The sequence below is a fragment of the Pan paniscus genome, chromosome 17 (genome assembly GCF_029289425.2).
Source record: "Pan paniscus chromosome 17, NHGRI_mPanPan1-v2.0_pri, whole genome shotgun sequence".
Lineage (NCBI taxonomy): Eukaryota > Metazoa > Chordata > Mammalia > Primates > Hominidae > Pan > Pan paniscus.
In genome coordinates, this window is record NC_073266.2 from 78,692,993 (window position 1) to 78,765,081 (window position 72,089).

Here is a 72,089-nt window from a genome sequence, read left to right on the forward strand (position 1 = left end):
TTGTTATGAGAAAAAGTATAAAAATATATATGATAAATCTTACTCTACAAAAAAAACTAGACTATGTTATTACAAACATCATGTAAATGGCATACTGGAGAGGGATCAATCCGATAGCAAACCCCAATTTGGATTGCTATTGCTTCTTTGCTACTGCTTCTTAGATGACATAGTAAATCACTATTAAAAAGTGGCACTGCCCATTCAGATGCAGCCCTACCCGCTGTTGTAGTAATAATGTTCTTGCTAATCACTATTTCTTTACCTCCCTTTGGGGCTCTTGGAGGTACTTTCTGCTAAGAAAACTCAATTGGGACAGTTCAGTCCTTCTCAGAGGTTCTAATGACATTGAAGCAGCTCAGCATACCAATGGGATTGTGCTGGTACATCCTTTATCAGGCCATAAAAGTTCCTATTATAGCATTTAACTCAAGGCAATGGGTGTAACTGTATATCTGTGTTACTAAGAGGGGTGCTCAGATAGATTGATTCCTAAATGCAGCAGAACTACTGTTTTGTACATTATATTTTAAATAGCTGATCTTTCCCCACTTCCACTAAATTGCTCTAGCGGGAGCTCCCGATCACAGTTCATCCCCCTCCCTGGTCACAGCAGAGTGGGTATGACCCAGACTGGCCAATCACAGGGCCTAATCCTGCTAGCCAAGTTTATGTTTCAAATAAGGACAAATAGGCTGAACAACAACAACAAAAGACCCTCTCACACCTGTAATCCCAGCACTTTGGGAGGCCGAGGCAGGTGGATTACCTGATGTCTGGAGTTTGAGACCAGCCTGACCAACATGGAGAAACCCTGTCTCTACTAAAAATACAAAATTAGCTGGGCGTGGTGGCACATGTCTATAATCCCAGCTACTCGGGAGACTGAGGCAGGAGAATCTCTTGAGCCCGGGAGGCAGAGGTTGCAGTGAGCCGAGATCACGCCACTGCACTCCAGCCTGGGCAACAAGAGTGAAACTCCATATCAAAAAAAAAAAAAAAGACACTCTCTGTCATTTTTGTTTTTGTTTTTGCTTTTGTTCTCTGGCTGAAGCGGTCAGGAAACACTATCATTCTTCCAAGTACCTTTCCTTTGTGCAAAGAAAAGTGCTCTTTAAAAACTCTAATCCAGCATGGACACACGACCAATAAACATATGAAAAGGCAACTATTACATTTGTCACGAGGGAGAAGAAAATTAAAACCATAATGCAATACCATTACACACAAAGAAAAATTGCTAAAATGAAAATTAAAAAAATATATATTTAATGTGGTTGAGAATGTTAAGCAACCAGAATACTCATACACAATGGTGGAAATAAGATTGATTCAATTACCTTGGAAAACTGTTTGGCATTGTCTACCAAAGCTCATCAGTTGCATATCTTCTGAACCAGCATATACTAAACCAAAATGTGGATCTCTCCAAAACATATTCTATTAATATTCTTAGCAACATTATCACAATAACCCCAAATTGGAAACTATCCAAATGTCCATTTGCCAAGGGTGCAACATATGGTGTTCAAAACAAAGACTAGTAAAGGCAGTGGCTCATACCTGTAATTCCAGTTTTTTGGGAGGCTGATGTGGGAGGATCACTTGAGGCCAGGAGTTCAAGACCAGCCTAGGCAATATAGTAAGACCCTATTTCTACAAGAAACTTTTAAAAATTAGCCAGGCATGGTGATACACACCTGCAGTCTCAGCTACTCAGGAGGCTGAAATGGGAGGATACTTGAGCCCAGGAGTTCAAGGCTGCAATGAGCTGTGATCATACCACAGCACTCCATCTTGGGTGACAGAGTGAGATCCTATCTCAAAAAATAAATAAATAAATAAATAAATAAATAAATAAATAAATAAATAAATAAAATATGTGATTAAGCTATAGATTTTACATATAAGTAATTTTGGTGATGACAATAAATAAGCAAAAGTAAAAGGTTAAGTGTTTGCTTTATTTTATGGTCTGCTTATATAAAGATAGTTATCTAGCAGACAGAGCCACCTTAAGAAAATCCAGAACTGCATTAATAAATAATAATAATAATGGACTGTAGGGGAAAAAATATAAAAATCATTCCCTTTCTTCTGTCACTTTCCATTTATTTTCCTCTTTTGGCTGTGTATGTACGTGTGTATATGTGTGTGTGCGTGTGCGTGTGTGTCCATGTGTATATATATGTGTGTATATATACATGTATGTGTGTGCATGTGTGTGTATACATGTGTATATATGTATATGTATATATGTGTGTATATACATGTATATATATATACACACACACATACACACACATATATATCATGGCCTAAAAATTTTAAGAACTGTTCTATCAATTAGTCAACAGTGTCATGAATCGATTGGCAGACACAGAGTTTTCCTATGTCTAAGGGAAATACTGCATATGAAATAATCAGACTACTTCTTGGCAAATATGTTAAACATTAGTTTCTCTTTTCTTTCCTATGCTAAGATAGGGCTGTAGTGGTGATTCTTAGATGGCTAGGTTGGAAGGTTGTATTGTTATCTTGTTATCTGACCAGTTTTATCTGATGCACCAGAATATGCACTCAACAAGTTGTTTATGCTTTCTGTCTCTGGAGGTTTTGTCTCACTTTGTTATTTTACAACTTTGTCCCACCCACAGACTTCCATTAACATATAGGAAATGCTTAGCTTTGTGTGATGTTTGCACTACCAAAGAACAGTTCCCTGACTATGGGCAGGGAACCGATTAGAGAAATGGCTTTGTACAATCTGCATGTTCCACTTCATGACTTGATTCTCAATAAAGCAACCCATTTTATCTTAGACTTCATGATGACAATAACCATCTTTATTTTACAATAAAAAGTGAATATGGCATTAATTATTGTTACTTAGTCATTTTAGAATATATAAATGTTTCAATAAAAAATTGCTATGCTAATCAAAATATTTCCCGTTTCATTACAACTATGAACTCTTCCTCATGACTGCAAAATGAGCAATAAAGTTTGATAGCATGGCACAGTCAAAATTGCCTCTTGGATAAGGGTGATTTTCCTCAAAATGTGTTATATGAATGCATTAAATATTTGATGCTTAATAAAAGCAAAATAACATCTCTTTCCACTAAGCTGCCTCAAATACCAATTACATAAGAAGATTTGCTAAGCTAATGATTTTCTAAGTAGCCACAAACACTTCTTTAATTCCTGATGTGTTCTTCTTTCTTCCTTAGAATGCATATGACTTGTTTTCAATATGTTGTGGCTTCACTTTTTCTTAGCAAGGATTTACTTAAAAAGCCTTTTAACTGTGCATAGGATTTCATACTGATACATCCAACAATGCATTATCAGGCAACATTGCCTCAGACATGAAAGCACTGACACAAAACTTCCAGCCTCTCTTTTCTAATTAATGTGATCTCTGAGCTGGTTTGTCTTAAATATATTTTATGATATAACAATGTTTTGTAAAGAATATAGCTTCTGACATATTGCTGACTACAAACATCACCTGGCGTGTTCCCATAATGACTCACTTCTCCCCTTGTTCGCATGTGTGTGTAATTCCCTCCCTCAATGATTCTAGGACTGGCCGTGCATCTTTCTTTGGCGCATGACACATTAGAAAATGCAATACAAATAGAGGCTGAATAAAGGCTTGTCCATTAGGACTTGTTCTCCTGAAACCCAACTGCTATGTGGAGAGAACTGACGTGCCCTGGCTCATAGCCCCAAGTACCTTTCAGACATGTGAGTGAGGGTGTTCAGACAAGTCAGCTGCAGCCTACTTACTAAATGTACAAATAAGTTCAGCCAACACTACATGGAACAGAGATGGGCCATCCTAGCTGAGCCTTGTGCAAATTGCTGACCTGCAGAATTAGGAGCAAATAAATAGTTGTTGTTTTAAGTTGCTTCTAATAGTTATCTTCCACTCTGTCATTCCCTATTTTATTTTATTATTACTATACTTTAAGTTTTAGGGTACATGTGCACAATGTGCAGGTTACATATGTATACATGTGCCATGCTGGTGTGCTGCACCCATTAACTCGTCATTTAGCATTAGGTATATCTCTATTTTTGTGAGCCAACATAGAGGTATGGTATTGATGATCAAGGTTTAATTATGTGGAAGAACATAACATGGAAAATTTCAGAACAGAAACAAGGGATATTTTTATCTGGACAGGATAGGTTAAATAGTGGGTGACATACATCTCACTTGGGGCCACTGTGGCTAAATCATGACCACTAATCTAATATAAACACGGAACACTTTGTTGATATTTCAGCCACCTGAAATTATAACTCAGTAGGGTTAACACCAAATTGTTTTAATTAAGCGTCTACCAGCTGAACTTGTGCTCAAAATAGAAATTTGGTTTGGTATGATAAAGTTGTTTTTCTTTCATACCTAGTGTATAGGACAATATTTGTACAACTAAGTGTGCTTATAAATGCCTAATTTATAGGAATAGTAAAAGTTACTGGAGGACACATAATTCTTTGTACTCCCCTATCACATCAGCGTACTGTTGATCAATTATTGACAATATTGACTGATCTTGACAGTACTCGGTCTTCTGTCTTTATTAATCCACACATTTAGTAATTATTTACTGAGTGTCTACTATATGCCTAGGATTGAGTTAGGTATTGATACACCAGATAAGCAAGGTCCCTGTTCTCATGGAATTTCCATTCTAAAGGGAAAAAAATAGACAATAATTCCAAAGTACTTTAAAAAATTAGATAATTAAACATTGTAAGTACTCTAAAGAGATGAAACAAAGTGATGTCTTAGAGAAAAAGTACTTGGACAGATAGAAGCCTTCTTTAGATAGTGTTGTGTCAACAAAAACCTCTCTGAGGACAGGATATTTAAGACCTGAAGAATGCAGGAGTCATCTAGGTGTAGCTATCACAGATCTCTACAGATCTAAAATATTCTGAAGCTCAATAAGATACAGAAGAAGGCTGAAAACGAATCTGAGGAAACCAGTAAAATTATCCAAGAGCTGAAACATGACATAGTCATTTTAAGAAAGAACCAAACTGAACTTTCAGAAATGAAAAATTTTACTACAGGAATTTTATAATGCAATTAGAAGCATTAACAAGAGAATAGACAAAGCTGAGGAAAGAATCTCAGACCTCAAAGATCACTACTTGCAATCAACACAGGCAGAAAAAAAAAAGCAAAAGAATTTTAAAGAATGTACAAAACCTCTGAAAACTATAGGATTATGTAAAGAGACTAAACCTGCGACTCATTGGCATTCCTGAAAGAGCTGGAGAGAGAGTAAGCAACTTAGAAAACATATTTGAGGATACTGTCCATGAAAATTTTCTCAACCTAGCAAGGGAAGTCAACACGAAATTCAGGAAATTCTGAGAACCCCTGTGAGATATGATATAAGATCACCATCCCTAAGACACACAGTAATCAGATTCTCCAAGGTCAATGTGTAAAAAAAAAAAAAAAACCATTAAAGGCAGCTAGAGAGAAGGACAGGTCACTGTAAAGGGAACCCCATCAGGCTAACAGTGGACCTTTCAGCAGAATCCTTACAAGCCAGAAGAGATTGGGAGCCTATATTCAGCATCCTTAAAGAAAAGAAATTTCAACCAAGAATTTTGTATTCACAAACAAAGCTTCATGAACACAGGAGAAATAAAATCCTTTTCAGACAAGAAAATGCTAAGGAAATTTGTTAGGACCAGACTTGCCTTACAAGAGGTCCTTGAGGTAGTGCTAAACATGGAAAGACAAGACCAATATCTGCCACCTCAAAAAGACACTTAAGCACTTAGCCCAGTGAAACTATAAAGTAACCACACAATCAAGTCGACATAACAACCAGCTAACAATATGATAACAGTATCAAATCCTCATATATCAATATTGACCTTGAATATAAATGGGCTAAATGACCCACTTAAAAGGCACAAAGTAGCAAATTGGATAAAAAAGCTAGACCTAAATGCATGCTGTCTTCAACAGACCCATTTCACATAAAATGACACCCATAGACCCAAAGTAAAGAGACAGAGAAAGATTTATCATGAAAATGGAAAACAAAAATGAGCAGTGGCTATTATTATTATTTCAGACGAAACAGATTTTAAACCAACAATGATCAGAAAAAGCAAATAAGAGCATTACATAATGATAAGGGTTCAATTCATCCAGAAGACTTAACTATCCTAAATACATAGGCACCCAACATTGGAGCACACAAATACATAAAACAAGTTCTTAGAGACCTATGAAGGGACTTAGATAAGCATAAAATAAAAGTGGGAGACTTCAAGACCCACTAACAGTATTAGACAAATTATCAAGGCAGAAAACTAACAAAGATATTCAGGACATAAGCTTGACTTTTGACCAAATGGACCTAACAGACATCTATAGAACACTCCACCCAACAACAGAATATATATTCTTCTCATCTGCATATGGCATACACTCTAAGATTAACCACATACTTGGCCATAAAGCAATTCTCAACAAATTAAAAAAAATCATACCAACCACACTCTCAGACCACATTACAATAAAAATAGAAATCAATACCAAGAAGATCTCTTAAAACCATACAATTATCTGGAAATTAAACAAGCTACTCCTGAATCACATTGGAGTAAAGAATACCTTTAAGTCAGAAATTGAGAAATTCTTTGAAACTAATGAAAACAAAAATACAACATACTAGACTCTCTAGGACACAGTTAAAGCAGTGTTAAGAAAGTTTATAGTGCCAAACACCTACATGAAGAAGTTAGAAAGATCTCAAATTAACAAGCTAACATCACATCTAGAAGAACTAGAAAAACAAGAGCAAACCAAGAGCTAGCAGAACAAAATAAATAACCAAAATCCGAGCTGAAGTGAATAAAATTGAGGCATAAAAATCCATACAAAAGATTAGCAAAACTAAATGTAGGTTCTTCAAAAGAATAAACAACAATGATTGCTACCTAGATTACTAAAAGAAAAAGTGAGAAGATCTAAATAAACACAATCAGAAATGACAAAGCATTACCACCTACCCCACAGAAATGTTAAAATACCCCTGAGACTATTATGAATACCTCTATACACACAAACTAGAAAACCAAGAAGAAATGGATAAATTCCTGGAAAAAATACAACCTCCCATATTGAACCAGGAAGAAACTGAAATCCTGAATAGACCAATAAAGAGTTCCAAAATTGAATCAGTAATAATAAAAAACTTTCTAACCATAAGAAGCCCTGGACCAGATGGATTCACAGCTGAATTCTACCAGAGGTACAAAGAAGAACTGGTTCCAATCCTACTAAAATTATCCCCAAAAATTGAGGAGGAGGGACTCCTCCTAAGTCATTCTATGAGACCAGAATCTTTCTGATACCAAAACCTGGCAGAGACAAAAGAAAAAAAGAAAACTTCAGGCCAATATTCCTGATGAACTTAGACTCCAAAATCCTCAGCAAAATACTAGTAAACCAAAACCAGCAGCACAACAAAAAGCCCATCTACCACTATGATGTGGTTTGGCCGTGTCCACACCCAAATCTCATCTTGAATTGTAGCTCCAATAATTCCCATGTGTTGTGGGAGGGACCCTGTGAGGGATAATTGAATCATGGGTGGCAGTGGGTGGGGGGGCTCCTTTCCTGTGCTGTTCTCAGGATAGTGAATGAGTCTCATGACATCTGATGGTTTTTATAAAGGGGACTTCTCCTGCACATACTCTCTCTTGCCTGCTACCATGTAAGATGTGACTGCTCCTTATTCTCCTGCTGCCATGTAAGACATGACTTTGCTCCTCATTTGCCTTCCAACATGTTTGTGAGGCCTCCCAAGCCATGTGGAACTGTGAGTCAATTATTAATTATTTACAAAATTTCCTTTATCAATTACCCAGTCTCAGGTATGTCTTTATTAGCAGGGTGAGAACAGACTAATCCAGTAAATTGATACTGGTAGAATGGTGTGCTGCTGCAAACATACCCAAAATGTGGAAGTGACTTTGAAGGTAACAGGCAGAGGTTGGAACAGTTTGGAGGGCTCAGAAGAAGATAGGAAAATGTGGGACAGTTTGGAACTTCCTAGAGACTTGGAAGGCTCAGAAGACGGGAAGATGTGGGAAAGTTTAGAACTTCCTAGACACTTGTTGAATGGCTTTGACCAAAATGCTGATAGTGATATAGACAATAAAGTCCAGGCTGACGTGTTCTCAGATGGAGATGAGGAATGTATTGGAACAAAGGTGACTCTTGCTGTGATTTGGCAAAGACACTGGTGGTGTTTTCCCATGCACTAGAGATATGTGGAACTTTGAACTTGACAGAGATGATTTGGGGTATCTGGTGGAAGAAATTTCTAAGCAGCAAAGCATTCAAGAGGAAGCACAGCATAAAAGTTTGGAAAATTTGAAGGCTGATGATGCAATAGAAAAGAAAAACCCATTTTCTGGGAAGGAATTCAAGCCAGTTGCAGACATTTGCATAAGTAATGAGGAGTCCAATGTTAATCACCAAAACAATGGGAAAAATGTCTCCAGGGCATGTCAGAGGCTTTCATGGCAACCCCTCCCATCACAGGACCTGAAGCCTAAAAGGAAAAAATGGTTTCCTAGGCCAGGTCTAGGGCTCCTGCTGTGTGCAGCCTAGAAACTTGGTGCCCTACACCACAGCTGCTCCAGCCATGGCTAAAAGGGGTCAAGGTACATACAGCTCAGGTCGTGGTTTCAGAGGGTGCAAGACCCAAGCCTTGGCAGTTTCCATGTAATGTTGAGCCTGCAGGTACACAGAAGTCAAGAATTGAGGTGTGAGAACCTCTGCCTAGATTTCAGAGGATGTATGGAAACACTTGTATGTCCAGGCAGATGTTTGCTGCAGGGGCAGGGCACTCATGGAGAACCTCTGCTAGGGCAGTACAGAAGGGAAATGTGGGGTTTGAGCCCCCAAACAGAGTGCCCACTGGGACACTGCCTAGTGGAGCTGTGAGAAGAGGGCCACCATCCTCCAGAACTCAGAATGGTAGGTCCACCTATAGCTTGCACTGTGCACCTAGAAAAGTCACAGACACTCAACATCAGCACATGAAAGCAGCCAGGAGTGGGGCTGTACCTTGCAAGGCCACAGGGGCAAAGCTGCCCAAGACCATGAGAACCCACCTCTTGCATCACTGTGACCTAGATGTGAGACATGGAGTCAAAGGAGATCATTTTGGAGCTTTAAGATTTGACTGCCTCACTGGATTTCACACTTGCATGGGGTCTGTAGCCCTTTGTTTTGACCAATATCTCTCATTTGGAACAGCTGTATTTACCCAATGCCTGAACCCCCGTTGTATCTAGGAAGTAACCAACTTGCTTTTGATTTTACAGGCTCATAGGCAGAAGGGACTTGCTTTGTCTCAGATGAGGCTTTGGGCTGTGGAATTTTAAGTTAATGCTGAAATTAGTTAAGACTTTAAGGGACTGCTGGGGAGGCATGATTGGTTTCGAAATGTGATGACATGATATTTGGGAGGGGCTGGGGTGGAATGACATGGTTTGGCTGTGTCCCCACCCAAATCTTATCTAGAATTGTAGCTCCCAAAATCCCCAAGTGTCATAGGAGGGACCTGGTGGGAGGTAATTGAATCATGGGGGTGGGTCTTTCCCATGCTGTTCTTGTGATAGTGAATAAGTCTCACAAGATCTGATGGTTTTATAAAGGGGAGTTCCCCTACATATGCTCTCTTGCCTACCATCATGTAAGACGTGACTTTTTTTCTCATTGCCTTCTGCCATGATTGTGAGGCCTCCCCAGCCATGGGGACTGTGAGTCAATTAAACCTCTTTCCTTTATAAATTACCCAGTCTCAAGTATATCTTTATTAGCAACTTGAGAACAGACTAATACACACTATCAAGTAGGCTTTATTCCTGGGATGCAAGTTTGGTTCAACATATGAAAATCAAAAAATGTGATTCATCACATAAACAGAACTAAAAACAAAAACCACATGAGCATCTCAATAGATGCAGAAAAGGCTTTTGACAAGATTCAACATCCCTTTCATCCCTTTGTGTTAAAAACCCTCAATGAACTAGACATCAAAGGAACACACCTCAAAATAACAAGAGCCAATAATGGCAACCACAGCAACAACATCTTGAATGGGCAAAAGCTGGAAACATTCCTCTTGAGAACTGGAACAAGACAAAGATGTCTACTCTCACCACTAATATTCAGCATAGTACTGTAATTTCTAGCCAGAGCAATCAGGGCAGAGAAAGAAATAAAAGGCATCCAAATACAAAGAGAAGAAGTTAAAGTACCTCTTAGCAGATAATATGATTCTATACCTAGAAAACCCCACAGTCTCTGCCCAAAGGCTTGTAGAACTGATAAACAACTTAAGTAAAGTTTCAAAATCAAATGCACACAAATCAGCAGCATTTCTGTACGCCAATAATGTCCAAGCTGAGAGCCAAATCAGGAATGCAATCCTATTCACAATAGCCCCCCAGAATAATAAAATACCTACAACTATAGCTAACCAGGATGATGAAAGAGCTCTACCAGAAGAATTACAAAACATTGCTGAAATAAATCAGAGATGACACAAATAAATGGAAAAACATTCCATGCTCATGGATAGGAAGAATGAATATTGTTAGAATAGCCATACTGCCCAAAGCAATTCACCAATTTGATGCTATTCCTATCAAACTACCAACGTAATTTTGTCATAGAATTTATACAAAATTATTCTAAAATTCATATGGAACTAAAAAGAGCCCAAACAGCCAAAGCAATCCTATGCAAAAGGAACAAAGCTGAAGGCATCACATTACCTGACTTCAAAGTATACTACAAGGCTGCAGTAACCAAAAAATTATGATATTGGTATAAAAACAGACACACAGGCCAATGTAATAGGTCAGATAACCCAGAAGTAAAGCCACACACCTACAACCATCTGATGTTTGGCAATGTTGACATAAAACAAGCAATGGGGAAAGGACTCCCTATTAAGCAAATGATGCTGGGATAGCTGGCTAGCCATACACAGAAGATTGAAACTAGAACTCTTTGTTTCATCATATACAAAAATCTAGTTAAAATGGGTTAAAGATTTAAATACAAGACCTAGAATTATGAAAACCATTGAAAAAAAACCTAGGAAATGCCATTGTGGACACAGACCTTGGCAAAGATTTCATGATGAAATCTCCAACATCAACTGCAACAAAAACAAAAATAGACAAGAGGGACCTAATTAAACTAAAGAGCTTCTGCACAGAAAAATAAACTAATACAGTAAACATAAAACCTACAAAATGGGAGAAAATACTTGCAAACTATGCATCTGATAAAGGTCTAATATCCAAAATCTATAAGGAGCTTAAGCAAATCAACAAGCAATAAACAAGGAACCCCATTAAAAATGGGAAAAGGACACAAACAGATTTTTCTCAAAAGAAGACATACACACGGTCAACAAGCTATGAAAAATACTCAACATCATTAATCATTAGAGACATACAAATGAAAACCGCAATGAGATACCATCTCCCACCAGTCAGAATGGCTATTACTGAAAAGGCAAAAAATTAACAGATGTTGGCAAGGCTGTGGAGAAAGAAGAATGCTTATTTACTTCTGGTAATGTAAATGAGTTCAGTCACTGTGGAAAGCAGTTTAGAGATATGTCAAAGAACTTAAAACAGAACTACATTTGACCTTGCAATCCCATTACTTGGTGTATACTGAAAGGAATATAAATTTTCCACCAAAAAGACACATGCACCCATGTATTTATCACAGCATTATTCACAATAGGGAAGACATAGTATCAGCCTAGATGTCCATCAATGGTGGACTGGATAAAGAAAATCTGGTATATATACACCATGGAATGCTATATAGTCATAAAAGAGAACAAAATCATATCCTTTGGAGTAACATGGATGTAGCTGGAGGCCATAATACTACCTGAATTAACATAGGAACAGAAAACCAAATACCACGTAAGTGGGGGCTAAATATTGAGTATATGTGGACACAAAGAACGGAACAATAGCCACTGGGGCCTGCTTGAGGAAAGAGGATGGGAGAAAGGTGAGAGCTGAAAAACTTCCTCTCACGTACTATACCTACTACCTGAATGGCTAAATCATTTGTACAAAAAACCCCAATGACATGCAATTTACTCATGCCACAAACCTGAATGTGTACCCTCTGAACCTAAAGTAACAGCTGAAATAAAAAGAAAAAGAAAACATTCTGAGATAATGACTACATATCAAACTTGGACTCACTTTTATACAAGTTTGTACTCACTTGGGCTCACTTTTATACAAGCCAACAGTGAACAAGGCAAAAGAAGACAAGGCCCTATTGCTATAATCAATACTACTGGGCAATTTGCTGAAAAATATTTGGTATTGAGTAGATCAAATAATTTGGTGGCTGGATTGTTTGAGGTTTTTTTCCAATTTTTTTAACAAGTTGTGATGATTTTTCTGAAAACACAAGTCAATCATTATTTCACTAAGTTACTTCTGCTCAGCTATCTACTTTTAAATGTTACTTTGGATAAAATCAGGCTTAGTCTATAGATCAACTGGCTTATATGGATCTTTCCAATGGGTTTGGCTTGATAATATATAGAGTTGTCTATTAACTTATACTATTTTCAGGTCAAAAAATAAATTCTGAGATGCCTATAAGAGAATGAAAATTGGCACAGGTTGGCTTTGAAGACAAAAAGAAGAATCTTCTAGAGCTCTTGACTGGTAACAATCAGCTTATTAACCTAAACCTTTTCCTAATATTCCTCTTAGAAGTGTGAGTTTCACCCTAGAGAAGGAAGTTATATTTATATTGGACATGAGAGAAAATTCTTATATAAATTCTTGGCTGAACTAGGTCCATAGAATAGAAAAAACATCTCAGGTATAAAAATAAAGTGTGGTGGTAGAAGTACACTCTGTACCGTAATAGCTGTTTCACACTTTCAGAAAGTTGATTCCAGCATGGTTTCTAATTACAAGAGAGAGACATAAGCTAATTAGTTATTGAGTCTCTATGTTCTTCTTTAAGGAAAGCCATCGATCTTTACCCTCAGAAATTTATTTTTACACAGTCACATGTGCAAACTAGCAGGTGACAGACTACCTGTGTGGGGTGCTCTTTTCAGCTTTGGTCTTTGAAATGAAAATAATCCTACTTTTACTTACAGGGAGTTTTCAGTTTTCCAAATAGTTTAGAATATAGAAGGGCTCACCAAGTGAACCATATTTAATTACCCATAGCTGGTTACCTATGTAGCCCTTAAAGGAAATTAATATTAAGGCTTCAAAGCCACATGGGATGTCTTTTAACTGTGCCCCTTTAAATCTTGGTGGCAAGAGTCCTGTGGCTTGAATTATGTGTATTATTACCTTCAAAATGCTGATACAATAAAAACCCAGATAAGAAGGTTTAAGAAGAAATATATTGGCCACAATAAGCTTGATAGGAGATTATACGTGCTTCAAAATTGAAGGTGCTTTAGTTTGAGTACAACTAATTTGGGACCTTGTGTGCTTCTAGTCCAAGGGTGTGTTTATTATGTTAAAAACAAGATAGATTAATATTTATACATTCTACAATTTGCAATTAAATAAAATGAAATTTTTTACACAGAATATTTTAATGCATATAGGTTTTTAATCCTTTATTTCATTACATTACTAAAATTTCTGACTGACAAAACATATAGTAAGTGTTCATTGGGGCATCTGTGGAAGTAGAGTTATATTTGGGATCTGACTAATATACCTAATGACCAAGGCTGGATTGTACATAAGTCCAATTCCTTACCCTGGTTTTTGGCAGTGAGAAAAGGGAGGGAGACAAATCCCCCTAAACCACAGCTTGCCAAGCCTCCTCTTCCTGGTGTCTTACTCTTGCTGCCTGCTGAGCTTTCTATGGATGAGGGTAACTTTTCCCAGTAGGAGGAAACCCAGGATATTCTGCCATATCAGCAGCATGAGATTTCATGAGAATGCATCATTCACTAGAAAGACATTTCACACTCATGCCAGCAGTTGTACCATCTTTGCTACTCCCATAGAAGGCTCTGTTTACTTGTGTTATAACCCAGATTTGATTTTTCCATGTTTTTATTAGGGAAGTACATTAAAGAGAAGGAGTCTTGGTCTCTCGAATATGATTCTGACTGGTATTGACTCTCCTCCCTATTTGGCACTTTTTATTTAGCTGAGTGGTCTTAAATGGTAAACCAAAGGTCTTCCTGTTCCCCTTGCAGCACGAGATGGACATTGTGCCATAAAAGCCTTTTCAGCATTGTGCAAGGTTATCCCTGACATTCCTGGGACCAAAAAGATGGACAGTTCAGTCCCACAAATCTTCAAAAAACTTTATTGAAATAAAATTTTTAACCTGCTTCTCAGGCTTTCCCTAGCCTTTCAGATCTCCAAACCAAAGTTCCTTTGATTATTCCTACCTCAGTTTTTAATCAGATCAGCTTTATTAAACAAGGTCATAGTATGACTGAGAGGTAACATCATAATCTGAAAGATACAAATCATCTCCATAAAACATCCCAAATATATCCCATCTGAGGATACCACAAATCCTTCCCCTTCTTCTAGTTACTCTCTTATTCTCCATAGAAATTAACTAATACACTAATTAAGTGTCAGAAATGGGCAAAAGCATCTAACATAGCATTTTCATAGCCAATTCTTTTCTTTCCAGCTTTTATTTTAGGTTCAGGGGTATATGTGCAGGTTTGTTACATGGGTAACTTGTGTGTCACAAGGGTTTGGTGTACAGATTATTTCACCACCCAGGTACTAAGCATAGCACCCAATAAGTAGTTTTTCGAGTTTCATCCTCCTCCCATCTTCCACCCTCAAGTGGTCCCTGGTGGCTATTTTTCATTCTTTGCATCCATGTGTTTACTGAGTAGTATTTAGATCCCACAAGTAAGAACATGTGGTATTTGGTTTTCTGTTCCTGCATTAATTCACTTAGGATGATGGCCTCCAGCTGCATCCACGTTGCTGCGAAGAACATGATTTTATTCATTTTATGGCTGCATAGTATTCCATGGTTCATATCCAAATTTTGATCTTTCTCCTACTCCAAATCTGCTGCAGCCATATCTTTCCCCACTAGATAGATGATTATTCCTTCCTGTCAGTTGTTCACACCAAACCCCCCTTATTCCAGTCTTTCACACTGCACATCAATTCATCCTATTACTTTGCCTTTGATATACCAAACTCCAGCCACTGCACCTCATCCCCACTGCTACCACACTCGACAGAGCCTTCTACCTTGCTTCCTGTTGTCTACTCTACACACAAACTCAAGAATTACCCATTTAAAATACATCAAATCTATGATAAGCAACTTCCCATTCTCCACCCCCCAACTCTCCCACCCCTGGCCTCTAGTCACCACCATTCTACTCTCTACTTCAATGAGTTCAACTTTACTAGATTCCATATATAAGTGAGATCATGCAGTATTTGTCTCTTTGAGCCTGGCTTAGCATATTTCATCTAGCATAGTATCCTCCAGATTCATCCATTCATCCATGGTATGGCAAAAAGTAGGATGTCCCTTTTAAAGGCTGGATGGAGAGTCTGGGTCTCTTCTCGAACAACTGCAGCTGGGATGACTGAAGCCTTGAACATTTCCGTGAATACGTATATTCAGGGAAATGCTCTCTCTCTCTCTCTCTCTCTCTCTCTATATATATATATATATATACACATATATGGTATATATACACATATATGATATATATACACACACACATAGAGCATTTATATATATACACACATATATAGCATTTATGTGTGTGCGTGTGTGTGTGTGTGTGTGTATCTCATTGTCTTTATCCATTCATACTACTGATGGACGCATAGGTTGTTTCCATATCTTGGCTATTGTGAATAATGCTGCAATTAATATAGGAGTTCAGATACCTTTTCAGCATATTGCTTTAAGTTCCTCTGGATATATACCTAGTACTGAAATTATTGGGTCATATGGTAGTTCTATATTTAGTTATTTGAGGAAGTTGCTAATCAAAGGGTGCAAAGCTTCATATAAACAAGAAGACTAGATTTTAAGATTTAATGCATACCAGAGTTACTATAGTCAATAATTAGGTATTATATACTTCAAAATAACTAAGAGGTCAAATTTCAAATGGTTCACCATAAAAAATAAGTAAGCCAGATGATAGATATGGCTAATAATCTTGATTTAATGACGTGACATTTTACACGTATTTCAAAATATCACATTGAACTCTTTAAATATATACAAAAATAAATAAAATAAATAAAATGTCAAATCATGTCATCCCTTCACTCAGATTTCTCATATATCTCCCTATTTTATTAAAGTAAAATTCAAAAATCCCTATGGTTGCTTACAATATTCCTCAATACCTTCGAGACCTCAATTCCCGTACTCTTTCCCATCACTCTGGTCCAGCCACAATGGCCTCTTGTGTTCCTCTAACACCCTACATACCTCTATCTGGAAGGCTCACCCGAGCAAAACCTTTCCCAGAAAGCTAACTCTTCCAATCACAGTTTGAATGTCACTTTCTACTTGAAGCCTCCCATAATGCTCTATTCAATACTGCAACCTGCCTCCAGATCTTCATCCTGGTGTCCTAATCCTCCTTATGCTATTCTGTTTTTCCATAGTACATACTTTATTTTGCTATACTTATTGTATGTTGTTTGTCACATCCCACTGGAACCTAAGCTCCAGAGTACAAGAATCTCAACTGTAAGCACATAGAACAATGCCTGATGCTGGTTGGGCATGGTGGCTCATGCCGGTAATACCAGCACTTTGGAAGGCGGAGGCGGGAGGATCACCTGTGGTTGGGAGTTCAAGACCAGCCTGACTAACATGGAGAAACCCCATCTCTACTAAAAATACAAAATTAGCCAGGTGTGGTGGTGGGTACCTGTAATCCCAGCTACTTGGGAGGCTGAGGCAGGAGAATCACTTGAACCCAGGAGGCGGAGGTTGCGGTGAGCCTAGATTGCACCATTGCACTCCAGTCTGGGCAACAAGAGTGAAACTCCGTCTCAAAAACAACAAAAAATAAAAATAAAAATAAAAAATAAAAAAATAATTCCTGACATAATGTAGGCATCCTCCAAATACCAGTTGAAAAGATTTTCTTATTACATGGCTCAGTCCCAGCTTGACGAGGGTCTGACCCCATTCCTGGATGGAGTCTGGGTCTCTTCTTGAACTGCAACTGGGATGACTGAAGCCTTGAACACTTCCATTTGAACTTATGATGGACTTCCCCAAATTGAGCACAATCTGTTCAGAGTTCCTGGGAGCTGTCAAAATACATACAAATAACACTCAAAAATTGGAAACACAGGCAAATCTCAGCATCACTAAACATGATCAGTTTAGCAACCTGTAATTTGAGCATGGCTTTATTACCTTAAAATCTAGACCAAGATATCTCACATTTCTGTTTGAGGTCAATGAGAGATGATAGTCACATATGCAGAATGCTTCTATTTGTATGCATGAGATTATGTACAGTTTTTTTTAACCTAGTATACTACTCCAACAAGTCTTTTCCTTTATTCTTGGAATTCAGTGTGGAACTGAGAAAAGTCTCTGTTCCAAACTCGTCTCTCTCCCATGAGCAGATTAATCCACACTTATAATGTGTGAGCCCCTAAATTCCAGGACCTTATATTCTCTATGATCTCAATCCTTAGCTTTTTCAGTATTTCTCTACCAAAATGCCAAGTCATATTGGTTCTGCCATTCCATAACTATAATGCTCAGAAATATTTTCAGCTTGTAATTTCCAATTACTAAAGAAGATCCTTCTGTTTATTTCCAGATTTGAGAAGAATCCTTCTCCATGGGCTTCACAGCTTGCTGTTCTACTCTTGCTTCCTTCTAAGTCCATTTCTTAAGGGACCATGAGAAAATTGTGACGTCAGCATGCTCGCTTAGACTCTGCTTTCCTCAGCTGTGAAATTCACTGGGCTGTGAGCAATGCTTCCAATTTTGATAACAGCATAAACATGCCTAGATGAACCTCCTTTCCACCTACATCAGGATGTGACCCTCATTTCTCTGTCCTGGTCCTCTCAAATGTTTCCTGATCTTTTCATCTGGGCTTTGTCAACTTCAATCCACTCAAGTCAGAGTAGGGAGAGCCCCATTTTCTGAATTTGTAAGTCTCCTGCCTCTCTGCTTGCAGTTTCCCAGTCTCTGTATTGATTTCAACAATAATTTTTTATTGATTGTGTTCTTCCCTCAATTCCCAGAGTTCTCCTTTCAAAATCCAAACAACTCTCTGTTCACATGTAAGTAATCAGGCTCAGTAGTCAAGAAAGCTTACAGAGTTTCCTCTGGCTCTATTTAACTGTTTTGTTGTTGTTGTTTTTGTTGTTGTTGTTGTTGTTGTTGTTTCAGCATCAAGAAATTCCAAACATTGGTTGCCTTAAAGTCTATTTTGGACTATGAGCTGTAACAAATAAATTAACAATAAATAAGTGAGGAAAATCCCCTTTATAACAAAAGCTGCCTACGACTGACATTCTGGATTTCCAAATTTGGCTTCTCATAATAAATGCTGAAAAACATGCCTGCCCCACACCCCTGGCTAAAGGTCAGCAAAACAGAAAAGATAATCCAACACAATAAAGACCATGCCAGTCAGGAAGTCCAAATATATGCACAATGGAACTTTGCTCATTTTGATGTGAGACCTTTCTGGTCTTTCAATATTTTAACTTGCCATCCTTCCCAAGACTGGATTCTTTCTCACTGCATGTGGGATGTTACCCAGCAGATATACAGGTGCTCCTTCAGAGTCTGTTCTGGCTCAGAAGATGGATTCCCATCCCTGCCAACTTGAGTGTTTTTTTCAGTGCAAGAGCCATGTTCCCTGCATGTAGAACATTAAATATGAAATGTATAGCTGTTCCTGTAGTGTGAAGTTCCCAAGAGTGTCTGCTTCTCAAATTGTAGTCCTCAGTGCCTGTCTTCACCATACCCTACAAATTATGGCAGACATTAGAGTCCCTGACTCTCCTATTAACAAACTCTTCTACAAATAATCCCCATGGGGACTGTGCAGAGGGCACACAGGCACAATGACCCTGTGCATTGCCACTCATGTCTTTGACCCAAACACCAATGGGCTTAGCAAGCTTAATTGGACTATGAGTGGACCACAAGAATTTCTTGACCCATCAAGTTTAAAGCCTAGAGGAGAAATAGGCCAAGTAATCACTTCAACCCTCTCCCCCTAGATCTCGTGGGCGTAGCTAGGCTTCTGGATCCAATTATTCTGACAATGAGAGAGATATACCAGTGTAGAGCCAAAATTATTATAAATGAATCAAATTAGGCAGTTATTTGGAGCCTCACCATGAAAGAATAAAGCTAGATTTCAGATCTAGAGTAAAATAACTACCAACATCTTCAATAACGCAGATTGTCATCCCTGAACATGTTTTTACTCCACTCCTCAAGTGGAGTTTATGTTAATTATGCAATAAATATGCATACTTGCTGCAAATTGAGGGTTGAAATGGATTTGAGACCTTACCAAATAAAACAGGCCAAATAAAAACATTCTGTATACTACGTAAAATATAAAATGTGCAATAATACAGGAAACACAATTAAAAAATTAAATTTTCACTTTTGTGAAAGTTGGTATCTAACTAACATTTAGCCCAACTGAACCCTGTTTTCGTTTGGAATTCCATGTTGCTTCAATTAGCAGAAAACCCAGCTAATCGTTGCTTACAGATAAATAATTTTATTGGTCTCACATAACAAAAAGTGAAAGAGCAGGAGGCCCAGCATTGCACAGCTCTTCTAGAATGTTCTGCTATCACATGCTCATTCTTCTTTTTGCTTAGCTGTCATCATCAGTACCTGGCTTTCACCCATGGGTGACAGAGGGCTAATGTATTCCTTGGCATAGTGTCTATGTTGCAGGGGGATGGGGGAGACAGGTAAAGATCTGTGGGTAGAGAAGAACACCAACAGGGTCTGTTCCTTTTTAAAAATTTAACCTAAGCACCACCCAGCAGCCTCTGCTTCCATCTCCCTGGTCAGAACTGGGTCAACTAACTGCTCAGGGCTGGAGGAAAATGAGGAGTTAACTGTGTTTGGCTTTCTTGTCATTAGCAGAGGAAGGCACGAAGTAAAGGGTTTATGAATAGCTTTAGCCAAACTGCAAACTTCAGTCAACCACTTAGAGCTCAGATATTCACTGATGAAGCACAGGTATCTCTCTCTGTCACACACACACACACACACACACAGACACAAACACACAGCTTTTCTATTTGTAACGATCATCAGAATTCAGTGACCAAGATTTACTAGTCGAGTGTAAAAAGTCAGTTACCACTGGCTGATAAATGATAAATATAAAGTGAGTCTATGAGAAACAGGCAACATGACAGAGGCAGAAAATTCCAATTACCTCACATACAAGAAATGAAAACTTTGAAATAATGTACTTGCATTCCTTGCATCTAGAGGCTGACTATGCCTAATATCTCTGATACCTGTGGTATGGAAAAGAAAATTCCCAAACTGTGGGGTTCAATGATGCCAGTAATCTTCCAAAAAGTAAACTTGGGAACCACTATAGGGTTGCCACCTGTTGATTTTGCCAAGATAGGACATACTACCTTCTATCACCATAATCACATAAAGAAGAGGCCAATTTGACTGACACTGCGTTGTTCTTATTTTTTCCTATTTCTCACAGTACTGGAAAGAAATGTGTAAATGACTGGCCTAGGATCTAATTGCTTTAAGTTTCTCTCCCACGTTCTGCCTTCTTTCTTATACACACCAAACTGGTGCCCACTAGTTTTTTGAAGGCCAGAGGTTCACTACATTGTAGGCTCTTTTAAAAGACAAGCATTCCAAGGGTTTCAAGAAAGAAAAATAATATTTTAAGGCACTTTATATCATAGAGATTTTATTTTTTATTATTAGAGCCTTCCTTTGTCAACCAGGCTGAAGTGCAATGGTGCGATCATAGCTCACAGCAGCCTCATACTCCTGGGCTCAAGCGATCCTCCTGCCCCAGCCTCCCAAGCAGCTGAAACTACAAATATGGGCCACCACCCTCTGCTATTTTTTTTTTTTTGTAGGTATGAGGTTTCATTGTGTTGCATAGGCTGGTTTCAAACTCCTGGCCTCATGCAATCCTCCTGTCTTAGCCTCCCAAAGTGCTGAGATTACAAGTGTGAGCCACTGAGCCCAGCCTCAAAGAGATTTTTAAGCTTTTGGCCTCACTCTCAGTTCTACCTCTGATCCATCATCAGCCATCTATCTAAAAAGTAAAGTAGAGGGACTAAGCCACAGTCCCCATAGTGTTGGTCTGGAAATAGATACTATATTATTCAAATTAGTACTGCTGTAGGGCAATGTCTCATCAAAATTGTTCTGCAGTGTTTGATGGATCCATTGAGGTTCCTGAAAGATTTCTGTGCCAAATAGAGTAAAGTTAACACTTAATAGCAGGTCTGCCCCTCTGGTACCTCCACCTTCAACCACATCAGGATGGCTTTGTCTCTTTTATCAGTTAATATTCCTCATAAGATTTTGTTTGTAAAGATGGTTTTACTGTTGTAAAATAACAACAATAATAATTCTGAAAAACAATCATATAAAGTTCCTCAATCAGTCACTATTTTCTCCTGATGTGAATTGAATACAACTCTGTGTATCATTTTACGCTTAAATGAAATTTTGTTTTTTATTTTGGATTCAGAGGGTTCATGTGCAAGGTTGTTACATGGATATACTTAATGATGCTGGGGTTTGGGGTATGGATGGTCCTGTCACTGAGGTGTTGAGCACAGTACCCTATAGGTAGTTTTTCAGCCCATGCCCCCCTCCTCCCCCCACCAACTAGAGTGGTCCCCAGTGTCTATTGTTTGCAGCTTTATGTCTGTGTGCATTCAATGTTTAGCTCCCACTTATGAGTAAGAACAAATTTATGGCTAAGTCCCCAAAAGCAATTGCAACAAAAACAAAAATTGATGAGCGGTACCTAATTAAATTAAAAAGCTTCTGCAAAGCAAAAGAAATTCAACAGGGTAAACAGATAACTAAGAGTGGGGGAAAAATTCGCAAACTATGCATCTGACGCAGGTCTAACATCCAGAATCTACGAGGAACTTAAACAAATCAACAAGCAAAAAACAAATAATCCAAATAAAAAATGGACAAAGGACATGAACAGTCACTTCTCAAAAGAAGATGTACAAATGGACAACAAACATGAAAAATTGTTCAACGTCAGTAATCACCATAGAAATGCACATTAGAATCACAATTAGACAACATCTCACACTAGTCAGAATGGCTATTATTAAAAAGGCAGATGCTGATGAGGCTGTGGAGAAAAGACAATGCTTACACACTGTTGGTGAGAATGCAAATCAGTTTAGCCACTGTGGAAAGCAATTTGGAGATTTCTCAGAGAATTTAGAACAGAGCTGCCATTTGACCCAGCAATCCTATTACTGAGTAGATACCCAAGTGAAAATAAATAATTCAACCAAAAAGACACATGCACTCATATGTTCATTGCAGCACTATTCACAATAGCAAATACATGAAATCAAACTAAGCATTCATTAATGGTGGATTGGATAAAGAAAATGTGATACATACATGCCATAGAATACTATGCAGCCTTAAAAAAGGAAAAAAATTATGTCCTTTGCAGGAATGTGGATGCGGCTAGAGGCCATTATCCTAAGCATATTAATGCAAGAGCAGAAAATTAAATGAATTTTTAAACATAGAATTATAAAGCCACATTTTGAAAATCTTACACATTAAAAACAAATTTTTTTACAATAAAAATGAATTGAGAGTATTTGTCACATAAATGTAGAAATTTCTAATAAAGACAAAAAACACTCAGAATTTGTTTTCTCACAAGAAAATATTTTATATCTTAAAGCAAGGAAAAATTAAGGTCCTATACATAGAAGAAATAAGTTCTATTGTTCAACAGCACAGTAGGGCAATTATAGTTAACAACAATGTATTTTACAATTCAAGGTGGCTAGAAGAGATTTGAAATGTTCCCAACACAAAGAAATGCTAAATGCTTGAGGTCATGGATATCCTAATTATCCTGACTTGATCATTATACATTCTACGCATGTATCAAAATATCACATATACCCCATCAATATGTATAAATACTATGTATCAATTAAATATCTTATACATTTTTGGGGTAAAATAAAAATCTGTCTCTGAGTAGACAGAGCTAATGTAACAACAATTTAGCTACATGGTTGAAAATTTGCCCAATGTATGGTGAAAACGTAGGAGCATAAGGCCAATGGGAAGAGACAAAGACATAAAATTGTTGTGACACCCTCCGGCATCACACCTATATGTCCTTCAGCTACTGACCACGCCTACTCTTCCACATTGCTTCCATTCTCTTCAAGGGCCATGACTACTCAACGTCTTAACTTGCTTGTTTAGTCATCCTTATCATTCATCTCCCTGTAACCCAAATTTGAATCTCCTTGTGTGTTTCTTCCTGAATGGTATCCTGGTGCCCACACTAGACACATGAAAACCTCAATTTCTCAAATTCTCTCACTCACTGGTTTATGCTTCGATCAAAGTTATTTCCTGAGCACTTATGTTAGATGGGAGACACACAGATAAAAGAGAATCTAATCTGTAACTTTTAGAGCTTCACAATCAATTTTATAACACAATTGAGACAAGGTACTACCAGAGCACAAAGGGAAAATTTCTTACCTCTATCAAAAAGGCTATGTGGGGCCAGGTGTAGATTACAGCTCATGCCTGTAATCCCAGCACTTTGGGAGGCCAAGGCAGGTGGATCACCGTATGTCAGAAGTTCAAGACCAGCCTGGCAAACAGGGTGAAAACATGCCTCTACAAAAATACAAAAAATTATCCAGGCATGATGGTGGATGCCTGTAATCCCAGCTACTGTGGAGGCTGAGGCAGAAGAATCGCTTGAAACCAGGAGGTGGAGGTTGCAGTGAGCCGAGATCACGCCATTGCACTCTAGACTAGGCAACAGAGTCAGACTCCATCTCAATTAAAAAAAAAAAAAGCTACATGGAAGAGAAGACATTTATGTTCATTCTAGAATGAAGAGTTCAACCCATAGACCAGGGTACACCTGCCATTATTGACAGAGGGGAGTATGTGGGAAGTGCATGGAACCATAAAACAGCATGAGACATTGAGGAAAACCACAAGTATATCTGCTTGAGTTTCACAAGAGTCGTAGCCGTGAAGAAGTGGTAGAGGAGGTGGTGAAGGAGAGCAGGAAAGGTCTTGGGTACCATGGTAGGGAATATGCATGCAATCTTATAGGGATTGAAGAGTTTTTAATAATTTTTCTTCAGTAATAAAGTAATTGATAAGGTGTGCTTTATAAAAATCAGTCTGGCTGTGGTCTGGAGAGTTGGCTATAGAGACCAGGGCTGGGAAAACAATTAGAGGGTTACTAAAGTAATCCAGGAGAGAAATAATGAGGGCCTAAATCAAGGCAGTGGGAATGTAAAACCATTCTGAATTGCAAGAGGGAAAGTTATTAGGTGGCTTATCATAATTTATATGCAACTGGTGCACCCAATCCTCCCCTTCGAACACTTCACCACTGAGCACTGCAGGAGAGAACAGTCATCATTGAGCAGAGATTTAAGAATAGAAATTGATCTGACGACCTACATTCCTCTAAAATTGCAACACAGAACTTCTACATCTTCCCACCACCAAATCTGCAAACTCCCTAACTCTGCAGACTCTAACTGACTTTTCTCGGGTATTAATGGAGAAAATGCCTCAGCTGCTGCAAAAGCAAATCCCTCAACCCATGCTCTGGATCCAACCCTCTCTGAGCAGACCATGGACTTCTATGGCAATTTCTTTCACAACTGCATCCTCTGTCTTTTCCGATCTACTGGACCATTCTGTTTAGTCTATGAGTGTGCTGTAAAATCTCCTTTAAAAAAATATTTTTCCAGAAGATAGAGCATGGGGTTGAAAATAAAATAAACATAAATATTTTACTCTAGATCCCCCACCAAGTATGTCAATGCTCTACTCTTCTTCTACCAAAGTCTTCTTTAAAAAAGATGGTTACATTATTTTCTCTAATTCTTCTCACATTTATTTCTTAAAATTATAAAATAGTCCAGTACATAAGAACTGATGTTTTACCATCATGTGGCTCCACAACCTCTTGGATTTCACTAGTCTCAATTGTTTAAGCATGTTTTATACTCTAATATCTCCATGTTTTTGTTTGTTTTGTTACAGCAGTATAGAATGCCTTCCCAATCTCTTCCTATGAAAATGTCAATCATTCAAAGTACAGTTTGGAAACCAACCATTCCATAAAGTCTTTCTCAGTTTCTTCAATGAGACTGCTAAATTTTCTCTGTCCTCATTACTTGTATCTCTATTATTATGCCCTGGTCTATTCTGCCTGGAATTATAGTTTACAATTCAAAGCTCAAGGTCATCATTTTTAATTTATAATTCAGGGTCAGGTGTCTGACATCCACAATAAATTGCAAGCTTTGTAAAAGAAGGACCCTTGTCTTACATTCATTTCCCTCAGACTATAGCACTATATCCAGTTATAAAAATGCTTGTTTACTTAAATAATTCATTGATTAATTAATTTAGGAGTAGATAAATTGAAAGATGAAGATGCATACATTATTAACTTTTTAATACTCAAACTTTTGGATTTCATAACATTTGTTATTTTATATTAAAATTTGAGTCTTCAAATGTTCCTAGATATTCAATACTGCCAAAAACCTGATCAAAATTCATCAAGTCCTTATTACCCAAAGTATTATCTGCTAATAATGAGCATAAAAAGAGAAGCTGAGTATAAAATGTTCTTTCATAGGGGAAAAGAGAGAAAGACAGACTTACCTGCAAATAACCAACTAATTTCCCATCTCCAAGCTGTAAATTTATGGTTTAAAATCCAGTCCAGGCACCAGTGTACAAACATAATAATTAATTCAGTCAACTCATTCTTATCTTGCATGCTATTTCCTCTGCTTGGAACACTCTGCAATTTTATGGCAGCCCGTTAAGATCTCAAAAAAAAAATTACTTCCTCTGGAATACCATGACATGAAACAACCTCAACTAGGCTTTTTAGCTCTTTCTCATGTAACAAACTGTTTTTCATCTGTGTTCACATGGAATTTAAACATAATACTTATTTCTCAAGATCAATTTTAGTCGTTTTTATTCAATCCACCACAAATAATCAAAACTCCTTGAGTATACATTAAACATTTCATACAAGATTGTCCTTAACCTCAAAAACATATAGCTTAGTGTCAGAGATAGACATTTGCCAGGCAACAGACTGTAATAAGTGGCATATGCTATTTCTTCTGCTTGGAACACTCTTTCTCCTATCTTATGGAAGTCTCTTAAGATCTCAAATAAACATTACTTTCTCTGGAAAACCATGATATGCAACAATCTTGTCCTAGCAGTTCAAGTTGGCTTTTTAGCTCTTTCTCATGTAACGAACTTTTTTCATCTATGTTGACACGGAATTGTCACTTAGAAGTCATGGTACATTAAAACATAGGCCATTCTATTGCCAGAAATTAATCACAAAAATGATAACAGAAAGAGAATAAAAACATCAAATTGTCTCCATTCTTTATGTCATACATTACATCATGCGAATTTTTGTGTTTGTGCCACTTAGTAATATATCTGTTAGAGAACAGATGGAAGGCATAGAGGTTTTAAACAGCAGGAGCGGTGATTTAATCAGATTTGTACATTAGAAAAATCACTTGTCCTGGATTGTACACAAAGATCCATTTGGAAACAAATTCTATAATCTCAGTGAGAAATGAAGGGGATATTTGAAGATTTAAAAAAATGTTGCAAAATTTGAGAGCTATGCATAGTGCTGAATCCACACAACATAGATGATTGACTGGAGGTTGGGAGTTATGAAACAAGAAAAGGCAAAGATGACAGACATCTAGATTTCTAAGTTCAGGACACTAGGTCTAGTAAGGCCCCTCAGTGAGTGAAAATTAAAAAAAAAACAAAAACCATGTAACTTGAGAGAGAACATAATGAACTCTTTCAGAAAGGGTTTATGTTAGATCTGACACTGAATATGGGCTGATGAATTTATGAACTTGGTAATAATGTGGCTTATTGTCAACACCCCAATCTTCTATTGGTAATGAACAGACAGTCCTGAACCCTTTGGGATATGAGCTCTTTAGAGACCTTGATGAAAACTGTGGAGTTAGTCACCAGAAAAAATTATTACGAGCCACACAACTTAATAAATTCACCAGTTCCCTACATGCTGGACCACTGGATTCTACTTGATGATTCCCTGTTCAAGTAATTAGATGTGTTGACATTAATCCAAGCTGGATTCCCTCCTAACAAGAGGATAAATGTCAATGAATCATGAATAAAGAATATGGAAGAATAAAGGTTAAAAGAGTGAGTGAATTAACCCATTCAGCCTAATAGTTTTTTTACCTAATGAAATAATTTTTTAAACACTACAAATGTTCAAACTTATGCTTTTCCTTCATTTACCTCATTTTTGTTCATCTTGTACATTTTTGGTAATACCTTATTTATGATGAGATTTTGATTCAAGGCTTTTTTATAAAAATAAGATTTGCCCACATGCATCTTTGGAAGTGAATATACAATTCTGTTTTCAGGCTTAATCACCACCAGGCTTTCCTCCTCCCTGAAGAAAGCATTTGAAAAGTCTGTGAAATGACCATATATTTATTGAAGGGATTGAAGGGTTACGCAAGGGTGAAGAAGGTGCTAGCAAACAAGCTAATTAATTCTCTTGATTTGAATATGAATGCTAAGGTTAAAGTCACTAGGACTTAAATCTACAAAAATTCAGCACCTTATTTACCATATTAAATCCTTCCAATTAATTACTGTATAAATAAAACAACCGCTTTTCACATTCACGATCTGGATACCAACCAAAGCACAGCATTATAATAATTTTGAATTGTACATTTAGGGCAAAAACAATCTTGGAAGAATAATACAGTTAAAAAAATGCAAACCAGTCTCAAATAATTCTCTGCTTTTCATACAAAGTCAACAATACTGAGGCATGTTCAAGTAAAATTCATATGAAGCAGGTATTGGTAATCAGGTCGTCAAACAAGTAATGTGGACAGTGAGAATGTAGTGTCTGTAGAGCCAAAGACATCAGAGGCAGCTCAGTTCAATCTTCTAAACCAGCTCACAGATGGAAGCTTTAATGATCAAATCAATGTGTTGGAGAAAAAGCATCCAGTTTTTAAATTATAGCTTTATTCAACATATTTACAATGCTTTTCCTTTCCTGTACATACACCACCATGATGACATATCACAATGATTTCATCAGGAAAAGAAATGTTCAAATCCTTTGTGAATTTCTATGTAAGGAATGTAAGGAAAAATGAAAATATAGCCATTTTGTTTGCATAGCTATTTCATGTTCTTTTGAATGATCTATAAGGGAGTTGCTATTTATATTTCTGCTCTTTTTTCTTTTTACAAAAGAAATTGCTCATCTATAATTACAGTTATATGGTACAGGGTTTTCTTATTGAATTTTCCTTTTCAATGGAATTGATTTCTTTATTGACTCTGGAAGTGAAAACTAGTAAGTAGAATCTGGCATAAAAAGAATATTTGGCCATATGCTTATATCATTTGCTATAATCTGAACTCAACTAGAATACTAATTGCTTTTGGCTTCTCACACAAATGAAAGGGCACATTTACCAATGGAAAAGTCACTGACTTTTCCAAACAGGTATATAAATCCACTCTGAGATTTACTTGAATCTTTAACTGAAGAAATTATGCAAAGGAAAAACCAAATAAGTGATATGAGCTTGGCACAGTTAGCAACATTCTGGCTTAAAGAGAATTAGCATATAGTACAAGAAACTAGATACAGCATCATTCCCGTCTGCTTTTGTCATATGGCTCAGGAATGAAGACAATGAATGACTATGACTGGAATGCTAGTTGGCTAAAAAAATAAACTCAGGGAGTCCAAATAACTGTACATTTCTGGACACTTCAAATTTGCCAAGATTTCTAACAAATATGCATGTTTGATCATAAGAAAGGCTGTTTTGGAAACTGTTGATGACTCAATTTGTCTCTATAATCACTATGAGAAAAATCAAAGGCACCACCTGTGCAATATGGAATTTGGAGGACTGTTGTCATGTCCAACAAACAACGTGTTCAACCTGGTGAAAGCTGACTCCTTTCCTGGCTTAAAATTAGTCTGGTGTGCTCGTCTACTTGGCACTACTTACTGTTTCCTGAGATGGGTGATGATAAGCCTATTTGTAATCATGTGAATTCTTTCCTGCATTTTGACAGGCATACTTTGAGTTATTTGAGGTGATGAGGGTAATGATTTACCAGTGACATTTTACTGTCTGTTAAAGGAAAAAATGGCACCACACTTACACGATCCAGACATGAAAAAGGTTCAGCCTGTTGAAGACTGTGGCAAAAAAAGTCTCATAATAAATTAAAAAGTAAGCTGTGATGCATTATATTTTGACTGTACATTACAAGTACTAGTACTGTTATTACTATGTGGTATTTTTTGTCTTTCTGTAATTCTGAGACACTTCAACCTGCAATGTCATGTTTTTCTTGTTATGATAGTTATTAGCAAATATTAGAAATTTCATTTAGTGTTTTGATGTGAAGCCATAGCACATAAATTTTGGTTCAAAAGCCCTTTTCATCAGAAAGATTAAAGCCAGTTTCAAGCAGATATGTCTCTACTTAAAAACACAGACAAATTTCTCTTTCAAAAAATAAAAACTATGGTAAAATTTCATAAGAGGTGCAAGTTAGGTGGAAAAAAATGGAAGAAAATATGTTTTACTGAGCCAAACACGCTTTGTGTTTGTTGTGTTATATTGAGGGATGTTCTAAATTCACCTATAACTGTTCTTGTTGATTTAGTTGATGACTCTGAAAACGGGCAAGAACTATGATTCTTGTTCTACTAAAAGCATGAATAAATATTAATAAACAGCAATCCCAGGTGAAATCGGTACTCAGATAATTCATTCCCTCTGAAAGGCTGCTCCTTGTCAATGTTAATTCTGAGGGCAAAGGGGTGTTTTAAAAGCAATACAAACACATATCCCTCTCAAAAATATTCTACTTGGAAGGTGTTAGTACAGTAAGATCTAATTATTCCTGGTAGCCATGGTCCCTTACAGCACAAGATAAAATAAAACTAATATAATAACTTTTTCCTGCCAGAATTTTAGAAAACATTGTGTTCACTTGAACTCCACTATACCAAGAAGTTTTATCTGGGTGCAACCTGGAGCAGGAAAATGAGCCCTTCACTAAAAATGTATGAGATGCAATATTACATTGTCTTCTCAATTCTCTCTTCAGTTGATTCCATGATCTAGACTCTCAGAAAATAAAAGGATCATGAAATAAACTCCTCATGTCACCATGTTAATGTATATTTTGATATTCCCTGATTTCCAATATGCCAAAATATTAAGGTTGTACTTGAAAAAAGCCCATGTTTTCTAAACTTGTGTATTGGTCAAGTAAGATTCACATGGGAAGGATGTTAAAAAATGAAAGTTACATTTTAAAAAGAAATTTTGAGACAATGAGTGACAGAACCAGCTAGAAAGAGTTTGCAGTCGTATGGGCATCCTAGGCTATTTCACTATGATAGGAAATATCAGGTGATTAGCAAAGTCAGAACAGATGCTAAGCACTCATATGATTTTTGCCTTTCTGTGTAAATGCCAATTTATTTTATTTTATTTTATTTATTTTTTTGAGATGGAGTCTCACTTTGTTGCCCAGGCTGGAGTGCAGTGGTGCAATCTCATCCCACTGCAACCTCCACCTCCTGGGTTCAAGCGATTCTCCTGCTTCAGCCTCCAAAGTAGCTGGGATTACAGGTGCGTGCCACCACGTCCGGCTAAATTTTGTATTTTTAGTGGAGACGGGACTTCATGTTGGCCAGGCTGGTCTCAAACTCTTGGCCTCAAGTGATCCGCCCACCTCAGCCTCTCAAAGCGCTGGGATTACAGGCATGAGCTGCCATGCCCGGCCTGCCAATTTATTTTAAATATGAAATCTCCTTTTGGCCTCTGCATAATGAGACTTATACTGCTTTATTTCCATTCCTTTACATTGGTGGAATCTAGGCCATGCAAGGAGGGAAAAGGAGGAAATGAAGAGGGAAAGGAAGGAGAAGGCTGTATGAATGGCATATCTCCACAGTCCTAGAAGTTCTCAATTCTTTCAGGGATCCTTGAACTGAACAGAAGAGATTATAAGAGACTACACAGATGTTCCACTGAGACCAAAAACTTTCTATAGGCTCTCAAGAAGTGGAAAAAAGCCTGGCACGAATCCCACTGCATTCCAGCCATGACTTTGTTATTTAATTATTTCTCAGGATGGAAAAGGCATAGATTCAGAATCACACAACTCTGTACTAGAGATCATCCAAATGTTTTAGAACAGAAAAATCATCATCTTTGAAAAGTAGTCACATTATTATTACAAAATATTTTAGAAAACAGTTACGGTATGAAATCACTTAGGTATCATTTGACTGTAACTCTCTTCATTCCTGAGCCAAATGTGGCAAATAGTATTAACAATTTTATTTGAATTTTGAGCTTGCCAATTAACGACTGTCCATTTATGCCCCCAGATGCTCCATTGCTCAATTCATAAGAAGGCCACATTCTGCATTTGCTTTGAGGTTTGCTAATACAAAACTGTAAGAGCTCCTCTCGGAATTCTGGGGGCTCCATATGCCCTGAAGCTTAAACAAGCCAATTCCTAAACTCAGTTAATGAGCAGACAGCAACATTCCATCGGCAGAAACAGCAGTCAGGTTTTAGATACCAGGAAAAAGGTCCTGAATCTTCCCTTTACCTGGGAAAAAAAAATGTGCATGAAGGAAAAAATTCATTAAAAGCATTCTCTGGCTCAACCTGAACATCTCCAAATGAAAACAACATGAATCCTCTATCTTTTCACTGATTGAATTACTCTGATTTGTACAGCCATTTATTAAATTAGAGGAGCATGCAATACTATATGTATTTTGGGTACAGAAACATGAAGATGAGAGTTCACAGGTCAATCCAACTTTTTAACCAATTTTTAATTTAGACTTTGAAATTGCATAACAGTTCTCATCATTTTCAGATTTTCAAAGTTGCCCTCCAACTGCCTTTCAGATAATCTCTAGATTTTTGTTGACTGCTTCCTTTTTTCTTTGTTTTTTTTTTAAACAAACCATATTTATTTACATTTTGCTTCCAAAGGGGCAAACTTTTGCAATCTATCCATCTGACAAAGGTCTAATATCCAGAATCTAAAAGGAACTTAAACAAATTTATAAGAAAAAAACAACCCCTTCAAAAAGTGGTCAAAGGCTATGAACAGGCACTTCTCAAAAGAAGACATTTATGTGGCCAACAAACATGAAAAAAAGCTCATAATCACTGGTCATTAGAGAAATGCAAATCAAAACCACAGTGAGATACCACCTCACGCCAGTTAGAATGGCAATCCTCTTTTATTTTCTTTTTGACTCCCACAAATATTTTCTTTCTCTCTCAAGAAATAAAGTTATTTTTCCCTCTCAATTAAAAAGATTTTTTTCAGTCTTTATGGTGACAATGAGTACACCTCTCCCAGTGTTTAATTCTATTTCTTCATCTTTGTAACACATGATATAATAGCCTGCACCAATCTTTAAGGAAAAAAAAGAAAAAAAAACAACAGTTCAGAACAGGCCCCATCTATTTTGATGCAGAACTTTCTTTCAGGTCCAGATGATCAAGAGAAACCTTGAAATAAGGAATAAATAGCATAAAAAACAAGACTTTCATTTGATGGGATACAAATCCCTGCCTGTTTAAGGTTTCCAATAATTGTTTTCAAATAACAACTCTCACGAACAATGTTATAAGCAGTCAGTTCTGCAGAGTCCTAGAGTTGCTACATTCTCTTGTAGTTGAGTACCTAATTTAGGAATTTTGTCTAACCACAACAGACAAATTAGAGAAAACACTCCCCATCAAATAGGAAAAATCTGTTAGGGCCGCTTTTCACAAGTAAGGTTAATATATTACCATTTTAATTTTCAACAGGGGTCTTACTTCTTCTTAACACCCAAATATATACAGATACATATCATTTTAGACAGTTTTTCAATAAAGCAGTAAGGATTGTGAATTTTTTCCACTTGATGGCTTCATAGATTAACTGCCTGTCCCAAATGTCTTGTTGAAAAGGTTAATATAACCTGCTTCATCATCATGTCCACACATGAGTTTTTGCACCTGTTTTGTTCCATATCTAAGAAAGAAATAACAACACTATTTATGTAATCCAATAACTTCAAATATATAGGCTACTCTTTCGTCCTGCCATGAGACAATTTGGGGTGATTGCTAAGATTTAGTCACATATACTATCTGAAGCTAAATGTTACTATGTATCACAGTCAGGAGACAGTAAGAATCTAAATGCCTATACCATGAAAGATGTTACAGAAATAAACTCTAAAGCTAACTATTAAATAGAGTCTAAATCAAAGAACATGAATGAAGCTTGTGTTATGATTTGTGATTTTCTGAAAATCATAAAAATGATATTGTAAACCAGGAATATATTTTTAAAATTCTATTATTGTAAAGCAATGTTGATTTAAATAAACATAATCTATTTAAGATATATCAAAAGATTTTGATTTTATTTCATTTCTTCTCCCTGAAAATTAGCCAGAAATTAATAGCGATAATACAATATACATATTGTAAGCCCAGGATCCAAATTTTTAAATAATTTTTCAAAGTAATTCATGCACAAAATTTATATTTTCCTAAATGGTTTATAATGAAAAATGGCAAATCTTGCTCCATCCCTTTCCACTACCAATTCTCACTCCCAAAGACCAACCACTTTCAACCCTCTTAGCTGTTCCTTTCAATGTTTACTTCTATATTTATTTTGGCATCTGTACAGGGACAGCTTCATACTTTTTAAAATGTATTTATACTGCTATTTTTAACCTCTTAGTTTTAGGAATTATCTGTCAACTTTGTTTTATAGTAAATAAAGATTTATCTCTCTTATACCACCATTATCCCACATCCCACCTACCCATCTGCCTCCATACTCCTAATTAACATAAATGGATGTTAATATATTAAACAAAATGTTATATATTATTGTTCAATATATGATATTTGACATACATGTTGACATAAATGTTAATATATTAAATAAAAGTTAGTCTTTTTTATGTCTGGATAAGTGTTATACAATGCACAGTTGAGTGATATGTGTATATGTATACATACATAAAATCTACTGCATATATAAAATATATTTTCTACATACATAAAATCAGTTCGCTTTTTTCCTTTTATGTGTTTTCTTCCAGAGCCCCTGGAATGCTTGCTTCAGTCTGGACGGGTTTCTTTTTGACTCTGCTTCACTGCAGTAGTCTGAGAATTTCCCTTTATCAACATCTTTCAATGCCCCTTCATTACTCTCCAGTATTGGGACCCTTTTCATTAATCTTAGGTCTTTCAATTTTTAAATTCATTTCATATTTTGCCGAAATGTATTCTCCAGTAACTTTTTTAAAAAGTGCACTCTAAAGTTACATGTTTTGAGTTTTTCATGCTGGAAAATATCTCTACTTTACATTATATCTGAATTTCATCAATGTCATACCTGGCTCAGTCAATAGCTGTCACAGGTATTAAGCCATTTTGGAATTTGCTACTTTTTTTCTGAGGAATCTGTTTTAGTTTAGTTTATAGCATTTAGAAATAGAAAGTAACTTTATAGAATAACACCAATATTCTAGTCTGCTTGTCCCAAATATAATTAATAGTATTAGGATATAAGTGATACTAAGGTGGTTTTTATTATTTTTTATACACTGTGTGTTTTTACTTTTTATTTAAAATACAGCTAAATCTAAGTTTTTAACTAAAATTGAATGGCATTTATTTAAATGCCCAATTATTGACCAAATCATACTTAGAAGATGTTATTATGTCCCAACTAAGGAATCCTTTAATTTGGGGATTAATTTTACTTACACATGCCATTTCAGTCTAAGTTGCCTTATTCCATCTATTACATTATTCTTGTCAAGTCTAAGTTTTATCATGTCTGAATTCTTCTAACACTGAATCTGTGATGTAAAAATGTATGATGTGCTACAAATTTTATTCATAATTAATTATATCCTATTGTAACCTGTAAAACATTTCTTGTAAATTACCTCATTTATGTACAGTTTCTTATGTAAATTTGAAAAATATTTGCCATGACACATTATGTAAACATTCCCATATTCTTTTCCTTAATGCTTATTTGCATGAAAGTAACTTGGGTTTTGCCTCTTTGTATTGGATAGCCATTAAGCCAACTTCAGTATCTCTGCCTTTTTTTTCTGTAGTTTAACTGTTTCTAATTTTGTTCATATTCTAAATAGATGTTAGACTCAAACTTTTTGTTTTCTACTTTCTAAATAAATTATCTGAGTTGTTTAAAAAAATCTTTATTCTATTATTATCCCTGATGGACAACTGAAAATCATTTTCACCATGAATATTGTAACCATTGTTCCATTGTGTCTTGATTCCAACTTTTTTTTTTTGGTATGAGATCTTGTTCCATTCAGATCCTGTGTATGTGAACTCTCTTCCCTCTTTTGAAAGCTTAAAGATCTTCACTTTGTCACAAAGGTACTAAGATTTTGTGATAATGCGGTTTAATAGTTGGCTTTTTTCTTTCATTGTGTCAGACTAATCTTTTTGAGACTTAGTTTCTTCAGTTCTGGAATTTTTTTCTTGTATTATTTCTATAACTTTCTTCTCTATGTGATTACTCTTATCTGTATCTATAATCCATTTAATAAGACTCTGAACCTCCTAAATCTCTATTCCAGTTTTACTCTCTCCTGACTTTTTGGATTACTTTTTGAATGACTTCTTTGACCTTATGATCCAACTATTCAATTACTTTATAAAATTTATCTATTTATAATATTTCCTCTATTTCTGAGCGCTCTTTTTTGTTATCTGAATGTATCTATTTTATATCATCTTCATTTTGTTACCTAAATTAGTATTTTTCACTTATTCAACTTAGAATATCCCTTAAAGATCTTTTTAGATGTTTTTCTTATTCCCTGAATTATCTCAGCTTCTTGCAGATTCATGATTTTTCTCTTTTAGGTAGAAAGTTTTCCTCTGAAATCTTGTACTCTTTGGTCATTCATTAATTCTTCACCTAGAGCACTAATGCGTTCAGACTCTGATGGCGCGCGGCAAGGGACTTCAAGGGAGGGATGGTAAAGCTGTTTTTTTCCACTAGAGGGACATCCAGAATACTATATTGGAGATTTTTTTTCTCAGGTTTTTCAGTTCTCAGGGAGTAAAATCTCCTTTTCTGCCCGATGAGGATGCATGGCCAGATGTAAGAATCCTGCAGACAAGGGAACAACAGCCCCTACCACTGGTTAATTCTTAACTTCCAGAGTTCCATATGAAAAGCCAACTGTTTTCTCATTAATATCTTCCTCTAACCCCTATGGTGTTGCTTCCCTCCTTATGCTCATTCATTATTACTTATCGATGTGATTTCCATGTTTTAAAAAATAGAAGGAAAAAAAACCTGTTCGATTCCTTCTCTGCTGTTATTTCTCCTTTCATTTTACTGGTTCTCTTGGACTTGTAACTTTTTATCCCTTTATTGTCATTTAATTTAATAAATGCATATGATCAATTGACCATGATTATTCAGAGGCATTAGTATGATTTTAACATGTTCAAAGTTTTTAAAAAAGATATTTACAGTATTAAATGTACATTTTAACAGGAATCCTGAGACCTCAGGTTGAAAAGGATGAGAGAGAGAGACGGAAATGTGTTTTGCCTTAGAAGAATTTTGCCAGTGTGATTTAGAGACTGCTTTTTGTTTGTTTGTTTGTTTGTTTTTGTTTTTGTTTGATAGAGTCTCCCTCTGTCACCAGGCTGGAGTGCAGTGGCTCAATTCTGGCTCACTGGAATCTCCGTCTCCCGGGTTCAAGTGATTTAGAGACTGCTTTTTAAGTGTTCCATGAAAAAGCCCACTGAGTTAAAAATATTTAATTTTATATCAGATAAAAGCACAACCATCCTAAATGATCATAGCACGTTGCTAAGTAAGATGACACAAGTAACTCACACAAGCAGTGAAGCTGTGGAAACAGGAAGTCTGGTCATACATTATGGCATATTCATGAAATGGAATACTATATAGCCAATGTAATATAATCTAGGTCAAACATTTTTAAATTTTACTCTTTAAAGACAATATTATTTTTGTTTATAAATATTTTTGTTAAGAAAATAAAAACTTAAGCTGCAGAACGGGAGAAAATATTTACAAAACACAAAAGTCTTGTATGCAAAATGTAACAACAATTAAAATTCAGACAGAAAATAAACAGCTCTATTAAAAATGAGCAAAATATTTTATAGACACTTTACCAAAAATGGTATACAAATCACAAATAAGCACAGGTAGAGATGTCTGACATCATTAGTCACCAGGGAAACACAAATTAAAACCTCAACAATGTATCACTACATACCTACCAGAATGGACAAATTACAAAAATTGAAAATACTAAGTAGTGAATGTGAAGTAAATAAAAATCTTATAAACCACTGATGGGGATGAAAATTGGAATAGCCCCTTTGGAAAACTTCCTGGCAGTTTCTTATGATGTTAAACACATAACTACCAGAAGACCCAACAATACCACTCTTAAATATTCCAAGTAAAGGAAAAGATATATCCACAAAAAGACTTAAACTCTAATGTTCATAGAAATTTTATCTAAAATACCTAAAAACTGGAAGTATCTCCAGTATCATCCAACTGGTGAATTAACAGAAAATTGTGGTCTATTTATAGAATGGAATACTACTCATCAATCAAAAGAAATAAACTAATACATGCAACAGTACAAATTTATCTCAAAAGTATCATGTGAAATGAAAAACGTTAGACACAAAAGACAGTATATTGTCTGAGCCCATTAATAGGAAGTTTTAGAAAACAGATGAGTGGTTGCAGGAGGCTGGGGTGGAGGGAAATAATTGACCCTGCAGAGGCACAAGGGAAGCTAGAATGGTATGAACACGTTTTATACTACGAGTGTGGTGGTGGTTACACGTCTGTATCTATTTGTCAAAACTCATTAAATTGTACAGTTAAAACTGGTAAATATTATATGTAAATTATTCTTCAATAAAGCCGATAAAAGATAAGATGTAGGTTTTACAAGATAAGGCCACAGAAAAGCACTTGTATTGAGAGCAAATGGATTTATCAATGGACTGTTCAAGAATGGGGTGTCTTTGTCTGGTGGCTTAGTAGAAGAATTTTATTTGTGGGAACTAATTTATAAAGGTGTTAGAAGAACTCAAAAGCCAAATAGGGGAAAATAAGCAAACCAGTGAGTAAAAACATCCGAAGTCACTACCACACCTAGGGCTGGGAGGGATGGAAAAAAAAAAAAAAAGGAAATGATATTATCAGATCTTAGGAGCCAGGGCCACACAAGAGGAGCTAGAGAATACAATCAGGGACTGCTGATGACAACACCGCAAAGGATGGGGTTTTCTGGAGGGATCTAGAACCACTGCCAGAAACACAGACTCTTTGACAGAGAGGGAGATCAAAAGATAGCCTAAGTCCTCCCATCTTCCCACCAGACCTTCTGTCAGCTGAAACTGTCAGAAGCCATTTGGCAAAAGAACCAGAGAAATAGAATTTTCAGGGGTCAGCCTCCTATGATACACAGTCGAGTGGGGAGAGCATGGCTTAGATATGCAATGAAAAGACTAAAGAACTGGCTGGGCGTGATGGCTCACGCCTGTAATCCCAGCACTTTGGGAGGCCAAGGCAGGCAGATCACGAGGTCAGGAGTTCGAGACCAGCCTGGACAACATGGTGAAACCCCGTTTCTACTAAAAATACAAAAAGTTACCCAGGCTTGGTGGCAGGCACCTGTAATCCCAGCTATTCGGGAGGCTGAGGCAGGAGAATTGCTTGAACCTGGGAGGTGGAGGTTGCAGTGAACCAAAATCATGCCATTGCACCCCAGCCCAGGCAACAGGGCAAGACTCTGCCTCAGACAAACAAAAGGCTGCAAAACTAAGGTCACAACCATAGTCACCTCTGGTAGAATTACGGTGGTTTTTAATCCTTATACTTTATCTTTTTGATTTTTTGAGTATATACTTCTTTCACAATCAATAATAAGGGAAGTTATAAAAATAGAATCAAATAAATTTGAAGAATTGTCTACATTTTGATGGTATCAAAAGGATGCAACGAAGTCCAGTTTTTCATAAATTTTATGTTATTTCCTTTAAAAATACAAAGAAGATAAAGCTTGTGGGTTCAGCTTAGACTTGACTCTAGTTGGTAAAGGCATTAAGTCTTCAGTCATCCCTACTTAATTACGTTATATGCAATGTTGTTTCAAAACGTTCCAGCAGAGCTTGGCACATGCTGCTTTCCCATCCAGCCAGCTGGAAAGACCCACCATTCCTGAACAGAGCCAAACAAGCTGCAAGCACGCGCAGTGGTGATGGAATCACATGGGCAATTCACCCGGTGGCCAGATGCCTTTCACAGTTTAACCAAAGACGTTAGGCAAAGCCAATGCATTGGGGGCCAACCAGACTTCATGAAATATATTTGGGTTATTTTTGCATAGATTTATGAACAATGTTTTCCCAGTTTCATAAGCAATGATAGTCATTCAGAGCATAAAATACATGTTAAATGAGGTCACAGTATCGTTTTTAAATTTCAGTGCATCAGTCAGGATGCAATCACAGAAATAGAATCAGGAGGACAGATATATATATATATATATATATATATATAGAGAGAGAGAGAGAGAGAGAGAGAGACATACACACACAGGCACACACACACACACACACAGATTTATTACAAGGAATTTAGGAATCTGTAGGGCAGGCAGTCAGGAAGAGCAGATCCAGCAAAAAGAGGGTAATTGTAGACCCAGCTGCTCTGGGGAACTCTTTCGCCTTGAATAATTCAGCCCCTTTTAAGGGCTCATCTGGAAAGGTCTGGCCTACCAAGAATAGTCTCCATAATTTAAAGCCAAATCACTCGGGACTTTAATTACACCTGCAAAATCCCATCACGGCAGCGCCTAAATTTGCGTTTGGTTGGGTCACTAGAAGAAGGTGTGTATGCTACCAAATGGCTGCTGACCTCTCTTTCATCCTCATAGTTTAGACTAAGCTGACATATTAAAAAACTATCATACACAGAAGCCACATATTTAGAATTACTTCTATACATATATAGAAAGATAAGTGTTCATCATTGTTTTTAAGAATTAACTATCTCCCAAATACAAGATAGTACTGATCTTCTTAAATTCTAAGTGCCAGTGCAAGATAGGTGCTCAATAATATTAACTGAATTAATGATATTTTAAAATGCATGCTCTGCCCACTAATTTAAAATTCATTTTTTTTGAGAATTAAGCAAAAATTAAACTAAACAGATTGAAAAAGAAATAGTGGCATAAATAATGACATTCTGACCGCCAAGAAGAGTGCTTCAGGCCTTTTGTCTTCATCTCATGGACCTCTTTTTTATCCCCTAAGCCTACCTGCACTTCTTCCAGCAGAGCTGATACAGAACATGAATTTTGTGTGAGCTAAAAAGTGCTAGTTCAAGTTTCACAGTCAGATGAATCATTAGGAGCTTCTTTGGTTTTGTTGTCATTTATTTTCATAACAGAAAGTCTTTCCTTATATATGGGGTTAGTACTGTAACTTTTATCAAGCTCCATTATATTTGTCATTTACTGTGTATCTCATCCCCTTATACTGTTAATTCCTTGCCAGGAGGATGGTTTTGTTCACATGACAGCCCAAGAGCCACCCACACAATTTGTGGGACACACTAGGAGCTCAAATATTTATTGAATGAAAGCGGTGATGAAGAAAGAATAAATTGTGCCTTTGCCTTAAACTCCTGAAGAATCCCAGCTTCTTTAATAAGTTTCTAAGTAAACGCTTTTCTTCTCACTCCAACCCTATTAGTAATCCTAAAATAGGGAACAAAAATAAAACTCAACTGTTGATGTTATTGGCCAGTAATAGATCTGCTATTTCTTCAAGGATTATGTATATATCAGGAATTTTTTATTTTAAAATTAAAAAGTTCTCATCTTGATGAGCTCTGCAGACTCAGTGTGGAGAAGCTCAGTATTGATTAATGGAGGTATTTAAGTTTGGGGAAATGTGGTCAAATAAATAAACACCAGGAAAGACTCAATGAGCAGCCTCATATATCAAGGACAATCTCCTGAGAACACAAGCCTGGATTATGAAAGGTTTCATGCTTGTCTTTCCTGTCATACACTCAATTTTCTCTCAGGAGAGCAATTGGGGAAAAAAAGCTCAGCAATAGAAAAAAAAACCTATAATCTATTTTGGCCTTCTTAGTAAAAAGTACGAGGTAGAAAGCTTCAAACTAATGCCAGTATGAAGCAAAGAGGCTACTGCACTCAGCATTAAAGCTCACTGCATTTTCTCCTGGAAATTTTTTGAGACTAACCAAGTGGATATTTTTATTACAATGTCCAAATAGAATGAGGTTTTACCAATTTTTTATGAAAGCCAAAGTTCTGGGTTCCTAATTTATAAATAAACCATCCTATGCCAAATGCATTCCTCAGCTCTTTGGCGGAGGTTTTGGGTGTCTCATACTTGCAGAAATCATAAAAGTTGCTATGGTCTCAGGAGAAATGTTTTAAGAAAAAGATATTTTATTAATATCACAATTAAGGGTTTAAAATTCCCTCTTCTGCTGTCTACAAGGGAAAACTTGCCTCTGTTCTCAGACCACTAAAGCTAAGCTCCTCCATTCTCCTGTCCCCATTGGCAAATCTGTTCCTGTCTCTAGGCTCAGTCATTGAAGGTGGAACACTCAAAGCATAAAGATAAAACTGACAGAAGAGGGATTCTAATATAGATTCCTGCTCTTTAGAAAGTGTCACAGAGACCTGAGTTGACTTTTTAGCCTCCACCTAAGAAGAGTGATTATGAAGGGGCCCAGTGCAGCATGCAAATAGCTCAAACAAGTAGCTACCTGTACGCTCACAACTGATAACAAGACTCGCCTAAGTTATCCATTGCTATGTAACAAATTACTACAAGCGAGCATAAAATCACACATATTTGTTATCTCACAAATTCCATGCATCTGGAGTCCAAGCATGGCTTAGCTGGGTCCTCTGCACCAGGGTATCTCAAAAGGCTGAAATGAAGATGTGGGCTGGGCCTGAAGTCTTACCTGAAGGCTCAACTGGGGAAGAATTCTTTCCAAAGCCTACACAGTTGCTGGAAGACTTCAGGTTTTTGTGGACTGGGAAACTAAGGGCCTCCGTTCTTTGCTGGTTGTCAGTCTAAAGGCTATCTCCATGCTTGCCACATGGGCCTCTGCATAGGGCAGTGCACAACATGGCAGCTTGTTTTATTAAAATCAGTGAGAGAGAGAGAGAGAGAGTCTGCTAGCAAAACCAAACTTACATCAGTGATCTCATCATCTTTGCTGTATTCTATTATTTAGAAGCAAGTCACAAGTCCCATCTGCACTCAAGGGAAGAGGATTACACAGGGGCATGAATACCTGGAGGTGAGAATCACTGCGGGTGGTCTAAGACGGAGACCCCAGACATTAACCCAGAGCCTGAGGGGGCTTGCAGAAGGGAATAGACAGCCAGTCATATTTCCACTTTCATTACTACATCCAATAAACAGAATTTTCTTCAGCACACTGGACAGAAATAGGGATTTATTAAATAGAACTGTTTGGATTCAGGGGTATGGCTAACTGCTTCGAATGCCAGCTTGCCTAGGGTGTCCCAAGGAGTTTAGAGACAGAAATACTGAACCCATTATCCAAGAGCAAATAGACCCAATGGAACTTCAGACCCTTGACAACATTAAGGGTCTTTAATCTATTAAGTATGTGTAGGACTTTCAAATTCTTTATGGTTTTCCCTTTTTCCTCTGCAGGAGGAACACTATTGCCTGCTTATATCATTATGGTCTGTTTCTCTCTTCGCATCCCATTGGTGGGGACTATCTCTAACAGTGGTGATTCCTTTTCACCCAACAATTTGCACCCTGTCATCTGAGCTCCATTGCAATTAAAAGTAGAAGTTGGTGAGATGTATGGCCTACAAATAATGGCCATAAAATCAAATGAAACTAACTGGCCAATGTATAGATTGAACTAATAGTTATTATTATGTCATTATTAGCTCCATGTTGTTGAAAATACATCATCAGAGCCAACGAAGACAAATAGTAAGTAATAAAAGAAAAGGGGGTGAGGACCTTCAAACTCTTGCCTCAAAGAACTTTAAATGTTATAATTTATCCTTACTTTAATTCAAATGCCAAACATACGGAATTCAAACAATCCTACAGATTGGCTTGTCTGATAATCTTGCCAAGAACTAAATACAGAAGAATCAATTTTGAAATTTAGGAATAGAACAGAGAGGTGTCTCAGACCACAAAGACTGTAGAGCCATACTCTGGTCCTGTTGGCAAGACTTTAACTGTGTAATATTGTTTCTTTCTTTTATGGCTAGTGAGATCCTTCATTTTCTATCTGAATCACATCTTCTCTATGTAGGATACATGGCACCTAATCAATCTGTGTCTACCAAAGCCCAAGAGATATGGTGTCTTCCTAGAACACAGATCCCAGTACTCAGAAGTCAATTTAAAACAGATCACTTGATTTTATTTACAATTGGGACCATGTTAAATTTACGAGGAAGACAATCAAAAAAGAAACTACATAAAGAAAGAAATAACCAATCAAAATGAGTTTGTACGAATCTGTTGTTTTACCATACAGTTTATCGGTTCAGAAAATGTCCAATGTGGAATGGCATGGTACTGAGACCTCCAAAAAAAGAAAATAAAGGCTTCTGAGAATCATTTCCTTTGGAACCTAGAGCAAGAAATAATTGTCAAGGAAGTTTGAGGTCTAATTTCTACTTGCTAATGTTTTGTGTGACTTTGTACAATTCCTTCAGCCCCTTTAGGTTTTGGTGTCTTCCACCACTGAAACGAGAAGGGGTGACCTGGATAATTTTCTTGTCCCACACGACTATAAATTCCAACCTGAAGATTCCTAGCGTCATTCACAGTTTAGGAACTTGTGCAGTGTGGCACTTGAATGGCAACAAGGGTGCTTCTTAGGAAACAGGGACCATTGAAAAGCGTTTCTCCTTATATTCCTGATACCCTGTTCTGTTAAGCTCTGTATTTCAAGTGATTACCCACAGAGGGAATGAGATGCTCTTAATTAGCTTCCTGAGTACCCTGAGGACCACACTGAATTTATAAAAGCATTTCTTCATTTACAATGTCCTGGTTTTTTCCTCCTATTCCAAATATGTTTGCATGGGAGATATTTTAATATTTAAATGTGTGTGCCTTCTAGATAAGGCCTAAACATACCTTCTTTTTAACACAGAAAATGCAAACAAATAAAGAGGAAATGCCAAAACATAGGAACATTGTTTAAAATAAAAAACAATACAAAATAGAAACAGAGAAAAGGCATTATCTATTGGTCCAAATAGGTCTTTAACCCATGCTTTGAAAATTTTTCCAAAGAGATCCTTATGCCTTTGTTTTTCCTTTTCCAATCTTAGAAAAGAAAATATTGGATGATGTTATAAGATGTCATAATTGGACTGAGAAATGCCTGTGTCAAACAGAATGCTCTTCAAGTATCACTGGAAATTGAGAACTTTGGCGGAGAAAAGCCTTTACTTAGAGATAACCAAATAAGCCTAGAGAAAGCATGTGGTGCAGTCAATCCCTAAATTTGAAGAGAAACAGCAAGAAGCATTTTATTATGCCTGTTCACTTTTAAACCCCTGAAGGGAGATTAGCGACAAAGTAAATACACATCCAAAACATCTTTAGTATCCAGTATGCATCATTAGAGGGGACAAGTTCTTAAAGTTCTGTTATGACATAAAGTAGCTTTGAAGTTGCCTCTGGTTGGCATCAGGTAGCTCTTGGCACAAAAAGCCAAGCAGGACTTGCAGGGCAGCCTGCCACTGGCCTAAGAGAAAGGAGCATTCATCTGTTGGGAAAGCAAATGCTTGATGAGTAGAATGTTGACTTCGTACTGTTGAAGGCCTCAAGCTTCATCTGTTTGCAAAAGAGAGGCTATTTTGGAGCAAGTCCTGTGTGAGCAAGCTGCAGACAGGCAGGGTGGAGATGGAAAAAGATAATCTCCCTGAACATCTGTCATGATTACACATAAAACCTTACTACAAAGTCAAATGAGATCTGCTTGGTACTTTGGACTGTTAAGCCTCTGCTATGTGAATGAATGTTTGCAGTCATGACTGTGTGTTTCTATCTGGTTTTATGATGCCTATCATTATAGACCCAGGCAGTCAAGGGAGGCATAAGCATCCTAATCAACAGGGCAATAGAGAAGGTGCATTTGCCCACATAAGTCAGAGGATGAGGCACAATTTTTGTATGCTCTTGTGTTCTTTTCCAAAAGGAGTCAGGCAGGGAAGTAGACATACTTGCCATTATAGTAGCTGCCAATTTACTGTGCTTTTCTCAATTGATGAAGCCACAGGCCACTGTCACTCCAAATCTTGTCAGCAAAGATGGCAGTGGAAGAACAGCGACAGCAGCCTTCTCTTTCCCACCACGGTGAGGAAGAGAAAGCCGTTCTCCCACAGAGCCAGCACATTTGGTGATACCTCCAAACTCAGCATGGCGCCTCAAGGCTTGGCTGCCTACTGCACAGTAAGGGTCTTTTGTAATTTATTTAGATGCATATTGACCTTATTTTCTTGGCAGTGACATGTGAGAATATGTTCTTTTGGAGGATTTGGGCAACGGGGATGGGGGTGTCCGGCACACTGCCTTGCTTCATCCTCTCTGTTGAATTCACCAGTGCAGAGCGGTTTGCCACCTCTTTTCTCTCCATCAGAGCATCACCATCTTTGCTGGAGATGGCATTTTCAAGCCCTCAATTTATATCAGAACTTTAAGACATGAAGCTATACAAAATGAAATATTTGGATGTCATGTGTTACCCTTTACACATAAAAACCAAGTAATGAGTTGATTTTTTAAAAAGCATTTGCCAGCCAGGTTTTTCAAAACAACAAATATCCCTGACATCAAAATAATTCTCCGGAATCAGAAATCCACAGACTTTTAAACTGAAACAACATGGCAGTTCTTTTCTTAGACAAAGATACCCTTATAATGATAAGCTTTAAATGGGCATCACCTCCACACTTGTAAAGAGACATGCTTCTAAGGACCATGACAGAGCCTGTGACAGCATCTCATCTTTTCTTAATTCACTGAAAAACATCTAACAAACATCTTTTAAACTGAGTTACTCCCCTTACGATTTTTTTATTCTTCCATTACAATATCCCTCAGCTTATAACATCTAAGTAATGTTAAAATTCAATTCTCTTTACCTTGATTTCTTAAATATTCAAAATGATAATCATTTACATTTAAATATGGCAATTACCTTAGTACATCGCAAACTGCCAAGGTCTATATTTTCATAACATCTTTGGACTGGGACACAAAAGACATGTATACAAATTTGCAGTGGACACCAAAATTAGGATAGGTGGTTATAATATTATGATTCAATGATAATAGAAGACCAGAGTTCAGTTCCTCCTTAACTGCATCATTTCCCCCATAAGACACAGAAAAAAAATATTAAACAAGATGACTAAATTAACAATTAGTCTCTAAATTTGATTGCGTATTTTCTATAATACCTGGGTATGTGGCACATAAATATATGTCTTGCATTTAACTCCTAATTGAAAAAAAATTAATCTTAGCTCATTACCTCATCTCCCTTGTCAATCATAAATTTCACACTCTGTTTTATTTTTTTCATAGCTTTTATGAGGATGGATTCTATTACATACGTGTTCAGTTACCTGCTGATTGCCTATCTCCCCACAGAAATAGAAGGGCTAATGGTGGCATGAATGATGCTCTTCTTCTTCTCTGTGACAGTCCCATCAATGAGACGCATGCCTGGTACATAATAGACACTCAGACACTTGAGAAACTGATTAATCAATTCACAGTTAAGATTTTAGGAGGTGGACTTGAACCTCATTGAAACCAGAAATCACATTCACAGCAGCTCTTAGAAGTAAGCCCAATCTCACTTCATACCATCATATAGTTGTCTTCAATGTCCAGCTTTCTGTTCGCACCAACCAAAATTCAAACTGCAGTCAAATACCTGCCCCTGCTGTGTTGTAGAGTCAAATACTCTACTGAAACTGTGTCCTCACAAGTTTCCCAAAACATTAAAAGTCTACTATCCAGCGGTCTTATTTCCTCCTCTTGCTCTTTTGGTCTGTCCCATAGCATTTGCCATGTCTGAGCTTCTCTGCACTATGGCCCCTCCCCTTTTTGACTGACTGCTTTTATTTTCTTCATAAAAAGCCAGTTCTCTTCTCCTATGAGTCTGACCATCAGAGGTCCCACCATTTCTCATTGCTTTACTCTCCCCTCTGTGTACAGTGGTCTTGACCTCAATTTCTAGCCCAGTTTTCTCTTTTAAGCTCTAGAGATTTATCTCTAAATTTCTGCAAGATAATTCTTCTTCCACGTTCTGCTCTTATCTCAAGTTCACCAAATCTAAAACTACCTATCATTCACATTTATTTTTATAGAAATACATCTTTTCCTCCTAATTAGATGAAAGCACGTTATTCTTTTTTGGATCCCTACATCATAAAAACACATCCAGTGCCTTGGACTTTTCAGGTAAGTAATAAGTATCTGTGCTGGATGAATATCAAGTATGATGAATGTTATGGTAGAGCTGTGTCCCCTCAATAAAGAGATATTGAATTTCTAACCCCCAAGACTTTAAAATGTGACCTTATTTGGAAATAGTATTATTGCAAAAGTAATTAGTTAAGAGGAGGCCATACGGAAGTAGGGTGGATTCTTAATTCAAAGTGACTAGTGTCCTTGTAACAAGAGAGAGAGACAGGGAGAAGAACACCAGTGACAATGAGGCAGAGAATGAAGTGCTGCACCTACAAGCCAAGGATGCCACAGATGATGGCAAACACCAGAGGCTAGAAGAAGCAAGGAAGGCTCCTCATCTACATGTTTCAGAAGGAGCACGACCCTGCTGACAACTTGATGTTGGACTTGGAGCCTCCAGAACTGTGAGAGAGTAAAGTTCGGTCATTTTAAACTACCTAGTTTGCAATACTTTATACGGCAGCCTTAAGGAACTAATGGAATGAAAGAGCAAAGCTTTGAGATCAGATGAACCTGAAGTCAATCCCAACTACATCATTTAATGATCTGATCTTGGGAAATCTACTAACTTCTCTGTCTCTCTGTTTTCTTAGCTGTAAAATGAGGACAATAGTTGTTTCACAGGATTTTTACAAGAATTTCATGTATAATATGTATTATAAACTTCACACAGAGCCTAGCATATTATGTGCCCAAAATTAATATCCCATTTTCCCTTTGCAGTTTTAAATGAGCCTTTTATTTATGCTACCTGGTATATTCATTCAACATATAAGTATTGAATGTCTTCTCTGAGTTAGACACTGCTCTAGGCATTTGGGATGTAGAGTAAACAGAAATAGAAAAAAATACCCCTTTTTAAGGGAATTTACATATGGATAGCAAACCTATGTTCTTTCTTAATAAATGAATGAATAAACTAAAACCTTCATTACTATTTGTGCTAAACTCTGCTTTAAGGAATTACGATAAGAAAGGAGTGGATTTGGCCAGTAAACTACAGTAGATTGCTACAAAGCTATCCTAACTTATGCCTTGCTTACCATGGTATGAAGCAGCATTAACTAAGATTATCTTTCCCTATAAGATGTATGGGTGCAGAAAGCAGTTTTTGTTACATTTCTTAACTGCAACTCCACATTTTAATAAGACTCAATAAGAAAGCAATTAACTTTAGCATACACAAAGTTTTTAAATGGTTAAATTGTCATACGTAAAGATAACTTCAAGCAAATCTTCACCATTGAAAATGAAAACAAAAAAAAATTACCCTTCTGTGATTTTCAGTCTTAAGAAAGAAAATCTTTATATAATTATGATCATTTTTTATCATTTTCTGAAATGCATGTAATGGCAAGCACTAGAGTAACGAAGAAAATTTTAACTAAGTGCTATTGAAAATGCAAAGCAATGGAAGTAACAAAACAACAGGAAGCTCTTAAGTGTTAGAATCTTATGAAAGAATGAAGAGAGGATCAACAGATTTTTCATCTCAAATATAATAAATTATTTTATAATCATTTGATATGATATATTTTTCAATAGGAAGGATGTCAGAGAACGTAAACATTTGGCTTCAGTGATTCTCGGGTCATCCTGAATGTGGATTCTCCCCCTCGTTCCACATCTCTCTGGCTCCATGTCTCTAGAGTTGCTCTGTACACTTACAGTAGCCACATGCCACATGGTGTGTGGCCACAGCATTCTTTTTTTTGTTTTTTTGAGACAGAGTTTCACTCTCTCGCCCAGACTAGAGTGCAATGGCGCAATCTCAGCTCACCACAACCTCTGCTTCCCTGGCTCAAGTGATCCTCCTGCCGCAGCCTCCCAAATAGCTGGGATTACAAGCACGTGCCACCACACCCAACTAATTTTTGTATTTTTAGTAGAGATGGGGTTTCACCATGTTGGCCAGATTGGTCACAAACTCCTGACCTCAAATGATCCACCTGCCTTGGTCTCCCAAAGTGCTGGGATTACAGGCATGAGCCACCATGCCCGGCCATTGCATTCTTAATATGTGCCATGTCCAGACTGAGGTGTGCTATAAGGGTTAAATGCATACCGAATATTGAAGACTTTGTATGAAAAAATGAATATAAACTATTTCAATTGTTTTGTATATTGAGTTCATTTTGAAGTGATAATATTTGGAAGCTTGAAATAAAATCTATTATAAAATTCACCTGTGTCTCTTTCCCTTTAATATATCTAAATGTATCTACTAAAAACTTAAACTTTCATACGTGGTTGACACTTGTGGCTTACATTACATTCTATTGGATGGCACTATTCATGTTACGGAAGTCCCAGTTGTGGGCAAGAGCACAGATTTGTTTCAGTAAAGATCAGAAATCAAGAAATTAATTCCTACCACTAGCCGATTGTTTGACCTTGAGCCAGGAAAATCATTTAGCCTACTGCAGCCACCTCACCAAAACCTAGTACCACATTCATTCAACAACAGCAGTTGTTCCAAAGGTGAGCATATGACTCAATGAATACTAATAACAGTCCTTTTAGATTTGAATTATGAAACTGGACAGTAAAAGTTTTCTTTCTACTAAGACTGATAAACTGAAAGGATGGGAATCTGTGACTATTAAGGTGTAGAGAGGAGACTGATCTTTCACAGGAAATAACAATGACACATAGAGGGAAGCAAAGCTCATAGAAAGAGAAAGAGAGAATGAAAGAAAAAGACAGCGAAGGAAGAAGAAAAGAAAAAAGCCGTGTTTAAGCCCCTAGAACTAGCCGTGCCTGAAGCCAGGGCAATGTTGAACTTCCTAACTCTGTAAAATAGTGAATTCACTATTTTGTTTGAGCTTACCTTGAGTCTAAATTCAATCTTTGGCATCAGAAAAAAACCCCAATCAATATCTGCTTGTCCTAAGATCAAATGAATTAAACCTTTGACTTTCAACCTGTCCATCAGTGTTAAGCTATTCTGCAAATGACAAAATGCTTAAAATAAGCCAAGATTCATCACATATTGATAGAATCTATATGCAAAAGCAAACCTAAGGGAGATGTTCCTTTCCTTGAGATAAGCAAGTTGCATATAGTCCAATGAGCCTCACTTGTGCTCACATATCTATCACAACACTCGTCAAACCTGATGGCATTGATTTATACTACTGGACTTTAAAACTCTTGGGGGCAAGACACATTTTATCTTTGTATGATGACTACCAGGCACTGTGCTAGGCAATGAATGCTTGTGGAAGGCAAATAAAAATAAAATCATAAAAGAAAAGATGTTTGCACACAACTTTGCAGGTATGTATGTATTATGCTTTCACAGATATAATACAATTGTTAGCTTTTGTTTAATCATTGATTTATACATAACATACCAACAGAGAGATGGTCTGCTCCTAAAGAAAAAATACTGTGATAATCATCAAAATATTCTCTATCACTTTTGTATGTTTTTACTGCATCCTAGGCACTCTGTTAAACAGATTATATGCGTTTTAGTTAGAATGTTAAGTTTGGCACAAAAAAAAAATTTAATGTCTTAGAATAGTTTATATTATACTACTTTGTAGTTTGCTTAATGCTTCCATATATATCTTCATACTTTCAATTCTTTGCCACCCAGGGAGGTAGATAGGAAAATATTAATATCTCATGATTCATGTGAAAAGAAAACTTCAAGAAGTTAAAAGACTTCTTAAATAACAATAGTAGTAAATCAGATAAGAATCCAGGTCTCATGACTCCACAGCAGTATTTGCTGCACTGTAGAAAGAGTATCTAGCATCATTATAAATTAACTAAAAAGAGTCAGATACCTACAGAATCTGTCAATCATACTGGTAATGCTTTCACTGGTGTCCCTTACTTCCCATTTCCCAAGCATTTTCAAGCTTAATTTCTGCATTAAAATTCTCCTCCTCAAACTCCCTCCCTTCCCTTTTCCTCTTAATAAATCCATTTACCGGAATAAAACCAAGTGTCATGATTTGTAACTACTGGAAGGTTTTGCTTGCAAATAGGAAGCTACAGACCTTCCCCTAAAACGAATGCCTGCTTCTCCTAAATAAGAGACAATGAACCATGACAGGGAAACCTCCCTTCTCCATAATTCAAAGAAAAGCTTTCCTTGATAAGCTTTTCTGCCAGGGAGGGCTGGTTCTGATTGCAACAAAGCAATCTCCAGCCTCATTTTGATCTTAGCACACTAAGTAGGAGAGACTGTAATGTAAGAATGACAGATTCTGCCTTTCCATTACTGCCCTTGTATCATGTCTTACATTTAGAACATTTTTAGCAATATGGTTAACACCATAAAATCTTATATATATATGGGCTTCATATAAACACACACATAAATAGATACATATTTAGGCAAATAGAAGAACAGACTCTGTGACTAACACAGTTTTATGTTGAAAACTGGAATTCTGTAAAACAGTTGTCTCTGTCCATCTTGTACTACAAGAATGAAATATCGAAGACTGGCTAATTTATAAAGAGCAGGGACTTATTTCTTACAGTTTGGGAGGTTGGGAATTCCAAGATCAAGGGTCTGGCATCTGGCAAGGACATTCTTGTTCTCTCATCTTGTGGCAGAAGGCAGAGGGGAGAGAAGGCAAGAGGAGGCCAAAGTCACCTTATATAATGGCAATAATTCTACCCCTAAGGGTGCAGTCTTAATGGCCTAAGCAACTTTTAAGGGGCCCACCTCTTAATACTGTTACTGTAGCAGTTAAATTTCAACATGAGTTTTAGAGGGAACAAATATTCAAACCATAGCACAGTGGGTGTATAGATTTCAATTTTTATAATAATCCTTTCATAACAACATTTTGAGTCTATAGAGCTGCAATACCTTAACAGTCTAAATATTTCATTCAGGACAGAAAAAAGAGAGGTGGCAATTGAGAAGTACTACAATAATTTCATGAGAGCTATTTTTTTGTTCACAAGACTGTAAGAGTGGGAATTCCACTTTAGCCTGCCAGGAAAAGAAAGCTTAAGAGTAAATTCTGGGAACAATTAATTTTTTAAAAATCTTTCTATAAAAAATACTCAGGCTGCTACAGTCTTCAGTCAAGGAATGGTAAGTCCCTACTAAGTGTCAGGCCCTATGCCTGGGGCTTAAATTATGTATGTGAAGACAATATATCACCCCGCCCCCTGGTGTAGCCTTCAGTTATTAATTCAGCAAATATCTATTAAGCATCTTGTATGTCCCAGGCACTATGTGCAACAACAACAACAACAAAACAGCTAAAATCTTCACCTTCATGGAACTTACATCCAATTGGAGAAAAAAGATAATAAACGAATAATGTTTAAAATTATTTATGTTAGCTATTTATTATTTTATGAAAAGAAGTTTATTTGGCTCATGGTTCTGGAGGTCTGAAAGTCCAAGAGTGTGACACTGGCATCTGGTGAAGGCCTCCTTTTGCAACATAACATGGCAGAGATCACATGGAAAGAGGGCAAGAGCAAGAGAGTTAGGGAGAGTCAGCTTTTATAACAAAGCCCCTTCCAAGATAATGAACCCATTCCTGTGATGGTGACATTAATCCGTTCATGAGAACAGAGTGATTAAGTTTCCAACACATAAAGGTTTGGGAGACACATTCAAATCATAGCATCTTCTAAATAGAGTCTCAGAGTCTACTCTTGCCACTCCCTTCCCCCACAATTCCTTCTTAACAATAGGCTATTTATTTATTTTGAGACAGAGTTTCATTCTTGTTGCCCAGGCTGGAGTGCAGTGGCTCAACTTTGGCTCACTGCAACCTTGCCTCCCGGGTTCAAATGATTTTCCTGCCTCAGCCTCTGGAGTAGCTGGGATTATAGGCACCTGCCACCACACCTAGCTATTTTTTTTTATTATTATTTTTAGTAGAGACGGGGTTTCACCATGTTGGCCAGGCTGGTCTGGAACTCCTGACCTCAGGTGATCCACCTGCCTTGGCTTCCCAAAGTGCTGGGATTACAGGCAAACAACAGGCTATTTAAATTCAAAAATTAATAACAGGTTTTGAGGAAAATAAAATTTCTGTACCAGTTAAGGGTACAGAAATTCAGAATGCTATTGTCAGGGAGGATTCTATTTTAAAGACATCAGCTGAAACCTCTCAATGGGCAATACTTGAATGGAGCCCCCAAAATACAAAGAATCAAGTCATGCCAAGACCTGTAAGAAGAACATTGTAGGCAGAGACCCCTGTACAGAGGAGCCTGTGGCTGAAGCATGGGAAGAGCAGTAGGGGATGATGTTGGAGAGATGGGCAGGAGTTGAGTAGGCAGTTGACTAAGGAGAATTTTGACTTTAAGTATGACACAAGGCCATTTAGGAATTATAAGTAAAATCACATGCCTGAAAAAGCTTACTGTTGGTACTACATGAAGAATAATTTGTAGACTGAGATATGGAAGCAGAGAAGCAGTTTGAGGCTCTGAAGTAATCTGAGAGATAACAATGGCCTTGATTAGAGTATTAATGATAGAGATGGTGAGTATACAAACACCAATAATAGTGCCAAGCACTATTCTGCTGGCTTTGCATTTATTTGCTTGTTTGACTCACATGTTCAATATTTGAACCATTTATTAACAATCCTAAGAAATAAATACTAAAAGTATACTCACTTTACAAATATGGGGAAAAAAGCAGAGTGAATTTAAATCACTTCCTCAAAACTAACAAGTAATAACTGAAAAGGGGATGTGAAGGTTTAGCCAAATGAAAAGTTAGAGGGAACAGCCCACACACTAGATCACCTTCACTTCTGATACCAGCTACAAGTTTGAGGTCCCCAAGACAACCTACGGTTTAATAATTCACTAGAACTCACAGAACACACTGAAGGCTATTTTGCTCATGGTTATGTTTTATTGCAGATTGAAACTAGCCAAGGGAAAACATTCACCGACTGAAGTCCAAAAAAAATATCAAACATGGAGCTTCCAATTGTCCTCTCCTTGTGGGGTCAAGACAGCATGAATTTCTCCACATCTCTGTATGACAATATTAATGGAGAACTCCCAACAAGGAAGCTCACTTGAGCTTGGTGTTCAGAGTTTTTATTGGGGCTCCATCATGTAGACAAGATTGATTGCCCAAGTGTTTGATCTCAGTCCTTACTCTCCCTGGAACTCTACTGATACTGTGTGACTCACCCTTCCTGCCTCCAAATCATACTGCTGATTCTTCTGATGTGTCCATCCTCCACTCTAAACCACATTGTTAGACTATTCTGACCAAAGGTTCATAGGCAAATAAAGACACTTCCCTCAGGCATGACACACCAAGGGCTTAGAAATTACCTCACAGAAGTCAAGGACAAAGGCCAAATCTATCTTTGGGCAAGGTTAGATTCTTTACTACACAGAGGAAGAAAGGGATATGAGAGAAGTGAGGAGTTCTCTTTCAGCCATGTTAAATTTGAGATGCACATTTTATATCAGAATAAAGATGTTAAGTAACAGTTATATAAACATATCCACAGTTCAAGCATGAGAAGACTGGACTGAAAATAAACATTTTTGAGCAAATAGACTATAGATGTTATTTAAATTCCATGGGATATAACAGGGTAAATTAAAGAGAAAGTTTAAAGAGAGAAAAGAAGAGGAACAAGAACTGAGACTGGAAACACAACCACACATAGGAGTCACAGAAAAGAGGGAGGTATAGCAAAAGAAATTTAAAAGCCCATACATTCAGAAGAAAAAATGAAGAAAAAAGTAGAGAAAGTACGTCCAGAAAGAGAGGTTTATGTAGGAAAACCACCTCCTATTTTGGAGATGCATACTAAAGTATTTAAAGATGCTTTCAAATGAATCTGTACATCTGTAACTTTCAAATGAATCAGCAAAAATTAGAAGATAAAATACATATTGTAAACATAAAGGAAACACAACAAAATGTGTTTGAGATTATTGAATCTAGGTGCAAAACGTATGAGGGGTTCATTGTAGTGTTCCTTCAACTTCTTGTATGTTTGGCATTTTGCATAATTAAATGTTGGGCATGAGAAAAGATACAGCTAATGGCCAGTGCCAACATATTCCTGAGAAATCCAGAAGGTAGGGCAGATCACAGACTCTTGGAATTTGGTATCGGAAAAGGCAGGAGACAAAAATCCTGAGTGAAGAAATTTAAAGAGAGAATGAGAAAGGAGAAAGATATGAGGAGAGTTTCTCTAAAGAAAGGCAGAGAAATTGAGCACAGGCTATAATAATGTAGTGAGGGCCCTCACTACATAAAGTGGTAGAGAGTGGGAGGGAATAGGAAACTTCAAGCTTCAAAAGAAGCTGATGCTTGAGCTACATTTGCAAGGATGTGGAGGTTTTTACCAGACTGAGAAAAAGAGAGGAATTCCAGGCAAGTAAAACAGCGTATGCAAGGACATGAAGATATAAGGAAGGTGTGCTACTACATTGTGTTTGAATATCTGCAGTTTGACTAGTACTAAAGCTGCTAAAATGAGTAGAGGTCAGATCACAAAATAGCCAGCGTTCCTCAAAAAACGGTCTAGGTTCCTAACTTAAGAATCCACTAGGGCACTAATTAAAATGCAGATTCACAGATTCCACTGACAACCTGTTGAATCAGAACCCCTGGCAGTGGGACTCAAACTGGGAACTGGAAAAGGAGAACCCTGTATGGGAAAGTGTGTGTGCATTTCTTCTCCCATTCCAGCCAGCATCACGTGTCCTTTCATCTCTTCCCTTTCTATAGATAGACTTTTTGTCTTTCCCCCCACCCATCCTCTTTCCTGCATCCTCATGGCTTCTGCTCCTCAGAACTTTGGTTTGCTTATGGCTTGATCTTGCATGGAATTAGCTCCAGCTAAGACCCTTCAGCACAAACATCCACTGCAAACCGACAACTCCATCTAGATGTCCCTATACCTTTTAGTTCCTATTACGGAGAGAGAAACTGAGAAAGGAGGAGGGAGAGGAGAGGAAGAAAGACAATTGTCACACAGAATGGGCCATGAGTCCACTCTAGACTCAGTAAGCAGTGACTAGGGCCATGTCACATGTACATAGGTGCAGGTTCTCTAGAACAATGCTACTCAAATGCCAGTCTACAAGGAGAAAAGAAGCTTGTGCCATAATGTAAACTAGTGCACTTCATTCATCAATAAGATGTTGCTATGAAATATATAAGAAAAAAAACATCAGCTGAACTAAACACCATGCTTAGTGGCACAGTTAATTTATCTTTTGGCACAAGTTCCTTATCTTATTGAGAACCAATCCAAACATCTCCAAGACCTGTAAGCAGTCCCTGGAACACACTCTGAGAAGCACTGCTCTAAAAAGAACTGTGGATTATACAAGCATTTAAAATAAAACAAGATAAAATATATGTTGATATTACTGGTCAAAATTCACCAAAATGTTCATCTGGAAAACCCATGAGGAAAGCATTCTGAGAAATATACAAAAGTGTAAGACTGATTTCATCCACAAGCATCAGACCATACATATTTCAGAAGACAGTGAGAAATTAGCTTATGCTTTAATTTTCCACTGAAAATAACTCAGACTACTAGCAAGTAAGATGTCTGTTTTTATAAAGAAGAAAGTGTGAACCCAAAAGCACTGAAGGTATGCCTGTACAGCTTATTTTTACTTCTCTCCACAAGGTACAGTACTAGAATGACCTGGGAAGCATAAAAGCCATAGAACATTTTTTAAAACTCTCTTCAAGGCTGTTAGGAGGTATAAAATACACACCTTGAGCAAAATAAATGTATGCACCTCAAGAAGATAATAAATCACTTGTAGCTTTATTGTTGTCAGTCATTGGTTTTTGAAGGGCAAACCGTACTTGATTCTTGACTTGTTCTTTGCTTCACTGATCAGTAACTTTCCTTAGAAGCTACAAAGTTTTCATTGTTGACAACTCTGTGATTTTTTTAGGGAGAAAAGTCACATATTTTAAAAATATTGTTTCATGGACATATTGGTGTGCAATTCAATTCCACAAACCTCAGTTGAACACCTACTATGTGCCAGGAACTGGTTCCTCTGGACTGTAGCAGGAATAAAATGTCATTAAGGAGCTCATATAACCCCTGAGGGAAGACTAACGTCTGTAATCATAAGTAGAAATTAAGGTGGACTGCAATTAGTCTTATATTTGGGAGGAAAAGGGCATGATTCATTCTGACTATGTGAATGTAGGGAGATTTCAAGACTAAGACCAGGAAGACTTGGTCCTTGAAGGACAGGCAGTAATTCAAGACGCAAGGTAAGAGGTAACTAAAGAACATACCAGGCAGAGAAAATAATTGAACTCAATCATGAAAGAGTGTGGTTCATTTGAGGAAACCTCAAGAAATCTACTAACGCTAGTCCATTAATGTGTTACGGGAAGGATAGACAAATTATATAAGACCATGTGGGCTTACAAATGCAAGTGCATTCATAGAATTATGAGAAGTCCTAGGTTACTAGATCACAGAAGTTGTATAAAGGAGTAGTGGGTTCTGAGGCTGGGATACAGATTAGAGCCACATTATTGTCGGCTTTGAATGCTATTCTGAGGAATTTAGTGCAAGAAAAAAATAGTGTAAATTTATGGCATTGTAAAACACCCTTTGTTGTAGATCATAACATTGTTTGAAATTATTCAATCCTTGCTTCTCCTATAGCAATTTTCCCTGCTCCATTGCCTTTGGCTTCAGTCATGTGATTTGCTTTGGCTGATGGAGTCGAATGTGAGCAGACATGCCCTGTATCTATCACCCCCAAGTGGAAACTTTCAGAGGTATTAAAGAGTTTCACCACACTGTTTGCTCTTATACCCCTGCCATGGAGAGGTCTGATTCTTTAGCCTAAGTCTCAGAATGGAAAGAATCATGAAATAGACCTCAACCTTTATAACTTCAATCTGGATAAGAGACATAGTAGCTAACAGCCACCAATATAGGTAAGCAAAAAATAACTATTATTATAAAATAAAATATAGACTGTTGTAATCTACTCTGAGGTGTCAAGATATTTTGTTACACAGTATAATGCAGTGAAAGCTGGATAATTCATACTTTGAAAATTATAAAACTAAGACACTTCCAATATAAAAATACAGGAAACTTTAAAGAAAAATAAAATAACCTGTAAGTACAATCCCCAGAGATAGTCAATCACAGAAAACATTTTGCAATGGCCTTCTATGTATGTATATACATTTTAAATGAAATTATTATTGTACTAAGTATTCTATCAGTGCAAATTTCCATGCATTAAATTTTTTCTACTTACCTCACAACATTTACAAAAATTAACTCAAAATGGATCAAAGATTTAAATCTCTGAGAAGAAAACATAGAGTGAAAGCTTCATGACACTGGATTCAGCAATGAATTTTTGAGATATGACACAGAAGTATAGGCAATAACAAAAAATAGATAAATTGGATGTCATCAAAATCAAATAGTTTTGTGCATCAAAAGACACTATTAAGAGTGAAAACCATTCCACAGACAAGTAGAAAATATTTGCAAATCATATATCTGAGAAGAAATTAATATCCAAAATATATGAAGAACTTCTACAACCAAACAACACAAAGCAAACACACTAATTAAAAACTGAGCCAAGAAACTGATAAACATTTCTGCAAAGATCATGTACAAATGGCCAATAAGCACATGAAAAGATGCTCAACATCACTAATCATCGGGAAAATGCAAGTCAAAACCAAAATGAGATACCACTTCATACCTATTAAAATGGCTATGATCACAGAAATAAATAGCAAGTGTCGAGAAAGATGTGGAGAAAAGGAGATCTTTGTGCATTGCTGGTGGGAATATAAAGTGATGCAGCCACTGTGAAAAGCAATATGGTGGTTCCCTGAAAAATTAGACATAGAATTATTATATAATCCAGCAATTTGACTTCTATATATATACCTAAGAGAATTGAAGATATTTGTACATCAATGTTCATAGCAGCATTATTTACAATAGCCAAAAGGTAAAAACAACCTAAATGTTCATCAGTGGATGAGTGGGTAAACAAAGTGTGGTGTACACATGCAATGAAATATTATTCAGCCTTAAAAAGGAAGGAGATTTTGATATATGCTACAATATAGGTGAACCTTGAGAACATTATGCTAAGTGAAATAAGCCAGACACAAAAAGACAAACATTGTATGATTCCAGTTATATGAGTTACCCAGAGTAGTCAAATTTATAGAGACAGAAGGTAAAATGGTGGTTGCCAAGGATGAGGGGAGGGGAAGATGGGGAGCTATTATTTGATGGGTACAGAATTTCAGTTGGAGAAAATGGAAAAGTTCTGAAGATAGATGGTGGTAACAGTTGCACAAAATTGTAAATGTACTTAATGATGCTGAATTGTACACTTAAAAATTATTAAAATGGTTAAATATTATATGATGTATATTTTACCAAAATAGAAAAATTCTAAAACTTATTTGTAAAAATTCTATATTTTATTCTAGTTTTACAGCTAACATATATTTCTTATAGAAGACTTAGAAAATTAAAAGTAGTCTTAATTGACTTAACCTGGAGGTAACCAAAACAGAAATCTTTATAGATTTTCTTCTTTATATTTACGCAATTGTGTTTACAAATATGAATTACACTTCACATGCATTTATCACTTTTATATTACGCTATCGTAACAAAGTTAACAAAGAAGTAGTAACTATTTTCCTATTCACCTCAATAGTTTTCTAGATTATCTTTCATTATGATTGGCATTTTTACTTCTGACATAATATATATTGTGTGCATGACTATCTCATCTCCACCAGCCTCCCAAAAAACCCAGAAAATTTCCAAATAGCAATCAAAAATCACCTGTAACTTTACTAACATATTTATCACAATTTATAATTAAATATTTATTTGTGGGATTGCTTATTATTTTTCTTCCCACTGGACTACAAATGCCATAAGCAGAGGGATCATGCATGTCCCTACCACCAGCACCTAGCATGGTACCTGCCATTTATTAATTGTTACAATAACTCTTCAATGGCCATCTTTATATAAACATCTTTGAATATATCTTTGATTATTTTCTTTGGAAAAAATTCTAGAAATGGAAATTCTAGGAAATAGAAACTACATATTTAATATAATTGTCAAAGTATGTTAAGAAAGGTATGAATCCATCTAGACTTCCAGGATTAGTCTATGAAGAGTACTGCTTTTTCACATTCTCAACTACCCTAGCTGAGAAGTAGGTGAGAGCTTCTATTCCTGCTCTCTTATTTCCTGATTCTGTGAACTGAGGAAGCACATGAATAAGCATGATTTCCAGTGAACAATGCAAATGGAAATCTTTCTGCTTCTGCTCCAAGTAGAGAACTTGGTTTGAAGTCTTACCTCCTAGAATTCAAGCAGCCCCATCACCACCACCCACCTGGCTCTTTGCTGGAAGCTGATATATCTGAATGGACGTACAAGAAGTGAATGCAAAGATCACAACATTCACACCTATGAAGGAAAAAAAATGATGAGAACTTACAACCATCTAAAAGCTGCCTGACAAACATGTGGTATAATACACAAAGAATTTACACAAAGAAGGCCGTTTCTCCTACTGTCTTTAAGGTAGCTGGCTCAGCCCTTTTTCTAAGAAGTATGGTAAGCTAATTGCTTTCTTAATCCAGCTACATTGGCCTTATCTTACAGAAATCCTTTCCACAGTCTGTTATATGGTTGTCTATTAATCTAAAATTTAGTATTCACTTTTTTCTCTATCGGTTCCTTAGTATCTCAATGGGGAACTAGAAGGGCTGGCAACAGCATTGAAGACGGTGCAGGGAAAGAGACTACCAGTCAGAAGGAAAACAACTACAATCATAACAAAAAGAGATTCAAAACCTGAACAGAAGTTGTGATAGGAACTTTGTATAAGAAAGATAAGAATTAAAGATAAATTGTTGGCTTTATAGATTGGACACCTCAGGAAGTTAAGACAGTGTTAGCCAAGAAAAAGAAAAGCCAAATAGTGCAGCTAAAGAAGTAGGAGATGCTATGTTTTACCAAGGATGCTGACTTTGAAATGACTCTCTGGTGTCTGTACTGAAGACAATGTGGAGTTTAGAGCAGTAATTCATAATATGTAGATTCTGAAGGGACTTGTCCTCATCTCTCTTTATTTCTCACCCTTTAATTTTATGCTCCAGTCTTACTGAACTCTTCATAGTTCCCTGAATATGCCACCCTTCTCATGCCATTCTGTCTTTGTATACATTGGGTTCTAGATTTACAACTCTCAAGCACTTTTTACCTGTTTAATTTTTGCTTAGTCTTAAAAGTTCAAATTAAACACCACTTCCTTCAAGAAAGTCCTCATAACCTGTACAGTCAAGGTTAGAAGCACCTCCAATGAGCTCACATTGTGCCCAACAGGTAAATCTATAAGACACATTCTCAACTGAGGCAGTAGTACCGCTAATGAGGAGAAAGTCAGTTCTTTGGAGGGGAGAAAAAGAATCTTAACCCTTGTCTGTATAAAACACAGATGTACATACAGAACATAAGCACACAGATATATGGTCTATTTATCAGTGGTATTAGGCTTTCGTGAGAGGAACAATTAAGTAAAAACTGTCTGAAATGTTTCATTAAGGAGGCAATGGTGAAAAAATTTGAGGAACACAACTCTTTAATAACATTTATTATACATAACATATTGTAATTTTCTTTATTTTTCCTTCCTCTATCCACTACTATACATTATGACTTTTTAAGGGCAAACAATCCTGTTTTGCTCATTTTTAAATCTTTAAACCATCTATTATAGCATATACTTATGTTAGGTATAAAATAAATGTTTGTTGAATAAATAAGCAAACATGGAAGGCACAGCATGAGTAAATTTGAACAAAGATAAAAGCAACCAAGGGTAGTCGCTAACTTAAGGGTCAGGTTCAATTATGAAAGAGACTAAAGACCAGTAGATGGCAAAAACGTAGATGGTGTATTAGATTAGAAGTCCATGAAATAAGATACTATTTCCCCAGAAAATAAGGCTGTCAAGGTACTTCAGAAAGTTCTGTCAAGGATAATAGTAAATTATGCTGAAATTCCCTTGAATTAAATGGAGAAATTTTCCTTGTTTAACAAAATAAAATATGATGTTGGATCAATTGACTACCCCTATTGAAAAAAATAAAGCATGAATTTTGACCAGACCTTGCATGATATATAAATATTAACTCCAGATGAGTCACAGATCTAAATAGGAAAACTAAAATAATGAGGGTTTTAGAAGCAAACATAGGAAAATATCTTCATGATCTTGGGGTAGGCAAAGATTTCTGAAGCAGGACACACACACACACACTAGTACTAAAGTAAAAGATTGTGAAACTGGATTACTCTAAAATAAAAGATGCCTATTAACAAGAGACACTCAAAAACGAGTAGAAAAGTAAGTTACAAAATGGGAGAACACATGTGTAGTCTTTACATGCAACCAAGAGCTTATACTGAATATATGTAAAGAAAAAGGCAAACATGCAAGTAGAAAAGGGTTGAAACACTTGAGTTTGCCTTCAACCAACAATGCTCTATTTTCTGTTCTGGTGCTGGTTGTACTGGTACATTCACTTTGTGAAAATTAACAGAGCTCTATGCTTATGATTTGTGCCTGTATATATATATAGTGTATTATATATAGGTATTTTACATATAATGTATATGTGATATATATGTGTGTGTATATATAAAAACACAATACAAACATACATTAAAAAGATAGTGCCCAAATGCATATGTTTAGATTTAATTTAAAGTCTTCATGAGCAACTTCTCAGGTAAAAGGGGCAGGACCCTTCAAAAGCATCAGTGGAAGTTTTCTTCATGGCGATTTTTAATGCACAATACACTCAATCACACAATATTATAGATTTTTGCAAAACTTCATCACTGGCAACATAATATTAGTTGTCAGAAATCTTGATATCTTACCCAGATGATTTTAAGGAATATAATGTTTGGATATATAGCAGGCTTAAAAAAAATCCTACTTTAGTATGACTAAAACTAACCCTGCAGAGTTCTCCAGTAAGATATTAACAAATATGAAAGATAAATTTTCTTTTCATTTGCTTCATTCTTCCATTAAGTACCTTAGAAATCATATCTCAATCAATACATCTGATCTTTTCAAATTGAATTATCTTCTTTTAGAGAGTCAAACAAAGATGTTTTGAATAGATGGAGCATTTGGTTTATTTTACATTTTGGGATGAATTCTATTTAAATGCAATTTCTTTACCAATTAAATTATGTTATTACTTGCTGCAAGTTATTATTCTTTAAAAAAAAAAAGCAAAACTAAAATTTAAAGTGATATTCCAAGATCTCATGACTTGATAGTTTAAAAGTAAAAACTTTTAAAATGTAAAAAATTGTAATATATTGAAGTTATTACAAATTAATTCTTATGATATTTTACTCATTAATCAGTGTCTTATTTCACAGCACTGAAGATACAATATGGGGAATAATCATAGAAAGATTCATTTACTCAAAAAATATTTATGCAGTGCCTTCTCTGAGCTGGCCCTGTTCTTAAAGTTGGGCCTTAGAGGTAAACGGAGGCAAGGTCCCTTTTGAAAAAGCTTAGCACTTACAAGAGAGAAATAAAGAAACATGGCAAGAAGGAAACCTGATGTGTGAGAGAGGCTGAGAGGAGCTCACTTAGATTGGGTGGCAGACAAGGAGGTCGAAGGAGAAACTGAAATCCAAATCCTAGAAGCAGCTGGATTAGTGTGTCAGGGCTGCCGTAACAAAGTACCACAAACTGGGTGACTTAAACAACAAAAGCTAATTGTCTTACAGTTCTAGAGGAGATAAATCCAAGATCAAGGTATTGACCGTTGGTTTCCACCAAGGGCTGTGAGGGAAAATCTGTTCCACACCTCTTCCCTCGCTTCTGGTGGCTGCTGGCAATCTTTGGTGTTCTTGGTTTGTAGACGCATCACCCATCTCTGCCGTCATCTTCACATGGTGTTCTCCCACTGTGCGTGTCTATCTCTGTGTTTCAATTTTCCCTGCTGACATACTGATCTTGGATTTCCAGCCTCCAGAACTGTGAGACAATATACTTAGGTTGTCCAAGCCACCCAGTCTGTGGCATTTTACTACAACAGCCCTAGCAAACTAATATGTGGAACAAAACTCAATATTTTACAATAATTTGTCTTGTTTAACTCCAACCTTAGGGAACTCTAATGAAACCCTTAAATATATTATAATCCAAGAAATGTCTGAAAGTCACTGTCTAGATACTTTTCTGAGAAGAGCAAAGAAACAATTCTTTTGAAGAAATCACCTCTATAATTTAGGTTCTTCAAATCGGTGAACACTTGGCATTGTATTGGTCATCTATTTTCTTCTCAACATTCATTCACACAGTTTGATATCAATATAGATACATTCTAATTGCATATTTTATAATTAGAATAAGTTAGTGGGGTCACTAGATTTCATTTATTTGTCAATAGCGATTTGGTTATTGAGTAAAGTTGTTATTATTTTATTTATTTAAGACTTTTTATACTAAATTGACATAACCCATCAACCAAATAGAAGCCATGGAAAATTTTTAGTCCCCTCTTGACAAAAGGCAGCAATAAAAGAAGCCACCACTATCACTTGTCAATGCAAAAGCCAGATTCTCTTCCTTATCTCTTTACCCAACCCTAGATATCTCTACAGAAAGTTTATAAACATTATTAAATTAAGAATTTCTTACAGGTTATTTTCCTAGGAGGTGATTCTAGCCTGAATGCAAGGTAGAAATGCCACCACCCTCTAGGTTGTAATCTGGAGATCCTGTGTCTGATCCATAAATAACAAAGTGATTGTTTTTTCCAACAAGCGACAGGATCCTCTAAGTCAGTCCTCAAGTGGAAGTTTCCCTTGGAAATTGCCCTCATCGGGTTAAAAAAAACTGACAAGAGCAAAAAAATACTCCAGAGAGCTTCCCTTTTAAACTGCTGGATCAATGTGTCTGTCATCTGACCTAGTGTAAAATGTGAAAACTCAAATCTTAGGTAGCATAATTACCCTGTTATCCCAGTCTACTGCCCTAAAGTGGCCATCACTCAATTGTCGTCAGGTTAGAACATCAGTATCCATGAACCGAAGGAGTAGATTTCTCTCTTAATTTCTGACTGCAATCCTTTTGTCTTTTCCTGCTCTCTGTGACAAAGGCAGTACAGTGCTTCTGAGATGAATAGCAGAAGACAGTACAACAAATTAATACAAATGAAGTCATTCCTGAGTGACTCCATCTGCTTTAGAAATAAGGCTTGGACAATAACGTGGCCAAGATCCAGATAATTAGGCCTGACTCCAAATGAAGGCACACAGGTAACTTACAGCTTCATTAACTCTCTTCAAGAAGGCAGACATCCAAAAACTAACCTTAATGGAGGCAGCATATGATCCATTGACAATCTGTTTGATATTAAAAAATGAACTTTGTTTTTGCAACGTTGCATGAACAGTAGGCAAATAACATATGCAACTCAAAATACCATGGACCAAGGCATGGTTTAGCATCCTAGATGCCAGTCTCAAAACTTGGAGAACAAAGCCCTTAATTTTTGTTTACAGAATTTAATCAAAAGGCATTAAAAATCTAGCAACTAAGAAAGGCACATAAGGTGTCTGCAACTGCCTTCTCTCTGTAATCAACAGGAAGATTATTAGGCAATAACAAATGTTATTCATCTTCATAATGGCTAAATGACAGCCTGTTTAAAAATAACAAATGACTACTCCTCATTGACTATTACAGGGTGAACATGACCTTCACGTATTTTAAGCAAACAAGTCCTCTTTTCAAAGACTTCAGGAGTCTTTTAATTGATAATGATGAGATGTTTTATCTTTACCAAGGGATGCTAAACCTTATAAGATGCTGTTTAAATTGAGATAATTTTATCCAGCCCCCTGAGTTAGAAAAGACCCCGAAGGTCTCCCAATTATTTTTTTTTCATAAACAAGGTATTAGTGAACCACAAATGTAATTAGTTAACTGTACTGTGTATAGAAACTTTATACATATTTCTGTTGTGGAACAGTGAGTTTCAAGTCACAGGCCAAAAAAATAAAAGATCTTAAAATTGGATTTTCAAAGATTATCCTTACTTACTTTGAAGTACAAGCATTGTATATTTCTCATTACGGTGGATATCAAGGCTTCAACTGAAAGCTCTCTATGGCTTCTAAATAGTTTTGACAATCATAACAAACATAACTCACAAATGCCTTTTACGGCACTTTAAGTTTTCAGCTTTCTGCATCTCCCAACCAGCACTTCCAGTGACATAACATGACGAGTTGCTCCAATGTGACACAGCAATTCTGACATGCAGGGACCAGTGAGGGAATCACTCAAAGATAACCTGCTAACCTTCCTGACACAACCAAGTCAGCAGAGGAGCGACTACAACTGCTGCTATTGTTTCAACATCATAAGCCAAACAAACTGTAAACTACCCACAGTACCTGGGGCCTTATTCATCTGCCAGAGCCCTGCTGTGGTAAGCAGAATAATGCCACCCACCAAAGATGTCCAGGTACTAATCCCTGAAACCTGTAAATACATTGTCATAATGCCTAAAGGGACTGCAGATATGATTAGATTAAGGACTCCGAGATGGGAGGGGTTGGAGTGATGCACTTTGAAGATGGAGGAAGGGGCCACGAGCCAAGGAATGCAGGCAGCTGCTATAAAATGGAAAAGGCAAGGAAACAAATTCTCCCGTGAAGCCTCCAGAAGGAGCACAGCACTGCTGACACTTTGGTTTTAAGCCCATTGAAACTTTGACTTCAGACTTCTCCAGAAATGGATGAAAATAAATTTGTGTTGTTTTAAGCCAATAAGTTTATGGTAATTTGTTGCAGCCACAGTAAAAAATTAATACACCTACAGATGTCTCTGGGCTCAAAACTAGCCAGTGGCTTGGGCTTCTGATGGTAAAGTCATCCCTCTCTCGACCAAAAAAGCATCACTATATAAGTAGGCAGGACAACGACAGAATTCCACAGGTAAAATTTTTTTAAGCTGAAAATTAAGTATCACCAAACTTTTATTTGGAGGCTAGAGCCACTGAAGCATTTATAATAAGAAAGAAGTACATATTTTCTCCAAACACAGGTAAGATACTTTGTATTTTAGGCTGGAATTTCTTCTGTAAACTTACAGAGCCCAACCAAATGTTTTCCTAGCTCTGAGATCCTAAGTCTCTTGCCCACATCAGATTCGTCTGCTAACTTTGATATTGTGTGGAGGTATTTCACTTTTATTTACAAGGAAATAAGTTTTCCTTTGTGCTTTATTTGAGGATAATCCTGATTATTTCACCTCAGGTCCTGTTTCCTCTAAAGAGAAATTTTAGCTGCAAATCAGCAAAGGTTATTTATCATCGACTTGCCTTTTCTCAGGGACTGAGTATACACATTGATTTTGTAACATGGTTATCAAATTATCTTCATAAATCAGCTAATGGCTAAACAAACAATGTCACAAACAAAAGTAAAAGACATCTTGGTTTTTAAAGGAAGTAATGTGCCTGCATTTCCAAAAAGCTATGTGATGTACACCAGCCACTGTAATTAAAAGCATTTTTTAAAGTCCTTGTCCTGAGCTCTCAGGACAAATTAGGAGACTATCATGCTTAAGTCTGTGACTTTTCTAAATGAATTCATCTAAAGTAGCGTGTCAGCAGGGAGATGGAAAAGGAGTTGTTTTCTGATAAAGCTTGAGGCACATAGTTTAAGTTAACGAGACAGGGCAAGAGCAGGTGGGTAATTCGATGTTCACACAGTGTAATGGGCCAAAGGCTAATTACTATTCACTGTAAAATGAACATAAAAGTCGCAATTATGCCTTCATCCTAGTGGATGTGATGTATTAAAAGCTATCAGCTTCACCTTCTGTAATAACAGCTTTTGTCTGTTTGCACCAAGATGTGTGAAAATAAGACGTATGTGGAAAAGGAGAGCTCTGTGACTTTACACAAGAGCAAACATTGGCTTCTCATTGTCCCCATTTCTCTGCTCAAGACACAAAGGAAAGATGATACCCTGTGGCTTAGAAATGTCATTTGTAAATATGATGCTTTTCTTCTTTGGCTATGAAATGCTGCCAAGTTAACTGTTCACATAAGGACTTTTCCCTTGCCGACCCTTCATGTCAACTGTGAACCACAGATAAATACAGAGTTCACAAGGTGAAAGTCTCAACCACGAAGTTCAAGTTGTCAGAGTCAGAGTTACATCTGAGTAATGCAGGCAGGCTGAACTGAGTGTCTACCACCATCTTTGCTAATAGCATCCAACCAACAGGGCTATTCCATCTTCCTGTTGTATAACTAATGACAACTTGTGAAAAGTGCACATGGAAGGTAAAAAAAGGAAAGATAATGGATAAGGTTCAGGGATGCCTGTATTGTAGAATAATTCACCTGTGATGCTAGAATAAAAATCTTAAGAGTACTAACAGAAAAGAAAATCATGATCTCCTAAGGAGAGGAGAAAGGATGCGGAATATCTGAACATCAATTGCAACGGGAATTCTTATTTCCAGCTTGGAGAAAGGAAAGCCAACTCTGACCTTGTCTGCCAAGATCCCACCACTTGAAGACTTCTAGGATATATCTGTTTAGTGAGTTTCTAACCATGCATATTCCATGCATCCTGGACACCACTTTCCTTCTTTACTTTGTCTCAGCTTGTTCTCTGATTAACCTTCTGTTCATCATCCCAGACCTATTACTGATTTATAGATAATCTCCTTTTTCATACCCCAGCACCGCTGAGAGGGACTAACCAGCTCTTTCCTATCTCTAGCTTGACCTCACCCTTCTACTTGAGAGTTACCTCTCAAGCAGCCCCGGTGGGTACAGCATGGTAGTCCCAGGACCTGTCCGTGCACCAGAGGGTCAGGTACTCAGCAAATATTAGAGAGCCACATGTGAAATGTCAATTCATTTAGGATTGGGGAAATATAATGTATTACAGTTATATAACAGATCACCTATGTACACAGTCAATGCAATACTTTTCATTATTCAACTCGGAATTCTCCAAACACAGTGAAGAAAATTTTATGGGAAAAAAAGCCTTGTACTTGGTATGAAAAGATGTCAGTCTAAGCAGGGATTGTGCTCAGATGATTTCTACCTTTGCTTCAATCCATGCTTCATAAGGACTCTACCTTGATTGCCAAATTTTAAAAGGAAAGTTCAATTTAAATTTACTGATGCCATTTAACATTTCTTATTCTCAAAAGTTGCAGAGATTTTAGGATAGATCCTTAGAACGTTGGTTTTGGTTTAAAACATCAGCTTCCAGGGACAACATGGTCAAAGCACAAAGTTTTAATCTGTGCCAGGAAAACATCAGTGCCAATGATGTCTAACCCACCTGGATCTGTTGTTTGAGTTCTGCCCACCAGCTCTCCTTGCCAAGAGTTGTCCCAAACCATTATATAGCTGCCAATGTGTCTGAGACCCCAGTCTATTCTCACAGTGGATAAAGTTGGGAAATGCAACAATTCTAGAAGCTTCTCAGAGATACACCTGAACTACACTATTGTCATTTTGGCACATGTCAGACAAGTTGACAGAGTTATAAATACATCTCCAGTACAAATTACATCCCAATGTTCTAATGCATTCTAGCTACTCTGTGGGTGTTGCAATTCAATATTGATTTTATTTAGAGCAAAAAGAGTTATTTGATGACAAAATTTAAATGTATACTGCATAAAAATTCAATTTTTAAAGAAAAGCTTTACTTTCAGATATATTACAACAATAAAACGGCAGCTACCAACCTCCTTAACTCCTTCATTACAATGATCTGAATGCCGAATGCAGTTCTCGACTTCTTTCCATTCTTTAAAAAATGATTTCTCTCATCAAGATAAAGCTGGAGACCACCCAGTAACTACTGACTTCCCTGGGCTAAATATGTTGCAAGCTTTTTCGTTAATCTTACAGCTTTATAATTCGTCTGAAATAGGCTTGACTGCATTTGTGTTCCCATCATTCTTAGCTTGCCTTCTGATTTTATGCACCCTTGTCTGCTCAAGGAGATTACTAAGGTTACTGATGTGTTTTTAATGTAAATTTCTCCCCTTGTCATGAAAAGGAAAAATTACAAGGATGTCAAGTAATATTGAATGTAAATAAGCCTTTCTCACCTCAGCTCATGCTAAATTTCTACCGCTTAGTAAATAAACTGGTAGCAGAGTAGGAGTAATGTCAATGATCCACTGAAGGTTGCTAGTTTGAGGCAGAACAATAAAGCAAAGACTACAAAATACTAATGACGCTTCTGGGTGCTGATATTGCTTGCTTTCCATGGGGATTCACAGATCTAAATGCTGTTTTGCTGGCATTAACATGGCTGTGGAGCCATTGCAATATAAACACTGGCAGTTTAAAAAAAAACAAAACTATCTGGCAGTTGGACAGATGACCCAGGTGTTAGCAGTAATTCTGTGCCTCATATTTTCAGTTTATTCCCAGAAGTTTAAAGGCACTGAAGGGGACACCAATCATTCTGAGCAAGTGATCAGTCTGACCTAGCAACTAAATGATAGGGAGGGACAGACAGACATTAGTGTAAAAACACACAGACAAACAGAAGTAAAGTGAAGGGGAATTGTGACCTGAAACCAAGGGTCAGCGATGTGTCACAGCCTGTTATACGTGGCCTACAGAGCCAAAATATGTACTATCCGGACCCTGCCGACCCCTGTTCTAAACACTCCAATGTGGAAATCCTTTTGTGTGTGCTCTTGGGGTACTTAATAGGCTGTGGATATTTCTGCAAAAGCCAAGCATGCCTGCTAACCAGGTGTGTGAGTGTGTGTGTGTGTGCACCCTAGTGAGGAACCCTAAAAGCAGACATTGAGATGAGAGTTTGTGTGCAAGTGAT